The following is a 52,148-nucleotide window of genomic DNA, read 5'->3' on the forward strand; positions in this document are numbered from 1 at the left end:
CCTTCCAGCTAATTTTCCACAATTCCTGGAAAGCTCCCAGGCAAAGGTCCTGTCCCTCACCTATCCCAGAACAATAGCCTGCTGTTGTAGCACGACTCAGCAGGGCTGGATTGCAGGCTCTTTCCGAAAACTTAAGCGCTTTACTAGTTGTGAAAGGGTACCACAAATAGAAAAATCACGTGTGGTTTAAACCTCAACAGGGGCTGCTGGCCTCTGGGAGAAGGTTGGGTCATTCCCAGTACACCCTGGCATAAAATCATCTGATGATCCACCCCCACACTGCTTCGTGGTGTGCTGGGAAGCTCTCCTTTGCTGGCAGATGGTGCTAATGTGGCTTGAAGCCACAAAGGCATTAGGTCAGAGCAAGTGTCCAACTTGCAGGTAGCATCCCTCTCAGGGACCAAGGTTTGAAACATTCACCAGGCAGCCCCTACCAGTCTTCTTTCCTGAATTGGCCTTCCCTGCACCACCTACAGCATGCTCCAGAGCACTGTGCACCCCAACAGTGTCTTCACAGATGCAGATGGTATTTCAATATGGTGGTGGGATGCTATGTCCTGAAAGCAAAATTCATGCAGGACCCTCGAGTTGGGGTGAAACATGAGGGGGGAAAAGGAGCGGAGGCAGGACTGAAGCAGTAGGCAAGGCATGGCTGGGGCACCGAAAGGCATCCCACAGCTCTTGCACTGATGGCTGCATGCTGGCTCAAAGGCAGGGAACAAGCTAATGCACATGGCAGTGAGAAGGCACAAACACCCAATCCAAAGTGGGCCAAAACCACTGAGTGAGTGTAGTGGGGCTCTGGATCCAGCCCCAGCACTGACCATAGCTGCAGCAGCATCACCATGTTTGCTATCAGGCTGAAAGCATTTCTGGCTGCCTCAGGGCCTGGGCAGGAGTTACTCCTCTTTCCTCACCCCACTCCAGGTCACAAGCACACAGGAAGTTGTTAAACAAAGGGATTATTCAGTGCACATTACCAGGACTAAGGGGCTGCCGAGATGTGACTCACTTGACCTGCATTGGCCTTCCTGGACAGTTCCTGACACTGTAGCTGCATCGCTGCCAGGCAGCGGCAATGCAGCCACGGAGCAGAAGATCCCTACCAGGGCTTAGCTCCTCTCCCCGAGCTGGCAGCAGAGCCCAAGCAGATGAAGCACAGGGCAGGAAGGGAGCTTTGCTCTGCCATTGCAGACAGGATGTTTATAGGGACAAAACACACAGTCAGCCTGTCTGGAGAGCCCCCAGGGAATGCACAGACCTTGCTATGGTGTCTTAAAGCAAATCACGTAAAACCAGCCTGGGACAGAGTCCCACATTTCTGTCCTCTAATTCTTCCTTGGCCACTGACTGCCCCCGTGCCTTGAGCTCAGCGACCAAATTCAATGACAGTTTCTAATTTTGATGCTTAAAAGCACTGACATGCCTGTGCTTCCCAGTTTGCCTGACAGTGCAAGAGAGAACAGTATAGAAAATAAACCAAGATAGAGTTCAAAGTCTTTCTCTGTAAAAACTGCAAGATTAAGCATTAATTGGCTCCAGACAGTTGTTCTTACTCCAGAGCCACAAATATGCCCAAGTTCTTGGCAGAGGAAAGTGGCTATCGGGTTACAATTAACTTCCTAAAAAGCAATTAAGTGCAATTCACCTCTATAGGCACCTGAGCAGTCAAGCATCTTCTGGTTCCAGCTCTGACACATGTTCCCTGTCCCAATCCTACGCCTTTTAAAAATTATTCCTGCCTAGGAGGCAGTTAATTGACTACAAAGGCAGGTCCATCCTTTTCCAACTCTCTCACAGGCAAAGTGCAGACTTTGGCCTAAATAGGGCATCTGGGCCAGGAAACATATATTTAGAGCTGCATAGCTGAACTGCTGCTCTCTGAAATAAGGCTCATGAGAGCAGGGTCACCCCCAGGAACCAGTCCCAACAGCAGCAGAAGCATTTTCCCATGCAAACAGGTTCCTGTTAATGGGGGACAGTGGGTGGTACATACAGCCTCTGCAAGCGACACGTTGCATCACTTTCGTAATCATGAGGCTAATCTAGGTCCATAATTCTTACTTGCTCCTGGAAAACACTGCCAGGATGGTCCACTGAAATGCAAACAAAGGAAATGAGCTCCTGGACCAGGTCTTTGAGGATTGCAGCTGGAGACTGTATGTGCTGGCAACAGTGTGGTTGACATTCTAAAACCTGTGAAGGCTTCCTCATCCAAAGTCCCAAGCGGTGTGTATAACGGCATCTAATGTATACATAATGGCCAGAAAGGTCCTAACCAAAGTGGAAGCTGGAAGAGAGCCCATTTTTGGCATCATGCTTAGACAGCCCAGTCAACCTGCTGTCATACACCTGCACAGTCTTCACACCGACTTCCACACTACCCCTCTGCTGCTGCTATTCAAAGCATTCAAGTTTGGGAAATCCTTCAAGCAAGATCTTGACTCTGGGTGACCAGCCCGACATGTGCTCTGCACAAAAGGGTCAGCACAACTCCATGTCCTCAACTTGCTTTGCACAAACTGGGCTGCACCATGAGAAGCAAGTCAGAAATCAGTCCGGGGCACAAAGAGTATCCGCACAAGCTGTTTTGCCTCAGCCAAGATAAGGCTAGAGACAAAAAGGAACCTCAGAGGAAAACTAAAAATATCACTGCAAACTTGTAGCCTGGCAATATGCCTAATTGGGTCCTGCTCACATCAGGAGATATTCCTGTGAAAAACCTGATGCTGGGTAACTTGCTGGCCAGACGGTAGATGGGATCTTGCATGAACACTTGCCCCTGGAAAGCCAGGAGGAGAGATGTAACAGGAACAGCAGGAGGTGCATAAATGTAATTTTCTCTTTCTCTGATCGAGCGCGTTGGAGAATAGCTTGTCCGGGTTGAGACAGAGTGTGAAAACCACCTTGTCGATAGATAAAAATCAGGAGGTTGTTGTGCCAGTCGGGGCAAGAGGTTTTATTTCTAGATCACCAAGAGAGACATAATTCTTTAGAAAAATCAATCAAATTTAAATGAGGACATAGAAATGACTGTTCTAGCCTCAAAGGTCCATCTAGTCAAGTGCTGTGCTTTCAGCACAATATGTTCTTCATCAGAACATGGTTATGCAGCTCCCAGGGGCACAATGAGCATTAGCGATGTGGGGATTTGAGTCGCCACATGAGAGACTACCTTCCACCCGCCCCCTCCCAGTTCCCATGTCCCAACCTCAAAATTAGGCTGTTTGGACAGCTCTGCTGGCAGATCTGAGGGCCTGCCAATCCTCCACACAGCCTCAGTTCAAGGTCCTGGCCAGGGACTCAGGGGGACCACGTCCCCATCAGCAGAGCCAGGCAGGAAGTATTTTGGCAGAGAGCCACTGCCTGGCAGTAGGGGAGGGTCACATTCCCATCTGCATATCTGGGTATAGAGGAGGTCAACTGTCCCCAGAGATCCATCTAGATCACATCAGCTAGGCTGTAGGGCTTGGTCACCTTGTCATCCTTCCTAAACACAAGAGTCAGAAAAACCTGCCTGTGCCCAGCCATGGGGAAAACAGTGAAGCGTCTGGTGTGCTCCCCCCGCTCATTTACAAACAAGCTGATTGAATATCAAGAGATGCTTTTCTCTGTTCACAGCTCCCATTTTCCTCTCAACATTCATCCACCAAGGCTTGTGGTCTCAGCTCAAGACTTTGCCCTCAGAGCTGGTTCTGGCAGTGTCTGACTCTGCAGCTCTGTAGCTGAATCCTTCCAAAATGCTATCCGCAGCTCTGCTGTCTCTCTAATATCATGGCAATAACCACAAATTAATGCACTCATGAAAAAATAAAGCTTGAAGGAGCCTAAGGAGCTCAAAGCATAACCAGCTGTATCAGGTGGTTTTCCCTCTTTTCAAAGACTTCCAGTAATGGAATTTCTACAACTTCCCCAAGAAACCATTTCCCAGCAGCTCTGTCTTTCTGGTTTGGCTTACACTCAAAGCATCTTCTCCTAGCTGTGAGAGACAGAGAGGAAAAAGCATTTGCTTCCTCTTTTTAGGAGCGGTTTACACATTTGAAGAGCTTCACACTTACCCTGTTTTGCTTTAATCTTCACTAAATAATCTTCTTTCTCTCCATCTCTTCTGCTAGGTCAGATTTTCTCTCCTCCCTGTTCCTACTGCTGGCCTCTATTCTTACCCTAATCCAAACCTGAAATCTATGGCTGATGCTTAGGGTAAGCTCCATCAAGCCTTTTCCATCAGCCTTCTCGTAGGAGACTGACCTGCAAAGTCCATACATTATTCAGAGAGGTTCTTTGGCATTTCTGCTTCACTGACACACAACACAGCACCGATCATTTCACCTTTAGAGCTCCCGGCAAAGTCTATCAAACCTCAGCCTCACTCACAACTACTCCTTTAACATCCCAAAAACCTTCAAAGCTCCTCAAAGCCTCACACTGAGACCTGGTGACTTCTTGCTCTTCCAGCCCTAGCGATGCATGCTTCAACTTCTAAGACTAGCAATATTGCTGCAAAGGAGATGTGAGAATTTGTCTGCCCTCCTGCTCTTTAATTGCTCGCCTTGACCCCTGCAGATCCATGAAGTCACCAGCCAGGATGAAATCCTGCCTTTCTCACATCTGTAAATACCTCCTCATGTTTTGTTTCCTTCTTAAGACTTCAAAAACTAGGCCAAAAAGAACAACTGGGATATTTAAGAATCAGGTTTGCCTTTGGCTTTTTTGATCAAGCGTGTTTTTAATGGGCTCTGCTGTCAACATCAGGACCAACTTAATAATAAATGCCTGACATTTCAGTCATTATTCAGAGTTTTTATCCTTCCCCTCCTCCCAGTGCCTGGCTGTTTACTTAAAGATTCGCTCATGTTGTGTTTCCACTGTGGGCCTGGAAGCTGAAATGGGAGCAAAGCTCCTTGCAATCACCCAGCAGTCTCTCCCAGCCAACAAATAACCCAGGAAAGTCAGATGGCAGAGGAGGAGAGGATGCCTGGGGAGGGCAGTGCTATGGGAACCTGCTAATAAACCCAGCACGGCAGTCGCGGATTGCTAAAGCCTGGGCTAGCTGCCACACAGGGATTAGCACTAGCACGATGCTCCATGGGAGGGAAAAGTGATAAACTGGGCTTTGCTGGTGCAAAAACCTTTCACTTTCTTCACTTTTGTGAGCTCCTACACCACTCCACATACTGCTTACTGCCTCTTTTTGGCCAAAGGAGCGAACCCATCCCGCAGATACTCGAGTTACCTTTTAGCAGAACCCAGTGGGGCCAGGTTCCCTGCAGGGACCAGCACTTACTGCAGCACCATCCAGGAGGGAGAGGGGACAGCTGCAGCCCCAGCACCTCTGCACCACAAGCTGTACCTGGAAGGGACAGTCAGTGCTAAGTCAGTGGTTTTCATAAAGCTTGTAATAAATGCTCAGGTTTTTTAAACTTTCCTCTTACTAATAAGGTCCTGGCTCAATGTGTGCTGTGTTTGGGGATTTTTTTTCTTTTTATGTTGTATATGGCAGCCTAATTACAGTCATTACATTGCCTTGAACTATTTAAAAGAAGTTGCTACATATAATTATGTGCATGTAAGTGAGAATAATGCTGTACCTAATACTGCAAGACTCCTTATACACCGGAGGAAGCAGTCCACACTCTCCCAGCAGATAACCAAAAGGGTTAATGCCACAGCTTGCACCCAGCCCAAAATGCATGTTTCCAGCAGTGTATTGAATCTGTTGTCCATCTCCATCCCACCATACATATGTCATACCCTGGGTATTTTTTTCTTTGCCACATTATCAAAACTAGAACAAGTTTCCCTGCAGTGTAACACTAACAGGTAACTGCCCACCCCACCGAAGCCACCGCAGGCTGATTTCCAGCAGACCTGTGCCATTCACATTATCCAGCCAAGAGCTGGTGAAGAACGAAATTCCTGGAAGTGTTTATTACGATTGGCTCACCCTGCCTCTCTCACCACAGCCTAACAGGCTCCCACCTTCTCTAATGAAAACAGAATTAAATCACATGCTGGTGTAGCTCCCACCCGGCTGCTTCCTGGGGGAGCCCACGTGGCTGGCAGAGCCAGGCGCTTGCAGAGACACATTTTCCCAGGGTCAGACTGTCACAGCTACTTTGGTGTAACTTCAGCTTGTTTATTTGGCTGATCAAGATCTGAAAACAACACAAAGTTCTGGATGTCCTTCAGTAAGGATTGAATTATGCATAATAATTACAGCACCACATCACGCATGAGGGAGATTCGGGTGTTTGGGGCGGGGGGGGATGCACAGCCTATTTTAAGGGAAAGGATGGATGCGTGCCCAGCTCCATCCATTTACCTCTGTGACCAAGATCTTTATGCTAGAGACTCAAGCCCCAAGCTCAGATCCTATCTTCTTGTCCATGAGTGCTGTCCCACCATCTTCCCACTCTGCTTCTCCTTCAATTCAGCAAACTGTGGCAAGGACTTGCCACCTCCTTGGCCAGCTTGCTGCTGTGTGCCCTGCTGAAAGCGTACGTGGTTTTGTTATGCAAAAGATGGTACAAAAAGTCCCTTCTGTGCAGCAGCAAGCAACACAAACATTTCCTAAATGAGACCAGCCAAACCCAGAGGCAGATACCAGTTCAATCTACAGGGAGACGCAAATTGTTCAGCTGCATGTTTGACTGCCAGGAGGAGTTCTGCAAATGTTTTAATGAAGCCTGGACTGCACCAAGGCGAGGATGTCAGAAATTAATTCCTGATGATCTCCAGTACAGAAGCAGCTCTTCATCTGTCTCTCCATCCACGTTGGTTGGGTTTTGCTTCTTTTCTCATTAGGAATTAAGCAAATACGTAATTACACGGGCAGAAATAAAACTAGGAGAAAGAGTACAAGAGAAAACGCCTCCAGCCAACTGGTGGAAGTCGAGGCAAGTGATGGCTGTAAGGAGGCGGCTGCCTCACACAGCCAGGACTCTCAGGACAGGGTTTGGTCAATTAGAGCTGTACCAGCAGCAGACTGACTTAAAAATACATAAACCAGCTGGCCCTGAAACTTCTGTTTTCTTTGCCTACCCGTTGCTGACAAACACCAACCATTTTTACATAGCCTTGGGAAAGCTCATGCTCTGCAGATCATTAGTTTATGCAATTATGGCTTTCTCTGTTGAATGTCACTTGTGCAAAGGTCATTGCTGAAGATAGGAAAGAGGCTTCTGTTCCGAGAAGAGGCACAAAGACATGCCATATTTGGCTGGAGGAAGAGATATCCTTGTCATTTCACTGGCAGTACATCACCTGCCTCTGGCCATCCACTCGGCTGTGACCCCTCTTCCAGCAGCCATGTGTCCTCTTGCTGAGGTTCACATTGGTACTTAAGTGAGAAACACGCTGCTGTTGATAAAAGCTGCTCACACAGTGTATCTGCATGGCTGGAAGGTGTGAAGGGCATCTCCACTCTAGTGGCCAAGCACTGCACTGGAGTCACTGCAAGTAAGCAGGTCCCCTGGGAGCTTTGGGACTTTGGTAACCTAGGCCAGGGCCAAAGGGTGAAGGTTCCTCCCTGACTCCTCACTGATACTTACACCAGCTTTGGAAGAACACCAGAATCAAACAAGCAATCCAAGATAGAAGCATTAACAACTAGTCTTTGGGATCCTGTTTCACTAGCTCATTGCATGGGCAGGTGAGGACCTGGCTAGACACCAGGCTCAGAGCAGTGCTGAATCTTCCCTCTGCAAGGCACTGAACAGGGTGAAGCCCAAGCCCAACAGCCAAAGAAGCACTGCTCAGATACAGCTGCTTTAAAAGCTCCACCTGGTGCTAGCCCTGAACTCTGGTGCTAGTCCATTCTTTGGTGGCGTGTCCCACCAGGGCCATGCCTCCTTTTCCTCTCCCTTAGCACTGCCTGAGCACCACAAGCCAGGTAAAAAATAATCTTCCTTCACCAAGTGATTCAAACGAGCTGTGCCTAATAGACCATCTATCTCATTGCTATTTGTTTTGGCATCTTTGACTGTTTTAAATCCCACTTAAAGCTGTCTAACAACCAAGATTACACCAGTCACAACTGCCATACAAACATCTCTGTTACTATCTGGAAACATGGCTTGTTGTTTCTTTTCCTCTTTCGCTCGTACAACACCAGCAGCAAATTGCACTGAGGTAGGAGGGTGGGGTGAGACAGTAATTATGTTGTCCAAGTCCAAGGTATGACACCAACATTGCCTGCTGGTACTAGACACTGTGGAAACCTGTGTAGGCTTGTAGCACACAGGCACACTGAGCAGAATCCACAGGTGCTCGGTTTAATAACTATCGCTCGGCATCCAATTCCCCACCAAATAATCAGACAGGCTTGGCTGGTGCCAGGCAAAACAGACATCACCTCTAATACGAGACCTTCCTGAGAGCAGATCTGGAGGCTCCCAGCTTCCCACACGAAGACAGGATCTGAGCTACCAAGCAAAGTGTCCAAAAGGATTTTGACAAAGTGACATTTAAACAATGGTTTGAAAATTCATCCAACCCACGACACACCTGGTTGCTGTCAGTCTCTGGCTGTTTCCAGTCTCCTGGATGCACACACAAAGCTACCCCAGTCTCAGAAATGTGTGGGGAGGATTTCTGCCATGCAAAATTTAGGGCTGTGACTTAGTCAGTTCTGTTGATACACGTCAAGGAAAGCATCTCCACCCAAATACCCCTCTGCCTGCCTCACACATCACTTCCCAGGAACTCCGCAGCCACAGTTTTTCACAGGAAAGGTTGTTTCTGAAACAGGTTGGTTTTTTCCCCCTATAGAAATCCTTTGATTTTTATTTCATTTTCTGTAATTTCCAATTTTGTTCTCCACAGATTTGTTTGTAAAACTTCATTTTCCCCATAAGTGTTCAATTTCCAAATTACTCTGCTGTATATTCCACTAACCCTATAAATTAAAAGGGTCATCTTGGATTTAGATTAAAATAGTAAAAAAAAAAAAAAATAAATAAAAGACGAGCAAAACATCCCAGATTCCTTTAAAGTACGTAGTTCCTTTGAATCCACCATGGGCACCCAGCATTTCCTTTTCAAGGAATTCCTAGGAACTTCTAAAATAGGACATTTCCTGCCATTTCACACCAGACACTTTGACATCCCAGACCTCCAACTGAAGGCACTCCAGCTGCTCCACTGGATACGATACAACCCTCGAGACTGCTCCGTTTCTAAATGTTTCAGGACACTTCTCCAAAGGCTTGCTGAGTCAGCAGCTCTTCAAGCACTCTGTGCATAGCATTTCATGCTTCATGAACTTGCCTCCAAGAAGGCACGATGAGATAATCCCAAACCCAGTTCTCACAGCCCTTACTTGTGTGCGTTGCTCCAGATTTCGGCGGCCTGCCCTTGTTTGCATTTCAAGAGCCTTCAAACAAACATTAGTTGAGAGGAAAAACAGATGGTTCAATTAAGCACCAAAATTCTCCACCATGGGATGCCCTGCCAACCCTCTCAAACCTTCCCAGGATAGCTAAACAAGGAAAGCTGGAGTAAGCAGGCTCTTTGCTATCTCGGTGCTGTGTGAGGAATCAGGTGAAGGACCATTTCTAAAGCCACTAACAGTTTCCTTGAGGCAGAAGTCCTAGAAAATCAAGGCAGAAGGGCCCCAAATACCCATATAGAACCTCACAGGGTCTCAAAACAGCAATCACAGAGCAGTGCAGCTTGCCTCTGCATGCACCTTTCCGAAAGCAGAGACAAAAAGCTGAGCAAAACGGCTCTCGAGGCGAGAGGATGGAAGGCTTTGGTAGGGAAACACAGGCCCAGCTGCTGCAGCTCCTTGCATGCAGGGCACAGGGCAGATAGCATCCTACCTCCATGCACTGGCCAGCAAATGCACAGCATGCCTTGCAGAAGGTTGCCAGCAGCCATCTAATAAACATCCCTGCCTCCACGCTGGCATCCTCTCACAGGCAGCCCAGGGAACCGCTGGAGTGCCGCAGAAAGGCACAGAGAAGCAGGGGATATACCAGGGCTGCTCCTGGAGCAGGCCCAGCAGCTGTAGGGGAGCAGAGGGTGTTAACAAGGGGCAGAGAAGTATCTTCTCCCAAGGGCTCCCTGCTGGCCAGCCAGGAGGGCCTCATCCATGGGATTGCCTGCCTGCACTGCCAGGATGCACCCTGTGGCACTCACTCACGAGCAGCCTTAAACTGCTGTGCTCTTTTTCCAGATGGCTCTGTGGAGGCTCCCAAATGTGATTTTTAGTGGTGGTTACATTCAAGGGCCAGATATTCACCTCCAGCTTGTGCCACCAGCATCTGCCCTAAAGCATACAACACACTAGTTTCCCAAGAATGTGTGAAGCCAGCTCAAAAACCCTCAAAACAACCAAGTAAAGGCTGGATAGCTTTACCTTTCCCAGCAGCACAAGCCCAGACCTCAGTAGCCAGCATGTGGCTCACAGCACACCCAGGGCTCTTTTTTTCCCTTTAAAAAGCTTCATCCTTTTTGTGTCTCAACTTGCTCCTTTTGCTTTGTGGGTTGTTGGGGTTTTTTTTCTCCCACCTAAAGTCAGTACAACAATTCTATCAGTCGTGCTCCCGACAGTTTGTGTGGTGTAAATACAGAAGTATTTGTTTTTCCAGACTAATACAGGACAAGCCACCTTCTCAGTTTCACAGCAGATGCAGCATGAGTTCAGGGCATTTTAGAACCCTCCATGTTCCTGGGGACAAGGACCAAATGCCACAAAGTCCCCCTGCCTACCAAATCCAAGCAGAGGCTGCCAGAAAGAGCCTGCTGAAACATTTTAGCCAGAACCTCCATACTTACTTCCTGAGCGTGGGCAGGGTTTGGGATGGAAAGGATTAGTGGTAAATTCCGCAGCTCCTTGAGCTCCCAGGAACTGCAGCCCCTCAGCACAGATGATGCCAGCACGGATTCTAGGAAGCACAGGAAGCCCTCACCAAAGTTTCCACATGGATCCCATCACTTCCAGACACTGACACAGAGTGTTTGATGACCTCCCTGTTGCTCTGGTACCAAAAAAAACTCACCACTTTCCAATAAAAGTTGGGAAGGGATAGTGGAAATAATGAGAAGTCATCTCCACTGCATTCAGCAGCGCTGTCACCACCACACAACATGCCAAGACTTCAGTCATATTTCAAGGAATGCTTTTCCTCTGAGGTCTAAAGAAGGAATTCAAATTTCCTCTAGAAAGTGAAATGAACTCAATGCTTCTAGCCCTGCTGCTGCAGATAAAAGCTTATCCCATGTTAGTTCTGGATGTGGCTGAACCCCTGCCCAAAAGCACCATCCTCCTGGATGGATGGCAGCCCTTCTCTTTGGAAATACCTCTCAGACCTTCAGGAACACACATAGAATCATAGAAAATCCTGAGTTGGAAGGGACCCATAAGGATCATTGAGTCCAACTCCTGGCTCCACACAGGGCAACCAGGTCAGGGCATAGGACTGAGTGCACTGTCCAGATGCTTCTTGAACTCAGCCAAGCTCAGTGCTGTGACCACTTCCCTGGGGAGCCCATTCCAGTGCCCGTAAAGAGCCTCTTCCTAACATCCAACCTAAACATCCTCAGTCACAGCTTCACGCCATTCCCTTGGGTTCTATCCCTGGTCACTAAAGAGAGGAGCTCGGAGAGGCCCCTTCACTCCTCCTCTTTGGGAAGCCACAAACAGCGATGGGATCTTCCCTCAGCCTCCTTTTCTCCAGGCTGAACAAACCAAGGGACCTCAGCCTCTCTTCATAAGACTTCCCCTCCAGACCTTTCACCATCCTTGTTGCCACACACCCTTTGAAATCACTCACAGCCCCTGGAGACACTGAAACTGAAATAACATCTTGTTCTCAAGGCCAGCCTGGCTCACAGGGAACCAGAGGGCCAGTCTTGCACCCACCCCACACCATACACAGAGATGGCTGAGCTAGCTCAGCCCCAGGGCCCTTTGGCACCCAGCACAGGTGGGTAGCATTGCTTAGGTAAAGACTAAAGACAGGATCTCCAGCCCACCTTCCACACCTCTGATATCCAGCAATGTCTCAGTTAGCCAAGAGCAGCTCACCAGCCCCACACCTACATCTTTGCTGCAGTTTATTAACACAGAGGCCCCTGATTCTCATCTTACCCTCCATGTACTTCCCCCACTCTCAGCACATGCCTACAAACACTGCAGCAAATACCACAGCCCATGCTCAAGAGCTCATTTCATACATACAGTGCACCAGTTCCCTCCCCCAAACACAATCTATGGGGAGACTGCACCTCTCAAGCTCAAGGCACTCACAAAACAAACTCCTGCTATGCACTGACCATCCAGGGCTGTGGGAGGGACAGTTTGTATTACTTTTCCCAGCTGTAGATGTTTGCTTCATTTCCATAAGAGGTTTCAAAAAGCTCTCTCTCCCACAAGAATCCAGCCTGCTCCTTCCTTTTATCTCTGTAAGGAGGAAGCAAGATCTAACACAATCACTGTGCTTACTTGCTTTTAAGTCCACAGAACCAGGGGACATATGCCTACATACAACGCCAGCGCTATGCAAGAGCTATTTCCAAGTCATCTGCTTGGGTGCTTTATTCCAAAGTATGTTTTGTTTGCTTCTTTCTTTTTTTTTTTTATTTTGTGGGGGCTTAAAGATGCTTTCAAAATATGTCCATGAATCCCTGTGGAGGAAGGTTGCATAGCAGGTTGCTCAGATGCGTTACAGGAACTGTAATCGAAGGTGTAGGAGAAGAGAGCCAGAATTAGGATCCTCAAGCCAAGGAACAGCAGAGCCCCACAGCATTGATTTCTCAGTCTCTGCAAAGGCTTTACAACCCACCTCGCTCTACAGTGTGGTGAAGAGTGTTTTCCATGATGCAGCTGTAGGAGCCCATGTCATTCTGCAGCCCAGGCCAGCTCGTACACAGAAGAAATCCAGTGCCTGTAACAAGAGGATCAGGATGAGAAATCCAGCACATGATGCACCAAGGCAAGGCCTGGAGCATCATAGCATGTTTCTGGTGATGTGACATCCCCCTCCCCCAGACCTGGACTAGGGGGACCCCAGGTTCCTATACCCAGATTCTGCAGTGACAGGTAGCTGAGGAATAGATGTTGAACAGCAATGGGACCTGAAATGTGCCCTGCACAGCACCAGACACCCCCTATACCTTCACCATCAAGATCCTTGGACAATAAAAAAGGCATGAGGCAGCTAAAGTCTTGACATGAAAATCTCTCCTGCTGCAGAAAATACTCAAGGCTAAAAAAAACCACAACAGAAAACAAACTACACCAACACTTTTTCTTTCCCTTTTTTTTTTAAACATGAACTCCTTCAAACCCTTTTATCACAGTTTCTTTTTCCCACGTATTTGAGGAAACAACTGGTTCTCTCACAGCCAGGAAATGCCCCAGCAGCAAGGGTGAGCAGCTTGAAAAAGCAACTTTCTCATTCTGCCTCTGGTCTATCAAACTCCCAAATTAGGCTTATTCCCAGCAGCATACCAGCAAGACGACTGCATCATCTGCACCTCAACCCAGTCAGGCAGAAGCAGACGGTTGCCCTGAGAAACCCCTACCATACCCACTGCAAAAAAAGCTGAGAAGAAAATGGGATTTTGCAGCTGGGACTCTTGACTGTCTCCCAGAGTAGCATTAATCCACCTCACCTTAAAACCCACCAGGAAATAGCTGCAAGGAAGGGGTGGAGGAAGAAAGAGAACCACTTATAAAGCATCAGCTGCAGTCTAATTGGAGCTATTAGTGAGCTCTTAGTGGTGTTTATTAGCCTTTACCCAACATTGCTGAATGAAGCAATCCTGACATCAGCCTTCTGGCTTGGAAAGCTGTGTTCCAACCCCAGCTTGAGGAAGATAAGTATTTAGAAAGGTCAAGCTGGTTTTATTCACAGCTGCAGGTCTCCTAGCCAGCTCTGAGTTTGTTTTGATCTCAGAGAAACCCAAGTCAGATACAGCAACCCACTCTGTGTGGTGTAAGAAGTTCTTACAGTCAGAGGAGGTCCATCATGGTATCTCTCTGAGCTGGAGGCCTCCTGGTCTGAGTTATGGCCATTGAGTCACTTTGAGTTGATAGCATCATGCTGCCTTTGCTCTTCTGGGAGTTGGAGGTTGCCAGCTGCCTGGCTAGGAGATTGGTGGGAGATACACTCAGAATACAAGGCAGCAAGCCCCAAGCCTGGCTCAGGACAAGCTGGCCATGAGTCAGGCAGGATTAAAATAAGATTTACATCTTCTGATACACAAAACATTCATCACAGGCTGCTGCTGGATGTCTTCAGCCTGCAAATAGCAGTCTAATATGAGGTCTTTCTTAAACATGTCATCCCTTTCAAAGGACATGCAGCCAAAACCTGCATGCCTCAAGCAGGGCCAGTCTCCCTGGAGTCACTTATAGTAATACGTGTTGTAAATCATGGCATCTTCTGGGAAGCAGCAGGAGAAAGAAACCTGTATGATTTAACAAACTCTGACAAATAGCTCAATCTGGAGAAAATTTACACGGAGGGATCTTAGCCATGGGTTTGCCACAGCCAGTAATGGTTAGTGCCACAGGGCCAAAACCCACACAACCAGGATGCCACAATAAATGAAAGCACTTGGCAAACTCAGAACATCCCTAACCAAAGGAGATGCTGAACTCCTACCTGTCTTTCTCAAGCACTTACACAGTCAGGTAAGATCTTCCATCTCCATGTGCTGGACAAGCTGCCTTGCTTTGGTGGTCTAGCTACCACAGTCTGCAATCTGTACCAAGAGTTTCCTTTTCAGATAAGCAGAAGCAGGTCTCTAGCATCTCAATGCATGGATCTGCCTGAGGTGCCACAGCTGGAAGAAACCCAGCAGAAAGCTGTAACTCTTGGGGCTGAGTGCCAGATCAGTACCTGAAAAGCTGAGCGGTCCTTTGAGCTCTGACTCATTCCCAGGGTGTGTAACAACCAACTGCTGTGGTCACAGGGTTTTGAAAGACAAAGATGTATCTGTGTGGTTACAAATAATTGCAGTCTGCTTCTGCAATTGCTTTGCAGGACAGTGTTGATGGAAGCTACCTCTGGGACCTGGCCAGCGTGCCCACTGGCTCTGCAGGCTGTTGACTGATTCATGCCTTAGCAACCCACATCAACAAAACTTGCTGTGTTCACAGAACCATTTCCCCTCTGGCCAAGCAAATGCCGTACACCATAAAGGTGTTGCTACGATCACAGCCACCCACAGGCAGCAGCAGCTCTTTTGGAAGACAAAATGTGGTGAGAAGAAACTTTTGTTTCACCCTCGTTACAGCTCAGACTTGTGGTTTCCAAAAAACAGTCATGTTCAGCAGAGAAAGCCTGTGTCCAAGCTTAGCTCTCACCATCAGCATTTCCTTTAACATCCTCCAGCCTCCCACATGCTGTTATACATCAGGCCACGGAGCTGGAAGGTGGATTCAGCTTGGTGGCTTATGCTCACCAAGCAGCTCTGTCAAGTCAGCTCAGGGGAGAGAGAAGAAGGTGCTGCCAAGCTCATGTCCCACAGCCCTTCTGCTGATCCATCCTGAGCATCTTGGACAGCAGATGCCACATTCTCCTCTACAGGACCAAACATCACAGAGATGCTGGGGAAGGTGAGACACCACAAACAAAAGCGTGTTGCTTACGAGGAAACCTTCCCACCCCACCCCCCTCTTCGCGTACCACCTCAGAGGTCCCAGACTACATCACCCTATCCAGCCCTGAGTACAGCAGCTTTCTGCCAGCTACCGTTGCCGCCCTGTGTGAAGGAAGGAAACGCTGCTTGGTCTCAGGGATGCCTGCAGGTAATGATGTGAAATGTGAATAAGGAAAGCAGTTTGTGCAGAAAAGTAATGATCCCTTTGGGATCCTCCCAGTTTATACGCAATTACACCGAGCAGCTAAAAAGGAGAAGAGCTCTGCAGAGAAGGGAGGTGGATAATCTGCTGGTGTAAAGCCCTGCAGCTCCCAGAAGCAGTCAGAGATGTAAAGCAGAGCTGGCATTTGAGGACGAGTACGATCTTCTAGTTTACGTATGTCAGGACATCTGCTACTACGGCCTCACACAGCTAAAACTACCTCTGTCTTCACCCGCAGCTGCTGCTGAGTGTAGTGTAGAGTAACTCACTGAGCCTCGCCTCACGCAGGGGATTCCACTCCTTCATGCCAATTTATAGCCAATTCAGGATTTCAGCAACTATTATTTATCACCAGGGCTCCTCGCTAACCACTACCACACCGGTGAGGAGTTATTCAAAATGAGTTTCCAAATTAGCGACTCCACATTCATTTCTTTTATGTTGGTTGCAGTTTATGAGGAATGTCAGTAAATCACAGGATCCCACTCAGGGTAAATTACCTGGGGATTTTACGCATGAGCGTTCTGCTGAGCTGCAAAGGCGGCGTGGCAGCAAACTCGTCATGCTGCTCACAGTGCCAAAAGCACCAGGGAGAAGGAGCCCAACCGCTTCCAAAGGATGATCAGGATGGGAAAGATGCTTAAAACAACTTGCAAGTATGGAAGAGGCTGCCCTGTGCTGACCACAGCATGCCCGGGCCAAGTCTCCCAACTCCTGCAAGGTTAATTCCCCTCTCCCCATTACTGAATGAGAGGGGAGTGGAGAGCCTGTTCTCTTTCTGTCTGATTTTATTCTCTGAGACAAGAGCTTTTCTCCTTGGCAGAAGGCAAACTAGAGTTTGTTTTGTTTAGAAGCAAAGAAATAGCAGGTCTTGACTCCATGGATTTCTGGCAACAGTTATGCCTTGGAAAAACAGTTGTGTTGGCAGCAAAGTGAAAGACTCCTGTCTACTGGAGCTGCCCTTGGATTCCTGTTTTTCCTGACCCCCAGGCAAATGGAGCTTGTCTCCTACCCTACAATGCTCCAGTGATTTCTGTTCTAGGATCCCTGCGCCAAATCAGACTGGCCTCTGCAATGGGGTGAGTCAAAGCCAGAGATCCCATGAGAAGGGCTGGGAACAGGAGTTCACGTGCGGGCAGCAGAGTCAGAGATGCTGAGGGATGTCATTGCTCTTTGCAGAGTGTCATCAAGAGTGTCATCACAGCAGCATGACACCAGTCGCTGGTTTCTCGGGGTGCAGATTGGCTGCAGCGGTCCCATGCAACAGCATTGGTGGTGGGTGGGGGGAGGTATTTTTAAGCTGGGCTTTGAAGGACAAGGGCTGATTTATGAGATGAGATACAATGCAGAGACACGAGGCTGAATGACCAGAACTAGAAGTTTACTCCAAGTGACACAGGCCAAAATGAAATTGTGCCTGGCCATGTCTCAAGCTGTAGAAGAGCCACAGGACATGGGAGGGAAGAAGCAGCCATTTCCTTTTCTTGCAAAGTCTTCTGGCTTATCCCATGCAGATACCCCCATTGCAAGTGAGGATGGATTTAGCCTCCAGTACCAGAATGACAAGTGTCTCACCTGTCATGAGCAGCCAGCCAGGAGCCAACAAAGAGCTGAGGTGAGGATTGTACAGCGGGGCACAAGCAGCTGCCCTGTAACAGCTTCCAAGGCAGCCAAAGTGGAACCAGCACAGGCACAGCCAGTGGGATCATAGAATCTGGGTTGGAAGAGACCCCAGGGATCACAGAGTTCCAACCCCCTGCCACAGGCAGGGCCACCAACCTCCAGGCCTGGATCTACACAAGGTTGCCCATGGCCCCATCCAACCTAGCCTTGAACACCTCCAGGGATGGGGCACCCACCACCTCTCTGGGCAGCCTGTTCCAGCCCCTCACCACTCTCTATGTAAAAAAACCTCCCCCTAATATCTAATCTAAAACTTTCCTCCTTTAGCTTTAGGCCATTACCCCTGTCCTGCCATTATCCACCCTTTTAAAAAGTTGATTCCCCTCCTGTTTGTATGCTCTCTTCAGGGTCTAGAAGGCTGCAGTGAGGTCTCCCCACAGCCTTCTCTTCTCCAGGCTGAACAAGCCCAGCTCCCTCAGCCTCTCTTCGTAGGGGATGGCAGGACAGTGCAGCTGGAGGAGCTCTGCAGTCCTGGTCCTTCCCAGGGCACTAGGGCCAGAAGAGACACTAATGACCTGGGTGGAAAACAGCTCCAAATCCCAGGGCTGGCCTTCCCAAAACGGGTGGTGTTTTGACAGAAGGTTTGGTCTTTCTTTTTTTTCTTCATTTTTATTTCCTTCCCTCTTTTTTTTCTTCTTTTTGCAACATGGCCAAATAAAATAATGTTGTCCAGCTGCCTTCAGCCTCACATTACCATTCCTAACAAATCTTCAGGGACCTGCAAGCCCCAAATCCTGCACAAGTCTCATGCTCCCTTTCTGCCCTGCAAGATGGCAAGAGTTTGGTTTTCACATTAAATTTCCCAGCTGGGAAACAAAGCAGCATGAGGAAGGGCAGCTGGAATGTCTTCCCATTTCCCCCTTCAATGTAAGAACAGGACAAAGCTTGTGGCAAGATGGGAGTAGAACAGCCACAAAGCTACAGCTCTGAACATTGCTCGGTCCATGGTGGTACCCCAGAAACAGAAGAGCACTAGATAAAAATAAATAGCTGGGGCCATTTCTCATCTTGATTCTTGAGAACAAAGAATTCCTTTCCCTGTGGTCCTTCTTCCACCTCTGTGCTGCTGCTGCTGCCCCCCTCCACCCCCCCAGCCCCAGCCCCAGCCCAGTGCCACGCTGCTGGCTGCCCTCCTGATGGACTCTGCCATGTATGTGTCCCTCAGTATAAAACCAGCTGGGCGGTGAGTCTGGGGACTTGTATGCAGAGATGGCTTGGAGTCTCCTTTAGTGGCTTTGCACCTTTGATCTCTGGAACATGTATTTCAAGCCCAGAAAGGGTTTTTGTGCTGGTCGAGGAAATAACTACATAAAAGGACAGAGAGAGCTGATAAGGAATAGGGTAAAAGGATTGTGCTGCAAAGGAAAAAGGCAGCCTACCCTGATGTCTTGAAACACCCAAAACATAAAGTGGGAATTGGCAAAGGTCAGGCTGAATTGTCTCCTCCAGAGGATGGCTAGAAAAATAACAGGAGAAGTTTTAGCCCTATACATCAGAGGAAAAGAAGGAAAGAAGAAATGGAGCTACTGTACAGAGAGGATGGGGTATAGATTAAAGTTAGCCTGAGTGTAATCCAAAACTAATGCATCCTCTTTCTAATGTCCTGTCAGCATGCAGAGAGCACAGAATAACAGGGACAAGGAGATGGATGTGGAGATGTCAGGTCCTCCCAGATCAAGAGTCAGAGAGCAGCAAGGTCACATCATGGGCACGGCTGGATCCCATCCCTGGTGCTGAACACCTGCCCCTGGAGCCTGCCCATTGAAATGTTCACCAAGCATAGGGAAAGGAGAAGAGAAAACACCACCTTGACTTGAGAGGGAAAAGTTGCACTCCACCAACTACCGATCCCTCAAGGTGTCTGATGCCACATGCCAGACAAAGAGCAAAGTCCAAGGGAAGGGGGAGTTGGAGCTCAGAGGTACCAGCCTGTTTTCCACTCCCCAGGAGGGAGGGTGCCAGACAGGCTGATATCGCTGGCAGATAAGATATTACCTCTGTAAATGAGAGGGCTGGAGATCTAATCTACCTCAATTGCAGCAGAGTGTTTACTGGAGCACCACTAAATCCCTGATAGCCTGGGGAGACCAGGACTAGCTTAGGGGCTGCCGGGCAGATCAGTGCCAGGCCCAGCTCCTGAGCGGGCAGGGCTATGGCAGGGGCTGGGGCAGGCACAGGATGGGTTTGTGTGGATGATCTCAACCCCAAAACAGGAGTGGGCTCACTGCATTCACCAGCCTGAAACATCCCAGGTAAGCTGAGATCCAGAACCAAGAGTGAACATCACTTTGGGAGGATCCCAGCTTCAGGACTTCAGACAAGTTTTGGTCCCAGCCAAAAACGCTGGAGGAACATCTCATTCCCTTCAGCTCCTGCCTGCCTGTGGCATACATGTGAGTGCTAATTCTCCTTCCCATAACTAAAGCACTCAACTTGCTGTCTGATTTCTAGACATTTCTAGGAAAATCCCCAGCTCTGCTAAACACAAAGTAGAGACTGCAACGTGCCTAATGAGCTATGCTAATCTAATGCTGCCATGCAGAGCCAGTGCAGGCAGCTGCCATCACTAACAGGCTCTTGCTGCATAGCCCAGCAACAGCCGCTGTTTGTTTATTTGGAGCTATTTACCTTTGACTTTCCCACCCTCCTTCAAAGAAGCTGGCACCCCCAAACACAAGCTGCCCCATTGCCCCTACTGCTGCCTCTCCAGGCTTCAGAGATGGCCGGGAAGCAGCCTGGATCCAGGGGGGTTCAGCTTGCAGAGGGCTGCAGGGCAGTACAAGACCAACCACAACACTAATTCAATTTCTACCCATTTTCCCTTTTGTCTTCACTTTATTCTGGATTATTATTTTTTAAAACTGAAGCAAACAGAGTCGATTCTGCTCCTAACTGAATTGCCCAGGGGCTGGCTCCTCTCCTCCAGCCAGCTGATGGAATCCTTACGGCAAGCTATTTCTCAACAGGACCTGCATTCCTCAGGGAGCAGTGCTTCATGTTAGGACTGTCCCTCAACTTTTATGGAAAGCAGCATTTAATTTCCAGTTAGTGGCTATTTCACGCAGCTTTTAAGTTACGTAAGGAATAGCATCCATGCACAGACTTAAAACAGTAACTCCCAGCTCAAATTGGGACAAAAAGTTGGGATCTAAACAGATTTTGGAAGCGGTGACAGACAAGGGTCATTTCACTTGCAGTTCCAGCCTTTCCTACAGCCCAACCTACTTGTTATGCTGCAGATGAGCACAAATTTCTAAATAAGTTGTTTTTTTTTTTAAAGCAAACCCAAGCCATTCTCCTTTGAAAAGTGTCAATGCAAGACTTCACAAAGATTTCTAAATATAGATACTTCAAAAGAACAAGTGTGGTAAGGAGACTGGTCAAAACGTATCCTGCTCTGTGCAGACTGGCAGCTTTGAAGACGATCCTGTGTTTTCTGATGAAAAGATTGCCTGGAGCATCTCCCCTATAAGGAAAGGCTGAGTGAGCTGGGACTGTTCAGCCTGGAGAAAAGAAGACTAAGGGGGGGACCTTATTCATGTTTATAAATATCTTAAGTATGGGATGCAGGGGGAAATGGCCAGCCCCTTTTCAGTGGTCTGTGGAGACAGGATAAGGGGCAAGTTGGAGCACAGGAAGTTCTGCACCAACATGTGGAACAACTTTTTCCACAGTGAGGGCAACAGAGCCCTGGGACAGGCTGCCCAGGGAGGTGGTGGAGTCTCCATCTCTGGAGATATTCCAGACCCATCTGGACGCCGACCTGTGCAATATGAGCTGGGGAGCCTGCTGTGGCAGGGGGGTTGGACCCGATGAGCTCTCGAGGTCCCTTCCAACCTCTATGATTCTCTGATTCTATGATTTTAAACTGCAAATGTTCCCTGGGTGAGTCCCTGTGCTGCTGCAGCCCCAGGTCACCCACCAGTGGGAGCATGGCTGCTTGTCCTAGCATGGGGGGCTGTGCCCATCCCATTCTGGCACCTGGCAAGGAAGCTTCTGGGTATGGAATGACAGGCTGACAGCCTTTCCTTGGCCCATCACGGCTCTCTTCTGCTTTCTTCACTACCTGCCTCATAGTTTGGTGTCCCGCTGTGGGGTACGCATAGCCTGGGACAAGGGGAGTGGAGATGCTTCACTGGGCTGCAGGACTTGGCTCCACCGCCTGGCCAGGACCCCTTGCAACTGCCCTATCCCTTGACCCATCCCTTGTCCAACCTAAACTCGAAGGGTCTTCCCAAAAAATAGCAGATCACAGCTCTGATCCCATGACCTTCTGCAAGGCTGCAAAGGTTACTCTGGGCTCCCTCAAGCCCCATTCCCTGCCTGCCCTCGGACATCCCACACTGCGCCCATGAGAGCCCCGCAGCCAGGGAATCAGCACCCGGGCAGCAATCAGCAGTGGAGACAGTCCTGCCTTTCCTGAGAAGTCCAGCTGAATTTTGTTAAAAGATTTTCAAGTGTTTTTGTAATGATTTGAGCTGTTCTGGAGCACTCCCTGCAGACTCCAGCCGGGTTTTGGGGGGAGCATGCTCTTCTGAGAGAGCTGTTTCCTATTTTTGTCAGCACATTGAACATAGCCTCTAAATTAAAATCTTCTATTTCAAGTCTATTTTGATCAACTCCGCTTCCTTCAGTTTAAAAGATACAATAAGAATAGATGAGCTCTTACAAATTAAAAGCCTCTCTTGCTTAACAAATTGTCTCTCTGCAATAATTAATTGTCTGGAGAGAGATTTCAGCCCTACGTTTTTTGGCCTCATTCCAAGGCTGCATAAGGGGGGGAAAAAAAAAAAACAAACCATATATCTTGGAATGTGTTGCCTCACCGTGCTCACTGTTGTGCTTCCCATATGAGGCAGGATGGGTTTGACCAGTCCAACTGTGGCAAGCCCATCCTGGGCACAGCAGCTCCTCCATCGGTGTGGCTGTCACTGAGCGCCCGTCACAAGTCTCAGCTTGTAGTTTCCAGGGAAAAGGCACCAGGCACGTTTCACCACCTCCTTTTAGTAATTTGTTTCCTCATAGGTGATTATTATTAGGCAGCAGGTCCTTTACTCTGAGCCACTACAGCCATTCCTTCATTATCGGTTTCCAGAAGCTCATGGTATATAGGGGTTGTACTTATGGGAGATGTGAAAGCCATGCAGGAGTGCTGGAGAGGCTGCTATCAGCACCGCCTCTTCCCAGGTACTTCAACTCCATGCTGACTTTGGGACTTTGTCCAATCTAAACTTCCTTAAGAAATTCCTTTCCATGTATGACTATCCTTATGATGAATAAGTGCAAATCGATCTTAGTTTTTGTGGTCTAAGCTCTTGGCTGCTGCTTCTCGTCTCAAGGGTAGGAAGCTCTTACTCTTCTTTCCTGTGGAGAAACAGGAAATGCATCCAGATTATGGCATCTGCTCCTTCAAAATCCCACGAGTGTTTTCTCAGACAATGTGTCTTCCAGCCTCTCTTACATGTACTCCTCCCCCTTAGAGGTCTTCAGCTAGAATAGGGTCAGGATTAAAGGGAAGTGTGATGCGGTTGACATACTGGAGGGAAGGGATGCCATCCTGAGGGACCTTGACAGGCCTGAGAGGATGGGGTAGGCACGAGCACAAGGTGCCCAGAGAAGCTGGGGCTGCCCCTGCATCCCTGGCAGGGTTCAAGGCCAGGTTGGATGGGGATTTGGGCAACCTGGGCTAGTGGAGGCTGTCACTGCCCACAGCAGGGGGGTGGGCTTTAAGGTCCCTTCCAACCCAAACCATCCTATGAGTCTGTGAGTCACAGCAGTTTGGCACAGAGGAACGGCAGGTTGCAGGAAGGATGTCACAGCCTTTGTCCTGGCCTGGCTGAGTTTGCCCACACCACTGCTCCCTCCCTCCCAGGCCAGCCCTCACTGTTGGGGTCTGCATGCGGGGACCCACTGGGATGCTGCATGTCCACACCAGTGCCCGGCTCCTCATCTTATGCTCAGCATCTTATGCTGCTATGGGAGCAGCTCAGCACAGCACTGTCTCCACGGTCCCTCTGCAACCCTCAATCCTTGCCAGGCCTCCCCATGCCACGTCTGCCTGTGCAGGCAGGTCAGGCAGGGGCACAGCAGGGCCAGCGTGCGGGGCCCGAGCGGGGTGGGAGCTGGCAGTGGCATCCGGCAGCCTGCCTGGGCAATGCCTGCGGCCAGGCCCGTACACCGAGCTCCGTGCTCCTTGCCAGCCCCACAGCGGTCCCACTGCAGGGGAGCGTTTTGCTAATCCTTCTGTTCCTGCCCCGTGCTCAGCAGCACAACCTCTTGCCAGCCTCGCAGGGAAATGCTTTGGAAACACCTGGGACTCAAGTAGGCAATCCTTCCTTGCAGAGTGACAGGGCAGGAGCAAGCTTCCAGCCCTGTAAGGTCCTAAACCCCTCACCCTGAGAGCAGGCCCTTACATACACAGACTAGACTTCGCTGGCCCCAAGCTGAAACCAGACAGCTCTTTCCTGCAGAAACTGGCTGACCTTCCTGACAGAGGACCTAAAAGTGCTGGGAGGGGTCTGAGCAAAACTGCAGCCAGGAGAGCATCCCATCCTCCCACTCTGCTCCTGCACCAAGAGCAACGTGTGGCTCAGCCTCCTCCACACCCAGAGAGGGCAACAGCTTTGCACAGCCCCAGATTAACCTGCTGCCACAAGATACCATCCAAGCCATGATCTCAGCAGTGTTTGGAGAAGGATTAAATATTTATCTGCAAAACAAGGGCATGCACAGTTGCATTTGGAGGGATTAGTGCTAAAGCCCATAAAAGACCCACTGGAGCCATGGTTGGTTGCTCCCTTCCTTGTGCACACAGATGAAGGGGTGCACGCTTGTGCCAACACTCCAACTCCCCTCCCAGCCTTGTGGTCTGGAGGTAAATACCTGTCACCTCCTCGCACCAAACACAGCCTTTCCTTTGTCTCTCTACAGTGAATCAAAGAGGTAAACCATGTCCTGGAGTCATGCTCCCTCCAAGCACAGTTTAACTTATAAACAGTTGTGTGCAGGTGAATTGAGGAGCTTCCTTGTCCTTTGGACACAGTGGAATTACATGTGCGACTTCAACTGCCTGAAGGATGCTTCATACTGGTGTGAAACCAGTCAGCAGCCCTGTTAGAGCTTGGAATAACACAAATAGACCAGCAACCTGGAAATAAACCTCTAACATCCTCTCTCTTCACTAAGAGAAGCTTAGGAAATATTTTACAGTCTGCATCTATAGTCTAGCGCTGTATCACAGCAGATGGGATCCTGCTAAGCCTCCTTGGGATCAGGATTGCAGCAACCAAGGGTGTGGGAAAGGATCAAGCACTCTTTTCTTCTCCGGTATGTATGTCCCAGTACAGGAAAGGTGCCTTTGGGCAGAGATATTCCTGGAACAGGCTGGATTTATGGCATACCAGAAGTGCATACGCAAGCAGGCTGTTGCTCCGGAGCTCAAACACAGCCCACTGAAGGTCTCCCACTGCTGTGGGGAAGCCAACTGGTCTGCAGGCAGGAGCAGTTCCTCACACAGCTGCCAGACCCCTGTGTCCGACTCACTGTGACTGTTTTACATGTCCATTCCTTCCAATGTTTATTTCCCAAAGTAGGTTCTGACTTACACAGCCACCAGCAGGGAATATCAGTGATTTCTGTCATAATTTAGCATTTTGTCCAGCATGGAACAACTCTCAAAAGTGTTTAAAACAGAACAAACCCCAGATTATTAACATATACGGGAGGTCTCTGTCTTTTCTTTTCTCCATGCATATAATCCATTGGAAATCAGTCTTCTGAGGATTCAAGTAAACTAATGGCCTCTGTCATCTTTCCAGGAAGAATAACAATCTGTGATGGGGTCAGGACCTTTCCATGGCTTTTTAGTTTTGATTTTTCCAGAGGAAACATCTCAGCCCAAGTCCCATTTCCCTAACCCAGGATCTTCTTCCACATTTCATATAGAGGTCTCTGAAACTCCATGGGGCACCCCAACAGCTTCTGCCAGCCTGCACTACCCAAGGAGCTGCCCTGCAACCAGGTGCTTTGTTTGCCAGGTATTTTCTAGTCCTCTTCCCCCTCATCCAGTGGCTTTTCCAAAGCGAGCCCAGGCTGAGGAGGGCAGTGCAGAGCTGCCTCTCCGAGCCCTGCTCAGAGCTGAGCTGCCATCTGTGATCTCACAGGCTGGCTGCCACCTTTGGGCATGACTTCACCACCTGAGTGGGAAGAGTTTCAGGAGCTCCCATGTTTGCCAACTCTCATGCCCCTGTTCCTGGAGTCCCAGACTTGCCCTGGTATCTCTTGCACTTTCCCAGCTCCCAGCATTGCTGTAGCCTTTAATAACTGCTCTGTTACACACACATAGAGGTCGGGTCAGACAGCCTCTCCTTGCCATTTCCTGACTCAGTGCTCACTCCACAGCCCAGCACAGCCCAGAACATCCCAGCTCATGAATGTCTCTGCTTCCTGCTCCATGCAGCAGAGCGAGCGTGGCAGAGGCGGCAGCACTGCCTGGGCACAATCAGTGGGTTGGCCCTCTGACTGATGGGTCTCAAGCATCTCCTTCCTTTTCAGAGCTTGCCACCAGCGATGTTGTCCAGCCCCAGCCTCCACAGGTATTACATCTGCCACTTCTCAGGTTCCTTCTGCAGATGCACAGTGCACAGCAGCCTGTGTCAGCAGGAATGGCCCTGGGCAGCTCCTCTGCAGGCTCCAGGTCCTGCTGCTTCCCTGCAGCTCACTGCATGGTCCACACAGGCTGAACTTCTCATACCTCCTGGGCTACGTTCACCATTAACTCAGGTCTAACATACCAGCCCATACAGCCCTTCAGAAGCTCTCCAGTCACCCAGCCATTGCACAAGGGCAGATTTCAAGGATCTCTTGTGCTCAGGGGTTGGCAAAAGTGGTAGTTTCCCACATGACCCGAACATCCCTGCAAGCCCAATGCTGCTCTGCCACCACATGCCCAGCACCCTGCACACAGCATCCTTTTGGAGAGCTGGGACCAAGGGATCCAGCCCAGGGACAGGCACAACAGCCCAGCCCCAGCTCCAGCCACCAGCCCAGTCTCTGGCTGCTGGGTGGAATGGGTCAGGGTGCTGGTCCCAGTGACTGGGGGAAGCAGCATAGCAGGAACAGTGCAACTGTTCTGTGCTGGCAGCCCACAGAGGATGATGAAGCTGGGTGAGAGCTTGAACCCCCAAAGCCCCACAGAGGCACCGGGCAGATGGAGCACCCTGAGCTCAGAGCCTGCCCTGTTACTCTGTCCTGCCCCACAGGCACCAGAGACCTTTTACTGGGAGGGATTAGGGCCAGGGGGCTGGAGAGGAGTTCCCACCCTGATAACCAGAGCTCTTTATCCCTACACAGATCCCCATCCTGAGATTTCCCGACAAAAGAACCTTCTTAGAGCAGAGCCAAGCAAAGGCCCCTGGAATAAATCAACACCCGGTGACTTTAGCTGATGCAGACATTCCTGATCAGATTTGAATCTTGTTTTGCAGGAGGGATCCCTCTGTGGCTGCACATACCAGCCACTTGAGAAGCAGCCCAGCAGCCAGTCCAGAGCTTTGCTACCCAGACACATCACAGGGCTGACAATCAGCGGGAAAACTCTGGCTCCAGCAGATGATAAGCTTATTAAAGATAGATCTGTGCTTTGGTCCAGAGAGATAAACACATCAAAGGCATCTTTCTGGTCTGTGTGCCAGTGCCACCAGTATGCCCATTTGGTAGAGACAGAGGCTGGGACATGCTCTCCCTTCCCAGCACAGGGCATTGGAGGAGCTCAGCCTGGCCGAGGGGACCATCAAGACCCATCTCCCTCCAGCTTAGGGAGCCATCCATAAGTCAGTCCCTGGCTCTTCACTCTGGGGACTCAGAAGTGACTGGTGTGGACCGAAGCACCTCACTCACAGCGTATCACTGCCAGCACTTCTCTGCCCAGGCCATGCAGAGCCAGCGGGGTGGCCAAGCTTTGTTGGAGTTCTGCTGGCAGTGTGAGACCTGCTCAGCTCAAGAGGGAGAGCTAGAAGGGGACAGAGGCCCTCTCACAACTGGTGTGGCAGTTGATATTCATGCAGGACTTTGAAACCCACAGATGAAAGATTTGAGAGACATGAAAGGCTGTCGCTGCCCATTGTCATTTGGTGTGGTTCCTCCCCACTATCACACGTGCAGGCTGCGATTTTCAGCAGAGGCGAGTGGAGCCTTACAGGAAAGATGCCCAGCCTGGAGCATCCCTGCACCAACCCCAAAGCACACAAACCTCTCCCTGACATGGTGTACCTTGAACCCCAGCACAGACTCCTCCTTCCACCTCACTTCAAGCAAGGAGTGGATTTGCACCCCAGCACCATCCGGGCTCCAGTTTCCTCCTCTACTTTTTTCTTTACCTTTTCCTAAAGCAACTGAGAACCAAAATCCTCCCTGCAGCCTTCAAGCCATCTCAGACAGCCCAGCTCCATGCTCAGCTCTGCTTACTGCAGGGTGGCTCACACCACCGGCAAAGCCAGGTCCGCGCTGCGAGCGAGTGATGGGCCTCCCAGCAGCAGGCAGGTGCATGCCTGCAGCAGAGCGCTCCTCAGGAGGGAGGCTTTGTGCACAGCAAGGGCCCCAAAACCTTAATATTGGTGAGGAAAGACGATGGGACCAAGCAAGGAAGCAGCAGCGAGAGGCAGCGGGCATCCTGCACCCCTCTCTGTGCCTGGCAGAGCCCGGCACGCCGCGCGCCTGGAGCACGGCTCGCTCTGAGCATTTCAAATTTGCCGGATGATAACCTCAGTGTCTGAGCTCGCAGCTCTGATCCCACCCACTTGTGGTCTGACTCATGTTGCAGTCACCGTGCAGCCTAGATGTTGGTACGCGAGGAGGGAGGGAGGGGAGGAGAGGGGAGGGGAGGAAGCAGCTACTGCTCACAGCACACGCTTCTGCCTTCACAAACTGAGCCACGCACATCAGGGGAAAGTTGGAGGAAGTGCAGCCACGGAGAGTTCCACCTGCCCGGGGCCGTGGGAAAGCAGCACCTTTCCCAGGTAAAGCTTTTGTCTTACTTTTTCTCTTGGCCGTTATGCTGGTAAATCACTCTCTGTGTGGGACCTCAGAGGGGTTGTCGGGTTCTCCCTGAGGTTGGGGTGTACTGAGCAGCCCACAACGGACCATCCGGGTCAGAGCAAGAGGGTGTTGTTCATCAGACTGTTGTGCCATCGCTGTCCTGCCATGCCTGGAGCTGAGGGTAGTCTGGGAACTTCTGCTGGCTGTTACTGATGGGGACCACTGGAGCCAAAAACATGAGGGTGACAGGGAAGACGTGGGTGGAGTGTGCCCAGGGCAGAGAGGCAAAGTCCTGCCCCACCTAAGCAACTGCAGGAGTGAAGCATCTCAGCCTACGCAGCCTCCCCATGAGGTTGCTACTAAGCCAACTTTTTTCAGCCAGGACCCCAGCCCCTCCACCCAGCCGTCCCTGCCACAGACCTTGGCAAGCATTGGCTGGAGTAGGGGTTGCCCCTCCTAGGGGCACAGCTGGCTCTGTGGGGATGGACACTATCCCCTAGCCAGAATAGGCTTCAGGAGAAGGCTGGGACTGTACTGTTGGGACCCAAGCAGCTCCAAACACACCCATAAGCCTGGCACCTCTGTTTTCAGTTTTGCCTTTCCCAGACCCCATCTGCAGATCAAACTTTCAAAGTGCTGTTTGCTCTGCTGGTTTCCACGTACTTCTTCAGGTTTTCTGCTTCTCAGGGGTCCCAAACGCTCTCTTACCCCTGGAGCCCTTTTCCTCCCAGGCAGCGTGATGGATGGCTGGGGGCTATGAAGGAGAGAGGAATCACATCCTGCCTCCCACAGCCCCTCTGCTCACACTGGAGCCAGTAATTGTCCCTGCATGTCAGTCAGGGCTCAGGCTGGGGTAGAGCAGAGAGCACCAGGTTGCAGAGGAGAGAAAGGAGCTGCGACAAAAGTGTCAGGGGAGGCAGCCAGGCAGGACCCCAGTTCGTTCCCACAGCCCCAGGGAAACAGAGAGGGCTCTGCAAAAATGAGGCTTCAGCTGTCTGCTGCCCTGGGGAGTGAGTGATTGTTAGAAAGAGACCAAGAGAAGGAGCAGGAGCTCCAGCAGTCGGGTTCACTGAGAGCAGGGGAGGAGGCACGCTGGGAGATGCTACTGGATGCCACGCCGCATGGGAGCTATTGGGAGGAACACAGTCTTTCCAGAAAGGCTGCTTACAAACTAGAAACAACCCCACAGGGACACTAGCAAAGGGCTGTTTCAATCCTTCACCAGAGCCTTTGCCTCACAACGGGACAAGGCCAAATTTGCCAGAATTGGTGCTTGAAGGTGATGTGAGAGGGAATAAAGGGGAGAGCGGCACAGAAGCTAGCTTGCCTTGCTCTCCGTGGAGGGCTCCCACCCCTACACACTCCCCACTATCAAACATCACATTTCAGACCAGAAGAAATCCCCACCCATCCAGCCCATCACACAGCCTTGGCTGAAGTCCCTCTTATGGTGTGCCCAGATGTTTAATCTCTGGAAGCACTTAATTTTAGAAAGAGCCGTGACGCTCTGCAGGGCAAGGGAATTTGCTCTGCTCCTAAGTGACTTCTGCCAGCACTTTGCTCAGAAAGAAGTCAACGCAGGAGGCAGGTCTGCCTGAGAGCAGAGCCCTCCTGTCCCCAGAACAGAGCTAAAACGCTTCACGTCGAGCTTCTAAGCCATCAACCACCACTGTTGGTGCCCTTTTGGGTAGTGGGAGATGCTTCCCAAAGAAGGGATGCTACAATCAGGCACTCTGAGTGCTCCTTTCTGCTCGCAGTGCCAATGTACCTAGGCTTTTAACAGATTTTAAACAAGGCTGTTAAGCCAGAAGCAGCAGCACAGGAATGGAGAGCAGCAATTGTGTTACCTACGCTGCCAGAGCGGGCGCTGCATTCCATTAGTCTTGATGCAAAAGTGCTCAAAGTGCTGGAATAAGTGAAGCTGAAGGGAAGGATGCTGAAGAAAAATGGGGAGGAGAAATAAAAGGGTAAAACGCAGGAGAAATTCCCCATGGATAAATCACAGCCACCCTCCCTAGAAGGGATAATTGCCATTTGAAATGGGAACACGGCGGATCAAGTGTAACATGGGCTGCAACAGAGCAGAAAATATCAACGCAGGCAGGAGAAGGCAGGAATTGCTATGAGAATTGTAAGGAGGCTAATGAGGAGACAATAGTACGTTACAATGGTGGGATCATTAATGCTTCGGGAGAAGGCTATTAATAGAGTTCCTTAAAGATCAGCCTAGAGATAAGTGCTATCATGGTTTCTACTAAAGCTCTCAACTTTAAAAACAGGAGCTTCTTAAGAAAATGTACTGGTGAGAAACTTGGGACAAGTTTTGAGCTGGACAATGGGATAAGTACTCCAGGGGACAAAGCAGAGGAGCCGGAGATTGACAGAAACAACAGGCTGGCACAGGTTTGCATGCGTAGGGACTAACAGCAAAAATTGCTACTCTAAGCAGCTAAAAACACCATAGGAGAAATAGCTGGCTTTTAGGGAACCCCAGGATGACTGCGAGAAAGCAAATGCAACCTGACGAGTCTTCACAGCAGAGAGAGTGTCTGTCAGAGCACCAGCACCACTGGAAAAGGCACTAGAAGGATGACCCAGAAGCGATGCCCAATGTTCGTCCCTCACTGCCAGGAGGGTGATTTTGAACCAGGAATAAGTCCAGGCTGTGATAATGAGGATAATCAGGTAAACGTAAAAGCTGCCTGGTGAGACAGGGCTGGAAGGGTATCATTATTCAGGCTGTTGCTAGAAAGGCTGCCATGGGAAACAGCTGCTCCCCTCGTACACTGAGGAGTTAATGAACTCGCGCTGCCAAAACGCAGCAGGAATGGAGGCCGCAGGACCTTATGTTAGAGGTGACTCTGAGTGACCCGGGCAGAAGAGCTGGGGCAGATGTGGAGTGCCAGAGGAATGATGCTCTAGGAGAGACCCCTGAGCAACATCCATTGCCCTAAGGACTCCACTCTGACAGCAGCAGGCTGACCCCACAGACCCCATCTACACCAGCCCTCCATCCTGCTTTTCCTGTGTATCCATGCTCAGAGGATGCGATCACTTGGGGAAATGTTTCCATGACATAATTTGGCCAAGAGATAGAGGAAAGTCTCACACCCCCACCACAGTTAGAGTTGCAACATCCCATGTCCAGTTGGCAGGCAGCAGATCCTGCCTTGGGCCGTAAAGGCACAACATCATGAGGGTGTGCAGGCAGCAGAGCCATGCGGCCCAAGCGAGCATGGAGGGCACAGGTGAGAGCCACCAAGAACCCAGCTCTACTTGGCTCCTCTGCAGGGATAGGGACAACTTTGTCCTCTTCATTTAGGGACCCCTGCTCCTTCCTTCCGCAGCTCAGCCCGGCAGCTCTGTATTTCACTTGGAAATACTTTCTACTCCCTGCCCAAGGGGAAAACCAAAACGAACTGCTCATTTCTTGCCCTGAGCTCGTTAGAAAAAGCAATAAGAAACAAAACTACTTCTGGCCAGGCCTGCAGCAGGGGCTGCCCCGTGGCTCAGCCAGCACCACAGGATGTGCTGAGCACACCAGTGTGCCCCGAGCTGAGCCCTGGCAGTGCCCACGTGAGCCGCAAGAGCTGGTGGCAGGAGCAGGTTGCTGATGTGTGGTGAAGCAGCCACGTAGGAGGCTGCGATCCACCCACAGCATTTTCTGAGTGTGCTACTCCCCCTATAATTTACCCTGCCATTTCCACATGTTGGGAGCGATGAAAAAAAAACCATCCCTTTCACTTGGAAATACCCTTCTCCGAGAACAACCTGTTCTCGCCGTTGCCGTCAGCGGGCAGGCAGCGCTCAGCTTGTTCCCCGCTCCTTTTGTGCGCGAACAAAGAGCTTTCCATGGCAAGAGCCGGCGCTGCAGCGGGAGGCGAGGAACCGCTCCTCACGCTGCCGCTGTGGCTGAAAGCATCGCAGCCCCCTCCCCACAGCCTTCATCCCAGCACCCAAATTCAGAGGGCCCGCTGTCCGGCACTGAGTTGGCTCCAGTCAGTGGAAGGCTTCCCACGGGCCCGTTCATCACTTGTCGTTGACTTTCAATTCTTTTAGAAGCACCAGGGTTACAAGTATCACCTCTAACGTGGCCAGGCCAGTCCCCACCTCTCCACCATACAGCTCCTGACAATCAGTGGTCATATACTCATGCAGCCTCCCTGGTAGGCTCTCTCACTTGGCCCCCAAGCCTTTAACCTTGATTCAAAGGCATAAACCAAGTGAAGACTCTTTCAGCCTGCTCCACGTTATTATCTTGCTCTTGTAGGGTGAGTTTAACTTTAAGATCTCACCTCTGTCCTCTGCCAAGGCTGGATTTTTACCTTCCTGGAGTCTCATCTCTGCAGCCTGTTGCATCCTGCAGAGATCAGCTCTACCTTCCTGCACCACCAGACAGGGCTTCACTGCCACTCCACAGGCTGTGGAGACCTGGGGTGCTAGGTCCTGCACCACCCATGGGGATGGGTGCAGCTCACCCCCACCAGCACATCAGGGAGGATGGGGAGACCCATCACATCACCTGGAAAGTTCATGGGGAAGACACCACAGCTACAGCACAGTCAGCTCTGCGAGAGTCCCAGCACAGGTAGCTTGGCTTCTCAACCTGCTCCCCGCCCCCATTCTCTCTCTCCCCTCCCTCCAGTGCCTCAGTTTCCCTTTACACACCTTCCTGACATGGGTGTTGCCTGAACTCACACAGGAACCAAGGCTTCTTCGAATCTAGTTGCAGCGTGGTCCTGGAGGCCATCGCAATCAGCAGCCAAAGGCTCTTTTGGAGGTTAGATAAGTTTGCTGCAGCATTTCTGCCCCTACAAACATGGCTTGCCATTGCCTAGATCCAGACAGAAAATAGCAATAAAAACTAAGCCTACAAGGGATGTTCTCCACTCTGTGTCCCTCTCCCACAGCAGGAGTAGCTCCATCCAAGCTGTTCCTGACAAAATCAAACCTCTGCACTACCTCCCCAGGAACAGGACTGATGAAGCTGTCAGAACCCTTTCCAGCCATCTCCTCCCCAGGACATTGCACCTCTGACAAATGGGTTCCTCTTTCCTGCCAGGGCCCAGAGCAGAGTGAGGATTTCCCCTCAGGGCTGTAGGAGCCAAGGTGACTGCTGACAGCAGGGACAGCCCCAAGGCATGAGCTGCTGCAAAGCGCGGCTACAAAGGCAAAGTTCAATGAGATTACAGCCACAACCAAGCTTCAGAAATTGTGGAGCGGTGACTAATTTTACTAGATCATATAAAAACCACACACCACTTTCTCAGGAAAACTCTTTTCTCACATCCTCCCAGTCCTTGTTTTCAGCGCCCATGAAATCCCTGCCTAGCTGCCAAGGGAGTTTTCAGTTCAGGTTTCAGCCGGCTGGAGCACCCTGGGCAGTGTAGGTGTCCCATTTCTGGAGGGGTTTGAAGGGAAGCTCAAAGGACCTTTGCCCACTGCAGCTCTGAGTTGGTGCTTTCTTTGCAGGTTGTCCTCAGGAGGTGGCAATGTTCTGTCGCTGCTGGAACGCTGCTGATCGCTGCCACACGCCAAATATTCAAGGTGCATGAGACCCCATGAGACCCCATGAGACCCGACTCCATCGTTACTCAGAAGAAAAGAGAAGGCAGGAGAGGAAAAGGGAGCAGGTGAGATCCACCAAGAGCTGCTACAGGGGATCAACTCCAGCACTGAGCTCCCAGATAGAGTCAACAGGCACAAGCAAGTCACAGGGCCACTTCTTTCCCTAGACCACGTTGTTCCCAGCATAGAAAGCTGAACATGAAGTGACTCTGCAGCGTTCCCCAAGGTCACTTTGCAAAGGGCTCCAGGGCTCCCTGGTAGAGACTTAGCTTTGGAACAAATGACAGCAGGACTGCTCCATCCATACAACTGCACTGTGGATCCATGTTCCAACCACACAAGTACTCAAAGAACAATGGACTTCTCCCTGCAGCTGCTGGTTGGGTCCTGCCTCACCATCCTCATCGTGATCACTCTCTGCGGCAACATCATCGTCTGTCTGGCTGTCACCCTTGACCGCCGGCTCCGCAGCTTGACAAACTGCATCATCGTCTCCTTGGCCGTCACTGACCTGCTGCTGGGCCTCCTTGTGCTGCCATTTTCTGCCTACTATGAGGTCACCAAAGAATGGCCCTTTGGCAGTATTCTGTGTAACATCTACATCAGCCTGGATGTCATGCTATGCACGGCTTCCATCCTCAACCTTTTCATGATCAGTCTGGACCGCTACTTTGCGGTCACCACCCCACTCCGCTACACTCAGCTGGTCACTCCCTCCCGGGTGACTGTGGGTCTGGTTGTTATTTGGACTGTCTCACTGATGGTCTCCTTCCTACCCATCCACCTGGGCTGGAACACCAACGGGACAGCAGTCCAAAACACAGTCCCCAACGGCAGCAAGGAGTGCATATTGGAAGTGAACCCTGTGTATGGGCTAGTGGATGCCTTGCTCACCTTCTACATCCCTTTGGTCATCATGTGCATCACCTACTACCGGATATTCAAGATAGCAAGGGAGCAGGCCAAGAGGATAAACCACACGTGGTGCTGCAGCAGCAACACCCCCATGCCGCCCATGGTGAAGGAGCACAAAGCCACCGTGACGCTGGCAGTGGTCATGGGAGTGTTCATTGTGTGCTGGTTCCCTTATTTCACCGTCTTCACGTACCGGGGGATGTGGGGGGACAGCAAGGTGAAAGGGACACCCATGTCCATTGTTCTCTGGCTGGGCTACGCCAACTCAGCCCTGAACCCCATCCTCTACGGGACACTCAACAGGGATTTCCGGCTGGCGTACCAGCACTTGCTGCACTGCTGGAAGAACGGGGGTCCTGGGAGCTCCTGCCTGCCTCCATTCCAGAAAGCCCAATCCAAGGGCAGGAACTGCAGGCATGGACAGGGCAAGCAGGAGGGTAAACCCCTGAAACTGGAGATGAGGAACGGGAAAGGGATCTTGCTGACCCACGGACCCCTCAAGAGGTAAGAAGCTTCCTACACAATAGGTTGATCCCCAGAGAAGGAGGCAGAGGTAGGGACCTCACATTGCCAATGAGCTTTAAAGCAACAAGCTGATGGCCCAGCAGGAGATCCTTGCTCAGGCTGCTCTTGCTCTTTGCATCCACTCAAGCTCCTCACCACCAGCAGGGACCCAGCTTGTGCCCTTCCATGCTGGCAGCACAGGCTCAGTCACTCCAGCATCCCCTGTGGCTGGCCATCACCACCCACTCACAGGGAGCAGAAAGCAACCCTGGTTTTTCTGGGTAGCAGGGACAGCTTTGCCATCAGAATTTTCCAGCACAGAATGGGGTGCAGCCGTCAGCTGCTCCCAAAAACCATCCGTGTCCCACATACTGGTGGCAGGCAGCCAAAGCCAGGGCACACAGCACCAGGAGCCTTGGGAAAGGTGACCACCCATCACAGGGAGCAGCAGGACATTAGCCTTGGGGCACAGAGCTGGGGCACCCACAGTCAGGCTGCAAGTCCCTGCAGGAGCCAAGGCCACAGGCTTGTAGCTCTGGGTTCCCAGCTGCCTGCAGAGTGGCTCAGCAGTTTCCCTTCCTGGCCGAGCCACACACCCTCAGCATTTCGGCTGCCAGCTTGCATCAGCCATGAACTCAGCTAACAGCAAGTTCCATTCCCATCTCTGGAAAGGAACTAGAACAACCAAAGTTAGTTTGGCAAATCTTTTTAGAAACACAAATATCCGTGTAAAGTTAGACCCCAAAATTCCCTCAGCTCCACAGTCACAGGTGTCGGGCACCCCAGAGCAGCAGGGTGCAGCAAAGGAGCAGGTGGGTGAGCTCTGTACCAGGCTACCACACCAGCCCCCTCCCCAGGGAACCCATGTCCCCACCTGAGCATAGGGAGAACAGAGAAGCACGCTGCCCACTGCAGTACAAACTTCTGCTCCCAAGACTTTAATCTATCTTCTAGGTGGTGCCTGATAAGCAGCCCAGAAACTTTCCATCCATAGATAAGGAGTCCTTTGATTCCCTCCTCCCAGCATGCCAGCAAAGAATCCCACTCGTGCTCTGCTGCAGCACATGCCCTTGATTCTGTTCTAGAAACAGTCTCAAGCCACCAAAAGGAAAACAGAGAGGTGAACCGAAGGCCAGAGCCACCCAAAAGGCTCAGCAGACAGCGTGCCTCCCCTGGGGCTCAGATGGGACTTTACCTAAGGCAGAGGAAAAGCTTGGGGCAGGGAGTCAGCTCCAGGAGATGCAAAGGGATAGAAAAGTGCAAACAAATAGAAGAATGCAGCTGCTGGAGCTGCCTTCTCAGTTTCTGAGGAACTAATAAAGAGGGCAAAGGTGGAGCATTTGATAAAAGTTGCTGCAGGCTATATATAAAAACATATGGATAGCACGTGCCTGATGGGGTGGAGGTGCTCCTGCAAACACAGGGAGACAGAGCACCAGGTGTGCTGTTTGCTCACACAAAGTTGCAGCTCTGGAACGAACCAGGAGCTCAAGTACCACGACTCTGCAGCTGGCTGGGAACCAGGATGGTGGGACTTCCCTGCACAGCCAAGATGCAGAGGAGAAGACAGACGTCAATGACTTCACCCAGTGCTGCCTTACCACAGAGGGAATAAGGAGATGGAGAGAAAGAAAAGGGGAAGAAAAATGGGTTTCTGTTCCCCAGACAGAGGTCAGAGTCACTGACCTTCTAGCTTTCCCAGATAGGCAAGGTCCTTCCCCTTGTTCCCCACAAGGCCTGATCCTGCTACAGAAGTTGTACCCAAAGCCCAGGCTGGTGGGTCAGCAGCAACCAGGGGGCCTCTGTCCCCAAACACTCAGCGTGTGGGTGCCCAGTGCCAGCAGCACTTGGCAAAAGCCCCAGCACAGGGACCTGGCAGGTGGCACCACACTGTCCTCACACCTACAGGAGGAAGCTCCCCGATCACTGAAATGAACCCCAGTGAGCCTCCCAGCAGGATTTTCTCCAAGGGTGCAGGAGATTGGATGGAAGAGGGTGAGTGGCAGCCAGTGCCACAACAGTGAAGATACGTGAGACACAGGAAACGTGGGGAAGCCACACAGAAAGACTCGAGCACAGGGATGTTTCTTGACCTTTTTAAATCCTTCCCGTACTACAGAGCACCACTGCTGTGGTTTCTTCTGCCTGTCATCATATGAGAGTTGCTCAAGTGCAGAATCATCAGTTGCTGTTTTTACTTTCTCTACTTTTCTAAGCCTGCTCACACTTGTACAGAAATGATGCATCAAGGATTACATAGGCCTCTTCCAACCCTTTTTTTCTATAGCCAGATACATAAATATCTGCTGTTGGCGTATGACCTGGATCCACTAATACCACACAAGACAGGCAGGCACAGGATTTACCTGTACACCAAGAGCCTGGCAAGCCAATTTAACCCCAAGCACGAACCAAGCTGGTTCCTCTCTCCCCTCCCCTTCTGCACAGTCTTCCCAGTTGTCTGCCCCAGCCACATTAACAGAAAAAACCCAACATGAATCACTCCACAAATTCATAAGCCCCCAAATAAGGGCCAGAGCTCAGAAGAGCTCTGCTCAGAGCAGGTCCACAGGGTCATTTACAGGAAAGCATAACAAACAATATTTTGAACCATTGCCCTTAATAGCCATGTTATTTCCTGTTACAAGGAATAGAGAAGAGACCAGCAAACAATAGTGGGAATACTGAAGAACTGCAGACAATATCAGGGATGTTCATGAACGTGGAGCAAGGGTCATCACTGCTTTGGAAAGCAAAAGGCCACAGGAGCAGCACACTGGTTAAAAGGCCAGAGGCATTGCCACGGGTGAGAACCAGGGAGGGTGGAGAGCACAGGGCCAAGCAGGGATGCAAGGGAAGAGAACTGCTTCAGCCTCCCCACCAGGCACCAAAGAGGCAAAAGCAGTAAGGAAAGCACTACGTGTACATACAGCATGTGATGGGCCCCAGGAACCTGCTTGACTGCACTGGGACAGGACTCTGAAGAGGAGCGTGTGAGTTCCAGGCGTGGCTGGGGGTTGAAGCCAGTCCCCAAGGTCCAGAGAGATTAAAAACCTGAGAGAAGGAGCATTCAGACATGAGGCAGAGAGGGCCCAGTGCTCCACAGAGCAAAGTCAGGCTGGAGCAGGCTGTCATTGATCTTTCTCTTTTCTTTCTGTTTTCATCTGCAATTTAACCCTTTCCAGTGCCGGAGCTTTCCCGTGAATCTCAGCCAGCCCACTGCCCTGTGACCCACGTCTCCAAGCCTTCAACTCCTGGCTGCCCTCTTCCCAAATCCTGTGAGGCTGAAAGGATAATACTCAATTTTCCTCAGGGAGAAACTCCATGGCAGAGGCAAGGATCGCAGGGTGAGTACAGGGCTGGGGTCACTGATGCAGGTGAAGAGAGGGGGCAGCTCTTCCTGCTGTGCCACCTGCTGCATTTTCCCTGGTCCGGCTATCCCATCCCAGTGGCTCTTGGCACAGGGGATGATGCCATCAGAGGCACAGCCTCACTCCTCTCTGCAGCCTTCCAAACCCCACCCCAAGCACAGAGCTGTGCACCCTCCCACCCCCAGCTGCTCTGGATGTGTGCACCTACACAAGTGTACATGTGTGCACCCATCACATTGCCCTGTGATGCCCTGGGAGATGCCTGCACCCTGCCTGTCCCTCCACACGCTGCAGAGGCAGCTGTGTTCAGACCACAGATTCCTCACACACTTCATTTTCATGCAAGCCTACAACAGCTCCACCTAAATTGCCAGCAGCTTTCACGGGGATGCTGGCAGGGCTTCCAGGGTGAGGGGCTGAGCTGCAGCAGGCATTGCTGCTCTCTCCCAGCAGTGCTGGGTTTGAGGACGTGGCTGCCACTTACAGGGATGCCTCTCAGCTCCAGAGAGCCACTTTGCACAGTTCTTCTTGGAAAGAGCCAGGCAAGGTCACCCTGACCTCCACATGTTCTCTCTCCAATCCTGCGTGCTGATAACCTGTGCTCTCACCTATTGACTGCACCCTGGGTGGGGGGTGGGGGGAAAATACAGTCATTCACGTGCTGGAAACTAGGTACACTTGTCCCTGCTGCACACTGAGCACTGCTAACCTTAGCCAAGGTTATGGTGAGAGCCGGTGCTGCTGCCCAGACACAGCTGGGAGGGAGCTGTTGTAGGAGAGCACAGGGACCCCCCACTCTGGAGCACATCATCAGCCTGCACCTTTGGGAGGGACTGTCCACAAGGCACTCTGGAGATGCCACTGTCCATCAGCAGAAGGAGAACCAGAGGCTTGGAGAGCAAGGTGGCAGGAGCAGGGCAGCAAGGTCCCCATGACCTCGGCAGGCCCTGCTGGGCTGCGAGTCCCTAGATGTGACATCCCAAGGCATAAGCACGGCCCAGCAGGGAGGTTACAGTGCAGAGGCTGCTCCCCCAGGTGACATCACCATGGCCCCAGCACTGCCATAGGAGGGAGCAGGGTGAAAGCCCATGCCTGGAAGGTACAACAGCTCACAATGAACTTTCCCCGGGGAACTTTCACCCAGCAGTGCAATCAAGTCACAGTCATCTCTGCTCCCGTCATTGCCCGGCAGCAGAGGCAGAGGGAACACTAATTCCAGCTCTTCTAGTTCATGTTTTTCCTTTGATGCACATATCTTCTGAAACACATTTAGTTTCCATGAGGTAAAGGCAAACTACCAGCCATCCCCTGGAAGACCGCTAATCTAATCAGCAGATGAAGCAAAGTTGATCTGGGGGAGAGGTTTGCAGGAGATCTGAGGTCCTGGTGTAGCCACAGGTTTCCTTTCTGCACCATGGGGGTGGGGACAGGAAATATCACTTCACATAGGACACCTACCCAAAAAAAAGAGTCCCCCACAACCACTTGCAGCAGCACAGAGAAGAGCCATAGAAGAAGCAGCACTGTCAAACCCAGGCACTTTTATCAAGCTATTTGCAGAGGTGACAACCCCACCACTGCTGGCTGGCCCAGATGGATGGGAAAAGCAGAGAAAGCCACAAAGCAAAGTAACATTACTCAGAGAGATGCGAGATGATGGGTCATGGCGTGATGTGAGCCTGCTCAGCACCCTTCCAGCAGCACACCACAATCCCTCACAGGCACGGTGGGCACTCAGTGCGGCGTTGGTTATACTGATAAGTACAAAAGTAGGGGAAAGGGACCCACATGCACCCTGCAAAACCATTGAACCCCCTCTCTGTTCCCCTGCAGGATACCTGCCCTGGCACACAGCATTTGTTCCATCCCCAGACAGACACTGCTGGAGGGGCCTTTGCCTACTCAAGTTTCTTCCCAGGAGGGTGGTGTGTTTGAAGAGCCTCAGAGGAGATGCAGAAGAACCTCCCCCCTGCCCCACTGGGGCCATGACACCTCCAGTGTCAAGTCCCAAACCAGCAGGCAGTGGGGCCTCAGGAGCTGGATCAGGATGGGGGTGTGCGTGTCCCAGCCCCAGGGCAGCACATCAGGCTGAGGGGGCATTGGGCGGGGGGAAAAGGGGCTACAGTCAAAGTCTTGGGGCCAGACAGACCAGCTGAGCATGAACAAGGGGAATACAGACACTACCCTTTCTGGCGCCCTGCCCGAAGGGCTTACCCACCCCTTGAAGGGGACAGGGGTCCTGGCAGAAGCAGGGGGACACAATGTGGCAGGAGGGCTAGGCACAGATGATGTCAGCAGCCACAAGTGCTGGAAGTCCGTGCACAAGATGCCCAGTCCTGCAGCATCCATGCCAGGGCAAGCCTGCCTCCCATATTGGTGAGGTTTTGGCATCCCCAGGGCTGTCCTCACTCTTTGGTTCTGTCCCAGCCCCACTGCAAGAAAGAGAGGCCCAGGAGCCTTCTGGGCCACAAGGAGACACTAAGCAGCTGGGGTTTATCCCTGGGCTCTGCCCTCCGCAGAAACTCGACATTTAAGACTGCCAGAACAGGATGTTTCTGCACTGACTCCATGCAGAAGTTATCAACAGTATAAAAATGTGTTTAACACAGAGGGAAAATGAGATGACTGGTTTATTTGGATGCATTGTCCTGAGAGGAACCTGCCTGCCCCCCTTTACCCTCCTATCCCATCCCTCTGCTAGGACAGAGCCTGAACACACACACCACAAGCCCCCAGGACACAGGTGGTGGCTGCCCTGAGCAGGGATGGCACATCCCCCCTCTCCACCCTCCAGACAGCACCTTGTCCTGTGGAACCAGCCAGACAATTCCCCCCAATCCCCAAGTTGGTGGGAAGAAGGGAGCAGCGGGCAGCGAGGACCAGCTAAGACAAGAAGGAACAAAACCTCCTCCTGTGCTGAGGAGCAAGAGTTTTCCTCCTGGAATAAGCCTGACTCACATCAGCCCCGGCACAGTGAGGCACAGGCACTGCTGTTTGTGGGATCCCCCCGGGAAAGAAGGGTGCTGAGCCCCCAGGCCAGCTGGTTCCCCGTGTGCCAGGGCTTTGCCCTGCGAGGGAGAACAAGAGAGGGCAGAGCTGGGTCTCAAGTAGCCCCTCCAGCTGCCCCGGGACACTCCTGCCACCAGCCTCGGGGCCCTGCCGGTGGGTGGGGGTGCCTGGAAAGAGCTCCCTGCACGGGGCCAGGCCCGACACCCACTCGCTGAGGGTCCGGACCAGGGGACGCCCGAACTCCCGCGGCCCCGAGTGCTGCCGCCGCTCTGCCGGGGCCCAACCCGGACCCGCCGCCCTCCGCGGAGCAGCGCAGGCTCGGAGCTCCCCCTGCTTGCTGCCGGGGACAGACCTGCCTTGCCCGGCCCCTCGCTCCCGGCCGCGCTGCACCCGCGGCCACAGCGGACTGGGCTCCCCAAAACACCCCCGGCTCGGGCAGAGCTCCCTTCCCCCGCGGCACAGCGCGCCCCACTCCGCTCCCCAACCCCCCCCGGCCGCCCCCACAGCAACCGCTTCGCTTCAGCGCCTGCCACAGGCACCTCGGCGGGTTTGGCAGAGAGCACATGGCTCGCCAAGAGCCAAGGTGGGGGTGGGCTGCACCCGCAGCACCAACCCGGGCAGCCCCGAGCCCCACCGAAGCACCAGTGGGTAAGAGAAAGCCTGCAGCAAGGTGATGCCCTGGCAGGACATCCTCCCCTCCACCCCATCCCCCCGGGACAGGAAGCTACAAGCACCTCAGGACAGAAGTTACCTCAGCAGCACCTTCCTTTGCAGAGCCAGGAAACGAGTCCCCACAGCCAAACACACAGAGAGAGGACTCTTCTCCAAACAAGCCACCCAACAGCAGACTTCCAAACTCCTGCAACACCCAGGCTTCACCCCTGCCCAGGGAGGAAGACCTGGCAGACACACCCCCAACCCCCCATCACCTATGATAACAATTAGAGACTTATCTAATTGCAAAAATAATTGCAATGGAAGTGTTTAATTACCATGCTAAGCAGGAAGAGCTGTTTCCGACTGTTCCAGTAGCGCTCTCAATCCATCAAACAAGGTTTGGGGCTTGTTTGGGCGTTGGGTTTTGGTTTTTTTTATTATTAGATTGCAGCCCCGGGGGATGAAGAGATTCGCTAATTAGGGTCTTGGAGAACAGCTACCAATTCACAAACACTTGCTTTTAATTTCAGCACTAACGAGGCTGGAAGGGGGGAGAACTCCAAAATGCAGAACATCTGTGGCAGTTGCTATCTGCAGCCCTGCTGCCCCTCACCCCTCCCTGGGCTGACCCGAGGCCTGACACCACTCAGTGCATGGACCAGAGGCCATGAGGATGGGTTGGCTCAGTGCAGGCAGAGGGGCGTGAAGCTGCAGCTCCAGGTCACTGCTGTCGTGCAGCCATCGAACAAGCTAATCCCAGCATCCATCCTCTGTCCCATCCCCTGGGGACTGTGGCTACAGTGGCTTTTGGTGATGGGCTAATCCTGTTCCTGGGGCAGCAGTGCCCACCCTGGGGATGCAGTGGCAGGAACTCCTCCAGGTCACATTTGGTTTTGTTCTCCCCTAAACACACAACAAAAGAGAATTTAATTCTCTCTCCAGGCAGCAATTCTAGGAGGGAAGAGAAACCGTTTAGGAGGCTCCTAACAAACATCTGCTTTCTCAGATAGGAAACATCCCCCTGCTAGCAGTGGGACAACAAACAAAGACATCTGTCAAGTGCCTGGGGATACCCCCATTCCCCTGTCCCCACAGAGGACACAGGAGTTCACACTGCCCTGGTATACAGGTCCCCACCCTCACTCTGCTCCACCAGCCACCCCAGGGAACCACAATGCCTTGGATGAGCTTCTCACACCCTTCTCATCCTTGCTGCAGCTCTGTGTACAGTCCAAAAACATGCAGAGAGAAGACACAGGGAACAGAAGATGCACATGGGAGGCAGGAGCAGCCACGGAGCATCCCAGTGTCCCCTCCCCAGGGAGCGCAGCTGAGAAGCAGGAGCTGCCGTGGGCCAGAGGCAAAGGAGCGTTTTATTTCTTTTAGATAAAAGAGAAACATCAGTAGAATGAGAAGAAAGGGTGTTGGGTTGGTTTTTTTTCAGGCTGTCATGTGATTAAACACAGAGGAGATGGAAAGGTAGTGAACAGCCCCAAGCAGCCAAAAAATGAGAAACTTTGTGTTAGTAATCTCAAGATTTGCTTTTCTGGAATAAAATGCCCGTTGGGGGTCACTCACCCAAGTTTGGGCTGAGGATTCCAGCCTCTGGAAAGGTTTTGGGATCCACTGCCTCGCCCCATGCCAAACCACCTCAAAAACAAGGAGCAGCACCCCTTTCCAGACTGAAGGACATGACCATGGGGATGGCATCACTTGGTGCTGTGGTGCCCTCCTGGCCTCACCCAAGCGCTTCTCACCCAATGTTTCCCCCCACCCCTGAATAACAAGGCAGCCAGGGCTGGGGGTGCAGGGCCAGGCTGATCCCAATGGAATGGTGGCCATAGGACCAGAAGCATGGCTGTGGCACTGGGGGGGTGGCTGTGGGACCGCAGAGGGACAAAGCCACTAGAGGGCACAAGTATGACTGAAACATGTCCCTGGATCAACGGACCTCCTGTTCCCCTAAGGATCCACAGGTCCCAAAAACCTCATTGCCCCCCAGTCTCCAAAAAGTCCTCCTTTAGCTGAGATCCTGATGGACCCAGAACTTCAGTGTCCCGCAGGTATTGGGATGGCACCACTGCACCTGGAGCTGCTGGTGCTGCACAACAGAGTCCTGCCCATCTGTCCAGCCACAGACACCCAATGTCTTGGCCCTGCTGGGACAGCGTCATCCCAGACAACCCAAGACTCACAGCCCAGGCAGTGCCTCCAGCTTGCTGCTCTCTGGCCTGGGGGCTTGCACAGCCCCACAACACCCACCCAGCAGCAGCCTGACCCCACATGCCACCCAGCACCTTCTCACAACCAGAAAACGGGCTGAAGGAGACCACCCCCAGACCCAGCTTCCAACCAGCAACACCCCTTCTGGTAGCAAGAGATCCCTTTGCACAGGGCTGGCTGCAGCGATCTGGACACCTCTGGCCAGGCAGCAAGACACTGTCCTGCCAGGGAGCCACTTGGCCACCACCAAGAATCGCGTCCAACGTCCTTCTGTCCTTTTCTTCTGCTTTTTCCCCTAGTGCATCCTCCTGTCCCCGTGCCTGCAGCTGGCACGGCTTTTGTTAAGGATCTGCCACCAAACCAAGCACCATTTGTCAGGGAGACTGATGCCAGAGGCAGCTCTGCTGGAACAGATGCCCCCGTGTCCCCCCCAGCAAGCAGACACTGCAATCACTGCCTCCCCAGTGTCACACACACACACACACACACGCTGCCTGGGTGGGTTTGCTGTCCTTGACACAGGATGGGGCGCTGGGTCACAGGCTGCCATCTCCCCAGCTCTATTCCTGCTCCCAGCCCCATGGTTTCCCTGGGGACTTCCCCCCACAGCCACTCCAGGCACCGAGGGGGCCTGTCCCAGCCCAGCCACCCACCTTGGGCAGGGCTGGCAGGCTGATGCCACCCCCGTGGTGTTTGCACCACTGCAGGGGCCACACAGTCCCGGCCTGCTCTGCTCCCCCACTGCCTGCCAGCAGGATCCCAAAGCGCTGGGGGCAGAGGCAGCAGCACCCTCCCACCCCAGGCACACGGGGACTGATGCTGATTAAACGCAGCACCAGCGCTGATAATTAATTTCTTGGAGGATGAATTACTCAAAGCTCTGGAGCAAATGTTGTTCCTCCTTTCCAACACCTGCAACGACTACTTGGACTTCTAAAAAACCCCCAATAATAGCATGGAGGGAGGAAAGAGGATCCCCCAAGGAGAGCATGCAGCCGTGCCCTAACTGGGCTCGGTGTCCCTGGCAGGACTGGAGTCCTTGCTGTGGGCCCTGCCCTAGGGCCATGCAGTTGCAGGCAGGGTAAAGAGGACATGCTGGCTCTGCCCATGCCCCAGCGAGCAGGAGACCCTCAGGGCTGCCCACAGGCTTCGACCAAACCACCTCCAGCCTCAGCTAGTGTCAGGGGGACCCCAGTCCACCGTGGGACCTCCCCAGGAGTTGACAGGGATCTGCGTAGAGGCCACCCACCTGCCCTCTCCCTGCACACTGCCCATCATGCATGGGGCAGGTGACAGATGTGGCTGTCCCCACCCCAGAGCTGTGGGTCTGGGAGCTCATCCCCTCCTGCCCCATCTCCCGTGGCAGCACACAGCACATCTTGCAGTAGCACAGTTCCCTCCAGGCACTGGCACGAGGCCGCGCTGGATGCAAATACGGAGCGAGAAGCCCCTGCAGACAGCACTATTACGCAGGGCTCTCCAGCCCTTTTGCTCAATGGGAGGCATTTTTCTGTTTCATTTCCCTTACCCTTGGAGCTGAAACCGCCTTTCTGCAGCAAAACGCACCAAGCCAAAGAAATCCTTCTCCCTTTCCAGCTCACAAACTTCCCTCCCTCCTCCACCAGCAGAAATGCCCACCCCACCAGCAACCCCTTCCCTGGGATATGTCATATTGCCAGAGGATAAATGTGGTCCCCAGCCTGCATCCTCTCACTGGTACCATGTCCCCAGGCTGTGCCGAGTCTGGACCGTGTTTGGATGATTCCTGTTCATTCCCCAGGCTGAGGCGTGCTGCTGTCCTGTTCTGCAGAAGATCCAGGCACCCCACAGCCCCCCAAGCATGGCAGAGTGGCCACAGCCCCTTTCCCTGGGCTGGATGTGAGTGCCAGCACCCATGAGCAGGATGATGGGCCTGATGGAAGGGAGGGTACAGGGACACATCTTGGTGACAACAGAGACACCTTGGTGACAACTGAGGGGGCTGTGGGGCTTTGTTCTCCCCATGTGTGGATCTCGCAGGTCTTTGAAAGTAACAGAGAAGGCAAAGCGTGCCCTCAGCTCACCTCCCCATCCCTCCCCGAGGGTACTTCACTCGCTTGGCCTACTTCAAGGTTGAGCTCAGTCCACTGTTCATTTTGGGGTAATTAAGCTCTTGATTAACAGGCTGGTTTCCCCTCAGAGCCCTGTCAGCACCTCGTGGTCTCCCCCGCAGCTGCTCCCCGGTGGGGTGGAAGCTGTGGGGCTGGGGGAGCTTTCCCCTCCCCAGGATGGCTCTGAGGCAATTCTCCCACCTCCTCTGTGGTCGCTCCCCCTGGCTCCAGGGCACCACGACCCAGCCGGGAGGTGGGAGCCTGCTGCAAAAAGGCACCTGGGGCACAAGCAAGGCTGACACATACCTGGGCTCAGTGTGATACTTGACTGAGTTGGGCCAAACAGGTGTGAGCCATCCCCACCGTGAGTGATGCTTAAGACTGAAAACTCCAAGCCTGGAAAATCTCCCGGCTTATAAACCTTAGGAAAAAAACCTAAATCAATATTCAAGGTGTTCCTGCCTAAAGGGAAAATGTCTCAATGACCTTCACCATGAGCAGGTCCCCTGGTCACCTCTGTCCCCTTCTCCCCTCTTTGGGACTGAGCAGGGAAGGGAGACAGTGGTGCCATGTCCTGACCCCCAGCTGGCTAGACTGTGGGGACATTAATGGGGACACTGCCCCAGGCTCCCCACCAGCCTCCAAACAGCAGAGAACGGCAGCAAACCAGCCGCAATGAGCCGCTGCCCTGCAGCGCTCCGGCTCTCCTGCATTCATCACACGTCCTTTCCCTTTAACCGTGAAGAGAGAGTTATCCCCCCCCTCCGGGGCAGAGCTGCCATCCCCATCCCGGGCGGGGTTTAGGGACACGCAGGAGGTTGGCACCGAGCGGTCCCCACGCTGCTGCCGGGCCGGGGTGGCTGGGTGGGAGGAGAGAGGTGAATTTGGCTAATCCAAGTGGAAGCTAATTGTGTTTCATTGAGGTTTTTATCTCTGCAACTGGCAACACACTCCTCCAGGAGATTTAGTGGGAAGTTGCCTGGTCCCTGCCAAGAAGGCTGGTTTTTTAGAGAAAGCACATTATGCATCAAAGTTGAAATTCAAATCGCTTTTCCCCCGTTTCCCAGAGTGTATTTATGAGGCTCTGGATATGCCTCAGTGCATCGGGGTTTGCAGGGAGCCCCCAGCTCGCCCCCCAGCACCACTGCAGGAGCCCGGGACCAGCCCAAATTGCTGCCTGAACTACTTCTGCTTCGTGTTCTCCTTTGCTTAAACTGTTGTTGGGTGAGGGGGAAACAAGGGGGCAAACAGGCAGGGAAGGAGCTGCTGCCTGTGCACGGCTCTGGGGATGGTGAACCCCCCTCCCCAGCCCTCCCAGGGCTTTCCCACCCGGGGCTGCTCTGTTCCATTCCAACCCTGCTGCAGTTTATACACTCCCCTGCCTCCCCCCGCCCCATCATCCCCCTCCCCACCCTCCCCCCTTAAACCAGCTGCAGTCTGGTGTCTGGAGGCACATCCTGGATGAGGTTGGCAGCAAACTGAGCATTTTTTCCTAAAGATGCTCTCCCTGGTTCTCCTCCCTTCACAGAGGGGTGGTGGGACCACAGACAGCAGGTTGCAAGGACAGCATTGCCAGGAGGTGAATCAGCCTAGCTGGGAGCCTGCAGCCCTGGGCGGGGTGGGGGGGGAGGCAAGGGGGGAGCATAAGGTCGGGGGGGGGGTGGGTGCCACAGAATCTTCTCCCAGAGAAGCCCTTTTGGGTGTAAACCCACCCAGGTTGCTGGGGGGCAGGCCAGGAGGGGCAGAGGCAGGGAGGGGGGCTCCTTCACACCCCACCCCCCCTGGCAGCCCATCTCAATGCGTCAGGACAGGCCCAGCATCTGCAGTGGCTGGAAAATCACGCTCCATTTCCGAAAGGTAAAGCAAAGTGTAAATCTCTCTCTCTCAGACACACATTTGTTCCTCTGCAGCGAGAAAAGTGGCGAAAGCTTTAATTTCCGAGCTGGGAGGGAGAGAGGATGATACATCAGCAGCACCCGGGGCGCAGAGGAAGAAAACATCAATTCTGGGATTACACCAGCGGCCACTGAGATTTCTCCCTCCCTGGCTGTAACCCAGAAACGCTGCAGGTCTCTCTGCTGGCCCCACGCTCTTACCTCTCTGTTGTGTTTGGGGGAAATTCAGGTGCCTTCACGGTGGTGAGGATGGTTATCACATGAGGGTTTGCCCAGAAGTGCTGGGATGGGAGGGGAGGGGGGGGGCTGGGGCAGTGATTCCTCCCCCTCCAGCTGGATTTTACATTCAGAGCTGGCCGGCTGCGGCGCTCGGCTCTCCCCAGAGGTTCCCTTCATAAGAGGGAGCAAATTCCACTTATCTACCGAAGGGAGATTTGCATTTTAAATATCCCAACTCCAAATGTCACCCAGTTTGATCCCCTAAGCTGAACAAATGCGCCAGAGTGGAGAGGGGGCCGGGGGTTGGCTCACCGGTGTGGACCACTGGGAAGAAAGGAAAAAACGAAGGTTAAAAGCCTGCAGGGATGTTTAATCCGGGCTGAGGTTGAGGATGGGAGCAAACATGCCAGTGACCTTCCCCATCTTCCAGCCTCTCCTAGGTGGGACGCAGGAGAAGGGTGTTGGAGGCTTCAGCCATTAAGAATTAGGGATTTCGTGTTTGAGATTTTGTTTACACAATAAGATTTAAGTGATTGCTGCATGGAGTGTAGGTGGATTCTCCCCGGTGCCTGCAGAGGGATTAGTGCCTATAAAGCAGCCAGAATGAGCTAAAAATTGGAGAGATCAAAGTGCAGAAAGAGGAATCTCACGTTCTCAGGAAGGGAAGAAAGAGACCAGTGGTCAAGCCTGAGACAATTGTGGCTGCTGATCCCAGAGAGCCCAGGGAAGGCGTGGAGCCTTCCTCACCCTGCAGCCCCAGGGATGCCCGAAGGCATCTCGGGTGCTTTCCATCCTCTCCTGGAGCTGCAAATCCACCCAGGGCAGCTCTAGCCCCCAGGAGAGGAATGGCCTCAGCCCTTCCCGAGCTCCCTGCTGCCATGGGGCCACCTCTGGGGAGCATGGCTAAAGAGGGGTGTCCAGCTGGGACCCCCCACTGCAGTTCTGGGATAGGGGGGGAGGCTCAGTGCTGTGCCCTGCGGGGAGAGAACCCCAATCCCACTGCACCTACCAGGCCCCCAGTGACCATGACTGCTTATCCCATAACCGAGCTGACACTGCCCCATGTCAGCCCATGGCACACAAGAAGGGGATGTGCTCTCCTGGGGCCAGGGGAACTCTGCTGAGGCCCCTGCCTCCACCACCCAGTCAAGCAAATGAGCCTTCTCCTTCACCCCTTACTAAAGCCCTGGGCTGATTTGATTAAAATGGGGCACCAGCCATCATCCCTGGGAGGCAGATGGGATGAAGGTTTAAGGCATGACATTCTCTTGCCCCCCCTGCACCTCTCTAACCACTCAACCCCCCTGCACACAGGGCACTGCCTCCTTCCAGCTCCCTCCTGCAACGAACCACCGCTGCCTGTGCCCAGGAGCAGGTAAATGCAGAGGGGAGCACAATGCATCTGCCAGCCCCACACTGCTGCCCTTGGCCCCTGGGACCAGGAGCCTGGCAAGGCCACACACATGGAAAACCAGCCCAGGCAGGCAGGCTCAGAGGCTGGAAGGGGGGGTCTCTGTTCAACACAGCCCATGGCAGCAGGGCTCATGTATCTGCAGGTAGCCCTTTTCCTCCTTAGCACCTGCAGTGACCGAGTTTGCCCCATCATTCCACCTTCTGAGAAGCAGAGGGTGCATGAGCCCACCCATGCAGCTGCCCTGCATCCCTGAGCCTCTCCCACACTCGGGCAGGGGACACAAGTTTTACCCTCACCCCCGGCTTAAACCCCACAGGCAGCCAGGCCCTCCTGCACCGCAAATGAGCCTGAAACGGTTCGGAGAAGAACTAATTCCCTCCCTCCTTAATGCATGGGAGCTTCTTACACTAAATCTATACAGACACAATTAGCATTATTCATATTCCATATGCTCCGCTCCCTTGTGATGAATATTAATCCCTTCCCTGCTCCCAGGCATTAGAGATAACCAACCGCCTTGCACCGCGCTGCGGTGCCGGAGATGGTCTGAAGGAGCAATGCTGCAGGTGGAGGCAGTTTGTTTCCCACCTTGGCAAAGGAAGACTTTGTGTTGTCTCTATTTTTTTTGGAGGGGGGCTGTTTTTATGGCTGAGGGGCCAGGGCATCCTTTCTGCTCCCACTCCCTGCTGAATCAGGCTGGCCAGGACTGCCCAGCTCCCCCCAGAGAGAAGCCCCAACCCTCCTTGCAGGTTTCAGAGGTGGGTCAGGACTCAGGCAGACGGTCCTGCCTCTACCAGCTCACATTTTCCAGCTTGTCCGAGGCCAAGGAGGCAGGAGCTAAAACTTCTGCCCTTTGGAGTTCCCAGAGCACAAGCAGCTCTGTCAGCAGCCCTGGGCCCCCTCACTGCAGCACCCGGATATGCCCCCAAGGCCAGCACAGCGGGGCAACTGTGGCAGCCACGTCCCTGTCCCAGCCCTGCTCCCACCTCTCTGCAGAGCAGCTCCCCTGCAAGCAGGGCACAGAGCTCACTGCTGCAAAAGGAGCACAAGAAGGGAGCAGAGGAAACAATGCCGTGAGTGCAGCACAGCCACCACTGCCTTGCAGGGACACAGAGTGGGGGGGGATTTAGGATTTGAGGAGTTTTTGCAAACCAGGGCCCATCCCACAGGCAGATAGGGCGGTGAGGGCCGTGCCCAGCCCTGGGTTCATTCCTCTGTCCTTGCCCTCCACGCGTGGCTCCAGGCCAGGCCGGGGGTGCTGTGAGCGGGGGGCCTGGGGGCTGTGAATTGAAATGCCATACGGGTGGTGGGGGTGGAGAGGATACAGGCCAAGAGACACCGCGTCGCTATACATCCCATTTGCATGCTTAATCCGCTGCTGGGGAGTATAGCGTCAGGTCCCCCATCTGCTCCGCATCTCGCATCATTAGCTGGCTGGTTTCCGAGGCGGCTCTGAGCAGAGGTGGGAGTCGAGCCGAGAGGGGAGAAGGGAGGCCGGTCCCAGCCCTGTGTGTCATCGTTTGTCGGCAGCCTAGGGAACTTGGGGGGATGCTGCCCCTTGCCAGAGAAGGTGGCCAGCTCACGGGGGGCTGGGGGGGTGGGGGGCAGAAGGGGGTCGGTCCCTATGGCTCCCTGGGGTGATGCTGAGATCCAAGCTCTCTGCGAGTCAGGGGTCCCACAGCGGCAGGTCTCCTGTGGGCAGTGCAAAGATGTCCCCTCACCTATTGCAGTGCTGCCCACGCTGCCCAG

At 52.5% G+C, this 52,148-nt stretch overlaps 1 protein-coding gene across 1 annotated transcript; it reads left to right on the forward strand.

The window, feature by feature from the left end:
- Positions 1 to 34,382: 34,382 nt before the first annotated feature.
- HRH2 (histamine receptor H2) lies at positions 34,383 to 41,476 on the forward strand (the record flags this gene model as incomplete). Its single annotated transcript, XM_084268534.1, has 3 exons — positions 34,383 to 35,521; positions 38,707 to 38,868; positions 40,726 to 41,476. 2 exons carry the CDS (start codon positions 34,383 to 34,385, stop codon positions 38,723 to 38,725), a joined length of 1,158 nt encoding a protein of 385 aa, XP_084124660.1. The 3' UTR covers positions 38,726 to 38,868; positions 40,726 to 41,476.
- Between the last annotated feature and the right edge of the window lie 10,672 nt (positions 41,477 to 52,148).

Source organism: Gallinula chloropus, assembly GCF_964237585.1.
Source record: "Gallinula chloropus genome assembly, chromosome: 10".
Taxonomy (NCBI): domain Eukaryota; kingdom Metazoa; phylum Chordata; class Aves; order Gruiformes; family Rallidae; genus Gallinula; species Gallinula chloropus.